Here is a 62645-nt window from a genome sequence, read left to right as displayed (position 1 = left end):
TCATTAAGCGTTTAATTGGGTTGTCTTTATGTCCAACAGTGAAATTACGTTACCAACTGTGTAGGGTGTTTCATTTCGCTGCTCGGTGTAACCACATGAGGGCAGGCTTGCAGTTTAAACTGCAGATTGAAATGCAGATTTCAGACAAATGTCAAATGTACCTTGCATAAATAGCGGGTGAATAATCCGTTAAACACAGGTTCTGTTTACATTTTTATTTGAATAACAACTGCATCAAGTGGTTTGTATTTTTATTGTCTTCAACAGACTATATATAAACAAAAATGTAAAAGTCCAAAATCACCTAAATGTTTTCGTTTTAGATCAAACCATTAAACCCAACAAACTAGTTTTTCTTAAGAAACTAAAAACACAGGTAATCTTAATACACATGATTTATTTCAATAAAGTTTAGCTTCAGCAGCTCCCTTGTCTTCCAGGCGGCAACACATTTTCAAGTCACGTTCAAGTGTTTTAAAAGACTAACACAATCAATATATTACTAATCCTATAGTGTTTGTCATCAGAACCTTAAAAATACAGATTTCGACGTTTACCTGAAGGCCCCTGAAATATATCTCTACAGACTCCGGATTGTAGGGAATTATTGACGTGCTTTGAATTTATTTAAAAGTTGCAGCTTTGTCATTATATGATCGTTTATATGCCTCTAGTTTTTTGCATTTCAAATGTTAAGAGAAACAGTTTATCAAAAAACAGACAGAAGTTTTGTCTGAATCTGCAACAATATCACTTTCCCTTTGTTGAGCACCCTAAGGCCCATGTTTGTTAATATGCCCTTGTGTTTGTAAAATAAGCAAATCTCCTTGTATTTGCTTTAAAAACAGCATTATTATTATTATTATTATTATTATTATTAGCCTACTATATGACACAACGTCAAATTAGTTTTTCCAGTTTTACGGTACTTGTGTACATTGTGTGTATTAATTGTTGATTATACCTGAAGAATATACTCCCCTATTGAAGTTTATTTTTATTTCAATGCGTTTCATGATATGCAAAATAGCTCAATATTATCTGTGATCAATTTTCATTGTTAGAACAGAAATGGTGTCTGTGTTGTCAGATGTCTCAGTGAAATGTTATTTCTTCTTCCTGTAAAATAACCAACGTGGTATTACAAAAAAATGTATTTTTTACCCATACTCTGTGATTAAATTTGGGTTAACGAGCCATTTTTGTTTGTCAATCCTGTGATTTCGAGATGAGTTGCATATATGCTATTTTAAAACAATAGAGCCTTGAAGACGGATATAAATAGCCTTTCAAAACAAGTTGTAGGATTAGAAACTTGTTGCATAAATAACAAAGATATAATTATTTCATATTTACTATGTTTTATACAGACCTATAGGATCGTTGCAATAATTGCGGCCTGACTTCAGATTCTCGGTCGGTGGATATTTTCGAGTACCAAGTGGTTTTATGTTTTCCTTTAGTTTACCAGACACTATGTTTGTCTTGCACACATTTGCCTTCCTTTAAGACACACACAATGGACCCCTGAGCAAAATAATCCCCAGACTGTGCACCACCAGGTTTTATTTTCAACATCGGAAATACCTGCAAAAAAAAATGCAAACACAGACATTTTGCTAAATATCTGTGTAAACAACAAAGGACAGTTTTCTATTCGTTTTAAGGGGAATTTAGGAAAGGTACCGCATTGCAAAGATATGATGATGCAAAAAGAGCTATTTTAGTTAATTAATTCTAAAAAGGGAATGGCATATCCATTGTACCTTAATTTCTGCTGATTTGCTGCAAGAAATGCAATGGTCTCTGTCATTAAACCGAATAGTTATGTGCTGTTAATCAGATAAATTAATCAGGAAAGTGAATGTGTGAACAACCCCAAAGCCTGAAAGAATGAAGGAATGACAGAGCAAACAGTGTTATTATCAAATTGCAATCTTTATTTTTGTATCTATTATTATTATAATTCAGACAGTAAAACATGTGTTTTTCATACACGGTTAATGTGGACTGTGTTGTTGGTGTGTATGGTTTGAATAAAGAAGGCATTCAATTAGAAATGGTTATATATATATTTTTTTAAACCCTCTTCTATGCGACATATAGGCAGCATTTTACACGTAGGCCTATATGCATTCATTTCCCTCTGGCTCTAACACAAATAAGCATATATCCTTTTCAAGTATTTATCTCATTGAAAACATTTCATAGATTGCACACGAAACATTTACATGAAAGTGGACTATTTTCTGATCGCAAATTGCATTTTTAAAAGATGTGATTGTTTCAGTTTTGGTTGAACTGCCACTGTTAAGTCTGCAAACCAATTTCAAGTCCGTGTAGTAGGGGTCGCTGTTGACCATGTCTGATCTGCAGCAGAGCGTGTGTGCAGGGAGAGGAGGCTGCGTCTCAAGGCCATTTTCAAATCTCATTGGTGGGCTTGTCATGTGGTCGGGAGGCATCTTGACTTACACGGAGATTGTTTTTCCTAGATATGTCATCTTACAAAGGACATCTCTCTCCTCTTAAGAACTTAACCCCCCAAAATGTCCTTTCCCAGTAGCTCTCCTGCGGCAAACACCTTTCTAGTGGACTCTTTATTAGGTGCTTGCAGGTCGGACAGCTTTTACTCCAGCAGCAACATGTACATGCCGTCTGGCTCAGAAATGGGAACTTACGGAATGCAAACCTGTGGACTCCTACCGTCTTTCGGCAAAAGAGGGGAAGTCAACCACCAAAATATGGGCATGAATGTCCACTCGTACATACCTCAAATAGATAACTGGACTGATCCGAACAGACCCTGCAGATTAGAGCCGTCCACTCAGATGTCAAACTGCACATTTTCACAGAGCATAAAGGAAGAGAGTAACTGCTGCATGTACTCGGAAAAGAGAGTGCAAAAAGTCAGCTCGACAGAGGTCCCTGCATATTCCAACGTTATTTCCCAGTCTTGTCCTGTCGATGGTCCCGAGATCCCGGTGCCGGGTTATTTCAGACTGAGCCAAACTTATGCGAATGGGAAACATCCGGAAAACTACTGCCATGAGCCGCCGAGTCCAAACCCAACACTGGTGCAGCTCAGCCGGGTTACCCCGAAACCGCAGTCCTCCTCGGCGCCTTCAAATTGTGCAGAGGAAAAAAACAAAAGTGAGGGTGTACCGCAAAACCCCGATACCTCAAGGACCCCGGTCCCCGCAGACAGCCCGGGTCCAAGGTCCAGCTCCGGGGAGAAAAACTGCTCCATGGAAGCCCCAGTGTCCAGCCCTGAGCTGCTAAAAGAAGGGAAAGGTGGGTTGGCTACAGTAAAGCTTTTATCTTGTGGCGCTACAGTGAAGTCTTCAGCATCATAAAACCAAGTATAAAACACAAACAACCCTAAAGTCGTAATGTTTAATGAGAGTCTTTCTCAGGTTGCAGTAATGGGCAACAGAGAATGGTTTTACCATGCAGCATGCAGACTGTGTGTCAGTCTTTCCTCCTATTGAAATTATAATGTGCACTTCAAAAAACGTTTTCCCATTGTGTTGCTTTATGTTCTGCATGTTGCACTGATTTAAAAGCAAAAAAAAAGAATCTAAGAATAGTTTAAATGTTTGCATTATTGCAAAATGTCTTTACTCTTGGAAACTATAAAATTGGTGCATTTGCATCTGTGTAATTCTAGATAGATGAGTCTGTGACTTTAGTTAGAAAATAACCATAACACTGTTAGAAATTATCTTTAAAATTGATGATTGTAACAATGTTATCAAGTGTTAATGCATATGAAGCATTGATGTAATTAAACAGATGTTCTGCACATGTTTAAAGCTTTATAAAGATGAGGTCAGTGTGGTTTGATCACAATCAAAAGTGATAATTTAATTTCCATTTCAATTGGAAAGAAATTTGATTTGATTCTCTTTTTCTGGGAAAACATGTATTGTGTGATATTTCCTAGAGGTAAAATCAAAATTAGCAGGTGAGACTTTGTTCAAAATAAACCACTAACTGGTTTTTAATCTCTACAGATTGCAAGAGTGCCCCTCCAACAAGCAACTGGTTAACTGCAAAAAGTGGAAGAAAGAAAAGATGTCCCTACACAAAGCACCAGACCTTGGAGTTGGAGAAGGAGTTTCTCTTCAACATGTATCTGACCCGAGAGCGCCGCCTAGAGATCAGCAGAGGCGTCAACCTGACCGACAGGCAGGTCAAGATCTGGTTTCAGAACCGCAGGATGAAGCTGAAGAAAATGAACAGAGAAAACCGCATCCGTGAACTGACCTCAAATCTCACCTTTTCGTGAGCCTGCATGTAACTGTGGTTAGCTGTGTTTCATGTTCTCTCATATTCAGTTTGATGCTTTAGTTGCATTGGACGTTTATCCTCAATTTCAACGAAACTGTGAATATAGGCCCTTAGCCAATTTGAGTACTTTCTGTGGTGTCGTGTATTTGCTTTATTTTATCACAGGGTTACACTTCTAAGTCTTAAATTATTGAAGTAGATTTCTTCTTTGTAGCCAGTAGACCTGGACATTTAATGTATCGCGATGACGAGCTGTTTGTAAAATATGTCCTCCTTTCCAGTCATGAAAGCACATTTTATTGTCTTGTATAGTGCAACATTTGTTTTGCAGTAAGTGCAAGCCATTTGCTCAACAGTGAAATGTTTCTATGGCGGAATACAATGTTAATCTGTGAAATTGTTGCATGTTTGTGGCATGGTATCTTGCAATAAATTGTCAAATAATCTTGTTTTGTTTTTGTTTGTGCTATACCAAAGTATCTCATCTGACATCATTGTATTAGTGACTGCTCTGCCACCGCCGGAATCTGCGGTATTTGCATTGACGCAGACATTAGTTTGCTGAAAACGGTTATGAAGAGGAGGAAAATAAAATAGATTTTCACTTAGTAGCACGAAAAGAAATGGTGTTCCAAAATGTTCCTAATGCGCAGTATACTTCTGTGCGTAAATGCTGTCTATATGTGTACAATTAAACTCTAATTTCACTCAATTGTATAGCCTACATCTTGAGCGTGGAGCGTATTGAAATGCTAGTAACTAAACATTGTTTGGTTTTTAAACTAAACAAGGTTTAGTTAGTGGGCTAGCATTTCAATGCATGTGTTTTGTACAGGATTTAGCAAATTCTTATCAATTATATTTAATCTCCTTAAAGAGAAAATGTAAGACTGATCTTTGTTAAATCAAACGTATTAAAAATAAATAAAAAACATATCGAAATGTCTCGGCCTTTGCGTACGAAGAATGCAGCAACATATAGTCGGAGGCTATGATATAAATTGTGTTTTAATTTCCAGCAGGCCTGTTTGTTGCTAAACTAACAGATATGAAACTATCAGGCGGACTAAGTTATGTTCAAGCACAAATTCACAGGCAAGCCTCAGCATTTCCTTCCATCCGAGCGACACAGGCCTCCGTAGCCACGTAGCTATTATTCTCATGGTGAGGAATAACTTTATATGTTCAGATGATCTGAGATGAAACGGTCACTCTGAATTGCAGTCTGCAGATTTGTCCTATACTTGGCTATTAATGTGCGTATTTTTCTGGACTGAAGGTAAACTTAGAATGTTTCAAAATGTGTATTTCTGCTCAAAAATAACTATATGTATATTAGAGTTGAATTACACCTTCCATATAGCAACATACAGATGGACTAAGCTTCTCCTAGTCTTTTCTTTTTTTATTGACGGCATGTATAATCACACGCACCTCATAAAACATTTATTGATGCATTAAGACATTATTGCCCTCCTTTGAATGAATACAACTTTTCACAACTAGCGTTTCCGGCTTAGCTTTTAAAAATTAAAACTACCCTGAAAATAGGTTTTCTAGCCTATTATTAACAAAGGATTCACTGCATTGTGAGCGGAAATGGCGACTGTTATTGTACAGCATGTTATTACATCTATTTTACGAGGACTCCGTAAGTCTATAAAGAATTTTACTAGCATTGAGGGTATCAGGACGATATTGGAAGAGTTTCCTATAACATTAAGACACGGGGTGTTTGACTGTGGGGGGGGATGTGTCTTATTCATTTTTCTGACCTGCTTGCATTGTTGCACCACCCGAAAATGAAAACATTTGAAAACATAATAATTTGAATTCATTTGAGTGATTTCACTCTCCCTCCAGTCACATATGATGGGGCCTTTTTATCATTTGTGATATGAAAAGCTAAATTAAACCTGACGAGAGAAAAAAAGAGAGCAAGGGCAGGATTGATTTACTCGCTGTATTGGTAAATATGACCACGTGATCCATGTAACCAATCCCTGTAGATGCAGGCCAGCAAAAAATACTATGATTGTTCATAGAGGGAAGCTTCCCGTAACAGTGCAACCCTTATTATATGAGTAGGAAGAGATCAAAAATGTCTTCCAGTGGCACTCTCAGTAACTGCTATGTGGACGCTATCATGGGGCAGGAACCGGAGGATGTGTACGGTGCTCGTTTTCTTCAAGCTCCGCACACGGTGACCCCGAGGCCGCCAGGTGCCGGGGACAACGCAGACTTCTCCTCATGCAATTTTGCGCCAAAGTCCGCCGTTTTTTCGTCGTCTTGGTCCTCGGTTCACCCGCAGGGGATTTATCATCCGTACGTACACCATCACCACCACCACCAGTCCCATCTGCCCGCTTCGGACGGTAGATATGTCGGCGTCCGCTCCTGGATGGACCCCATCTCCAACCACGTTTCGTTCAGCGGATTTCACCCCAGCAGTCGACCGTACGGGACAAAGCCGGAGGTCTTGACACCGAAAGCTACGGAGAGCGACTCTTTAGAGGCAGAGGCTCGGCCGGTCGGCGGGGATTTCGCGTGTGGAGTATCGGAGTGTCCAGAAAAAGCGACCAAAGAGCAAAGTGGAAGTGAGCTTTCGAGCCACAGCGAGCCCAAAGAAGAGAAACAACAGCAACTTGACCAAAGTAAGTAAACCAAAAATCTAATCCTGATTTACAACCCTAAGAACTGTATGAGCTGGGTGTGTAAAACTGGAGGTTTTACTAACCTATAAAAGTGTCTCGTACTATACCTCGGCTCCGAAAGGGAGAAAACCCGCCCTGCTCGGGTTATTGCAGTGGATCCTAAAGTTTGTCATGTCATAGGACGCCCTAAACAGCAACATTGCTCCTTTATTTTAGATTGTTCATGAGCTATAGACGATAGGGATATATAAGTATAAATATATGTTGTTTTCTCTATTATGTTATTTTGGTATTCTGGTAAAAACAAGAAAACATGTAATGGGAATACTCATCTTTACGCATTATCTATCACATTCAACGGTTTCTCATTTTGCTTTTGATTTCCTGCAAACACACCAGTGAGCTTATGGGTCCCATAATCATAATTTAAGGACAATTTAATACACTTTTAAATAAATAAAAACATTCTCATAACATGTGTCCTTATACTTCATTTATATCTGTTTTTCAGGCAACCCTTCAGTAAACTGGATTCACGCACGCTCCACGAGAAAGAAGCGATGCCCGTATACAAAATATCAGACTTTAGAGCTGGAGAAAGAGTTCCTGTTCAATATGTATTTGACAAGAGACCGACGCTTTGAAGTGGCCCGCATTCTGACTTTAACCGAGAGACAAGTGAAGATCTGGTTCCAGAACAGGAGGATGAAAATGAAGAAGATGAACAGAGAGAGGAACGGCAAGGATCTGCTCTAAAATCACAGCCATTTGACACATTTGTACCAAGGAAGCCATCTGAACAATTATATTCATTTTGGTTAGGATCCCCGGTAGCCATTTCATTTTTAGATCCTCTAGGTGTAGTGTAATATTTCGTGTTCGTGTCATAACGTGTTGGCCAAATATACAAAACAATCACATGTGCAGGAGAGTTTTGGTGAGATTCAGAGTACCCTTCATATACTGTTTCTTGTGATATTTTCTGTTTTACACACAACCGCAAGCAGTTTGTCAGATTTAGGAAACTATGTGTAGCCTATTGCTTTTGTTAAGAATTTGGAGTTGTATATAAAACATTTTCACAGTTGAACTCCTTTGACTGCTGTTTGTGGTCTGTACACACACACAAACCCACACACACACACACACACACACACACACACACACACACACACACACACACACACACACACACACACACACACACACACACACACACACACACACACACACACACACACACACACACACACACACACACACACACACACACACACACACACACACGGATATATCTCATCAGTAAAACGTGCATTGATACATTTTCACAAGGGCTTTTGTTTTTAAATTGTGGCCCATAAATTATGTGAGAAAGAAAATATAGACGTGCGTTTTTTATTTTACACAAATCAATTAGTCATTTTACTCTTCAACGTCAATGCGTGGAATACCTGTTTTCCTTAAATGCATTTTACATATTTTTCAGCACGATTTTACCATCGGCTTATTATAGATTGGAAATTAAAGGTCAAACATATCCGCTGAAGCCTTGCTTTCAGTAAGACTATGCAGCATGAATTACAGCTGCATTATTTGAGCATGAAACACACAACTTAACGAAATAGTTAGTTTGACAGATTTGACAATTTTCTTATTTGCAGCTAACAAATCTGCAAATATACGTAGGCTACTCTTATATCCCATTAAAATCTGTCTATAGGCTACTTTGTTGGATTTCACTTCATTTTACACACAGTGGAATTGAAACTTAAAAGAACAAAAGTGTTTACGATTGGGAGAGGTGTTGCGGCGGATTTCCAATTTATTGTCCAACTTGTACGAATAATTACTTTAAAGCAGGAAGAAACGTGGTCCAATAAAGCTATAGAAATGGCTAGACGTCTGGCCTAAATGACTTTATGGTCCTGGCCAGTAATTACATTCTCCTTTGAAATCCTCTTTCTCTCCGGCGTTTGCGTCTGTTGCTGACCAACAGAATGTAGACACTTTTCCACGGGGTGTCTGGTCGATGAATTGTTTTAGAGGAAATCACCCCCACCGTAATGGTCACGTTTATTCACCAACTGCACTTCCCACCGATGGGGGGAAAAAACCTTCACATTGACTGATGTCAGACGGAGTTAAGCCTTATTGTGGGTTTATTGTATTATTGAAATGTAAAACCAGAGATCTGTCCTTATTTTAACTCACACTGTCTGCACTAAAGGAAACTGAAACGATATCATAATGTTGGATAATTACTTAATTTGTATTAATAAATTAATGATACAATTTGGATCTGCAATAGTCAAACCAATGCAAGAACTCTGCATTTGGAAGGACTACAATTCGTTTACCTCTGCAGAGCATTAGGCTACATTGGGAAAGTAATGTGGTCGCTAGAGGGCGATATTGGTCTTTTAGTCTCAGATACAGGAACTCATTCAATGCTGGAACATGCAGGCAACACATGGGCCACACCATGCAACATGCATTATTAATTATATAAAATATTTGAAAGGAGACACATACTATATGGCTTTATCTCTGAGTATTCTTTATAAAATTGGAGAACTTTAGTTTGTGAACATCTAAACTCTAAAGGGTAATACCTAGTGAGCAGTTTTACAATAACAACACAATTTACCTTAAATTGTCTATTACCTTAATCTTGTCTTAAATACAAATCTGTTATTAGATAAGAAACTAGAACAGCACGTATATTCAAATGTGTAAAACTGTTAATCCATGTCGAATAGTTTATTGCAGTTATGTTGTTATAATTTTCAGACCCCAGCCATAGTTTACATTTGCACAAAGGAACAGCCGATTTTAATTGATACATGAAGCAGACTCAATACATTCTCGTATTTAGAAGAAAATAACAGGAATAATTGGCTTTATAAATGCAAAGGCCATATACACTCCCCTATCAGTAGGTCTATTTTAAATTGCGATGAAACAAATAAGTATTTTGTTGTTCATGTGAGGGAGGATAATGCAAATATGAATGATGGACTCATATTTTATGAATAGTCTCTATACTAAACACAGCAGTGCTGACTATTGCTGCTGTGTTTCATTCAGTCTGCAGTGTGGATGTGCAGCTCTGTGTCCTGCGGAGCGAAAGTGAACATTACTTCAGTCTTCGCCATACAATGTGATGATTGTCATGAGGTTTCCAGTTGTTCGAATAATCAAACACTGACAGCTTTTAGAGAGCAACAGGATGGATAGAAAATATGGCAGCAATTACAGGAAATCTTGAATTGATTTTTTGTGACAATTGGAGTGTCACGGCTGAAAACTTGAACCCCGAATAACGATGTTCATCTCCTCGATCTAAAAAAGTGACTTCATGATTACAAGCTGTTTATGCACATCATTACTTTATTCAAATTCTGTGATGGGGGGATTTCTGTCAATATTCACTGTACAGACAGTCACGTGTCACATCATCTCATGGAGAGTCACGTGTCACTTCCTCTCCAGGTTCACTATTGTCATTAGCTACAGTCATGTCACACCGCGTGCTGTGGTCCATATTCACACTGTCCAGTGTCATTTCCGTGGAACCTGTTTGAAAATAAGAGCTGTGAAAATTGAGCTGTCTGTGACTGATTGGGAACACACTCGGGCTAATATCCGGGCTCTTTCTGAACACAGAAAAATAGTCTGTATGACTCTGAAAGCCACATACATCCAAGGAAATACATACGTACATATGTACATACATACGAGAAAAAGTTAACCAGGCTAAATCCATGCCCAACACTGCATTGAACATCTATGTACAATGTAATATCATCAAAAATATATATATACTTAAAGCATCAAAAGTAAAAAATAAATAAATATTCAAAATGCCAAAAATGCTTTTTATTTTATATTTTATTGTTTTGGCTATTATTGCAACTGGTGCATCTATGTGGAAGGTAACTTCCTTTTTAGTTTATTTTTTCAAAACAAAATGAACTTTTAAAACCAGATGATAATCCATCCTATTTTATTGGCGAAATAGTCCTCAAAGTATAACTGATGAATGTGATTAAATATGCAGCACAATATTTCTCTCTGAAGCACAATTAAATAAAGTGAAAGTATACAAGTGCCTATAACATGTGTATCTAGACTATATTATGTTAGCACAGTACTTAAGTTAATGCACTTGGATATATTCCACTATTTTATTAAACGCAAACTCCACTAACTGTAATGCATTTGAAGAATTTGACAAGCAGTTGTTCTAACTATAGAGTGAATTGAGACGTATCACGTTCTAAACAACCGCTCGTTCTGCACTGTGTTTCTATGCAGAGTGGAACACAGTATGGAACACCAATGCAACAATGTTGCATTCGTGTGGAATGCTTGGGTGTGGATGATGGATCTGCCGCTATTTAATAACGAAGGGAGAATCTGCCATTAACACTGATACATCAGCAGTGCTCTGCTTAGCAATAATAACACAAGTGTTGCCAGTTGTGTTATCTTTAGGTTACTTAGATACTACTGTTCCAAGTTGTAAATCCATGTGTTTGGTGTAACATGGTGCATTGAAATTATCTGAGCAACCACAATGTCTAGAACAAAAACTAGATATAACGCTCTCTACATTTTTCACTTGATTTGCCGAAGAATTGGGCTGCACAGAAAGAACAATTGGACCTCTGTGTTGAAAATAAAACGTATCACTTGATCTTAGACTGATAATGTCACATTACCATAACATGTACTTTCCTGTTTGGCACTTCTCTTTTTTAAGCAGGTGTCAAATTTCTTAGCTGATTTAAACTCACTTTTCGGATAACATTGTTGTATTTAAATGATTTACTGAAAATAAGCCTTAGGATATGAATTTTGAACACCCGTACAATAAGCTAGCAGACGGAGGAAACCCCCAGCAGACTGAGAGGTGCTGGTTGCTGCAACATCTTTATTAGTCCTGGTGTGTAACAATGTTGCAGCTGTGTGTGTAGCTTACCACCTCAACCCAGCGACCCCATGTCTTTCTCTTTTTTTCATTCCCAATATAAAATAGCTTTGGGTCAGTGTTGTAGTGGGGTTTCTTTCTTTCAGTTGTGCTGCTTTTAACCATCTTTATATTTGTACGGGCCTAGCAGACACCGTTTTTGAGAGGAAATGGCAATGTGGCTAATGTTTGCAAGATTAGTCTTTGGCTCTCCATCATTAATTGAGTGTGCAATGGTCCACCACCGTATTACACACTGACGCTAATACCATTCATCCAGTGCGACATAATCACTCGCTTACAATTAGTGACCTCTGATACAACATGGCAACATCATGTAGCTAACAACAACCAACAGACAAATAGTCCTCACTGCACCGAGACTAAAGCGAGCATAATCCAAGATTTTGTGTTTCCTCCATTAGAATGACCCTGATCTTCCACATCACGCACACAAACACACGCACACACTCTAAGACAGGAAACCAGAGACTGGACCATAGCCTGACTATAAATCGCACAGTGCTGACTCTGGCCATGATGAGCCAGCATGAAATGAAATACATTCCTTCTTTGTTTTAGCTGCAGAATCATGCACATGGACGTGACAGTAGTTTGTTAATTTTAGCTTTTTAAATCTTGGAGGTCAAAAGCGTAAGAATTGGTCATTTGTAATAATTTATTCCTCCTTTTTTTACTCCATATTTATGAATAACAGCAGGCCTGTTAGAGCGCGTAAATGTGGACGATGTGCAGACACTCAATTCAAAACACATTTGCGATTAAATATCAAAGTAGGCCAGTGTCACAAAGTCATAGTTAAAGATTATTTCAGGATATATTCTATTATGTTTATTAACTTATCAGCATTAGTTAAAATTGGGCCTAATATATGATTTATCACATCAAATGTTAACAAATTGTGCACAGGCCGCTTAAAAAGAAAGAAAAACATCCATTTGTTGATGCACAAAAGCTTCAATTTTACGCAAAAACCTTGCAAAAATAATTGTGTTTCTTATTTAAAGTTAAACTAAAATATTGCGTCATAATGTTTTTTTGCTATATATTCGGAGAAAGGATACATTTTACATATGAATGGTTTAACGTTTTTGTTGTTGTAACGAATTCACATTATGATGGAGCTAAACTGCCCTTTTGCCCTTTAAACTGCAACTTTTTACGGTTGAGTAATAAAAACAAAAACAGGGGGAACACCCCTCTTGTTTGTCTCAAGAGGACGTGGAGGGGCTTCTGTTATTATGCGCAAAGATGGAGAGAGCTGCAGCAGTCGAAATTCCTTTTTGTGAGAGGACAATTTACAACTTGGTAATAGACCTTTTTATGTGCCTCCATCGCCTGTCATTGGATGCCACTGGTCATGTGTGAGAGGCAAACGTCTTCATGGCTCTTTTTCTGATTTCCCAGGCGGGTTTTCCCTACTGCATTCTGCGTCTATGGCGTTCAAACCGATACACCACGGTCTGCTTTCTCAAAAATTGCATTCGTTTCATAAACGTCTGATCAGCACTTATCTGAAGCACTGCGCAGGTCATTCTCCTGGATGACAAAAGGAGGGTTTCAACTTTCTACTCGTCTAACCTCCTCATACACACAGCAGCACTGGCTCTTCACTGCTTTATCAAAATGCAGTGCAAAGGTAAACCTCCAAGAGTAAACATGGATTACATCCCTTCTATAGGTAAGCTTTCTGTGTGATAATGAGCTTTAATAACGCATGCTTCCTGTTTGTATTAGTCATGTAAATTAGAAGCGGGGTAATGACTCTCAGGTAATTTGGTGGTTTCCCATGTGGCAAGTAAATAGCTGTATACTCTTAACGAAGAAAATGTGGGTAAAGAAATGTGCCTTTATTCCTATTATTCCACACGAATTAGAGATTCATATTTTAAGTAATCTAATGGAACATTATTCTTGTAAATGTTTTGATTGTGGCTCCTTCTAGTTAAACACATTTTGCAGAGAATAGCTATTTGTTTAAGTAAATCGGGGTGGTGTTGAGCAGTTTCATTTGATGCACACCAAGTGCAGTGATTCCCTAATGAATTAGAAAACTGCGTCATGTGTTGAACCAAACATTCTCCATTTCGTTTTCAGTGTGAAGCAGTTAATAGCACACCAAGTCTTTTTATTTTACTGAGTTTTTGAATCTAAAGTTATATCAGTTTGATTTTCTGTAGCTACCAGACACATCTGCATTTATCTGATGAACCCAAGTATACTTTAACAAGCTGTTTATTTGTTAAACTACTGCACACAAAACAAATGTGCTTTGCTATATTCCACATATGCAAGCCTGGCAGTAGAAGTTGGGTTTTACTAGCCGTTTTCAGCTGCCTGGAGATGGGGCCAATTGAACAAAGACAGTATTTCACTGTGGCCTGACAGGCAGCTGCGAAAGTATTTACAGCCTACTGCAATGCGGCAAAATGGACCCTGGGACAGAGGCACAAGTAGAAGCCTGAGGAAACTGGACAGGGTTCACTCTGTGTCTTTCTAATTCGAGAATGTGTACAGTTTACATAATTTCTGTGTTTGCTTTATTTAATTATTTAGGACAATATCTGACCGCAGGCCCAGAAAAAACATTTAAACAGATATCAGCTTTCATGTATGGATGTAGCTTATTAAATCCCCCCAGAGACTCAATCAAGTCCATTATTAGACTATTTTACAATATTATGTGACAAAGTGAGGTCTTTGTAAACAAATATCAAGTTATAGGAAAGCTAAAAGATACAATAGCTCTTATTTGAAGTATTTCATTATTTTCGTTATCTACTACTATCCACTAAAAAAAATTAAGAATAACTTAATGTATCTATGATATCACCATCATCACGAGCAACCACGTTTATTTAGTTGTATCTGCTTAAGGATTATTTCTAACATCAAAAAAGCATGCCAATATTCCCATGGCACTTTTTAGATTAAGTTTACATATCTACATATACATTAAAAAAAGAACACATTTTGCAAAAGGATGGGATAATCTTTCAAACTTCAAATGCAATTTTCTTTTAGATAACTATGATAATGAATTATTAAATCAGGTTTCATCAGCCCACATACTTAAAGAGACCTTCACCTAATTAAAATGATGTTTGAACAGTGACATACTCATTTGCATTTGAAGTGACATTTCCTATTGCTCATCTCTATCGTTCTATCTTTATCAAACAAATGATGAAGTGAAATTACTTGTTAGCAGAGACATTTTTTGCAGTGGAAAAGGAGGGAGGTCGTTAAAATGCCAGCAGAAGGCGCTGTTGCCCAACGGTCAGCCTCCCTGCAGCCTTCAGCAGTCCTTTACTAGCAGGAGCATGAGCACGCTGATTGGCTGAGAGACGTGGTCATGTGATCTGGTTCATTTTTGAAAGTGGTTTGTGTTAACATAGTCACTATTTTTAGCCATGGAAATATATGTTTGTTTACATATATGAGATGAGCTGTTCTGATGCTGAATTGGCTTGTGTTGGATTTTTTATGTTATCACCAGAGCTCTACAAATCCAAAGGGTGCATTGCATACAAAGGCAAACAGTTGTATATTCATTTATTAGAGAGTACAGTGGGTGCTTTTAAAGCCAACTTTATGGACAGCAACCTTCCCACAGATCATAGTGAGTTGTGCATGAAATCTCCCTCATGATGATGAAGATGTTGAAGGAAATTATCTTTAAGAAAGCTGATAACAAAGGACTTAATTCATAGCATTACACTGCATGTAAGTCATTAAACCACAGGAAACACCGAACCAACTAACAACAGGAAACATGTGAGTGCAGCCTCCACTAAAACACCCAGGAGGTCATACTGAGGTTTTACGCTCAAATTATCTCCAGGGAAATAACTTTGTATGAGGACATGCATGTAAACAGCGACAGGTCTCTGATTTGATGCCCCTCCATTTATCATACCTGCCCACAGTGGCAGCCATCCAAACCTCAGCATCATCAGCTCCTCTGCTGTTTGACAGGAAGGGGAGGAGGAGGAGGAGCGAAGCTGCTCTGCACTCTGGGATTGGTCCGGAAGAAGGAATGACATCAGTCTTATTGTGTCAGGTTCACTGGGGAGAAAAATGTATTTGAGGACAAATCATTGATGCATGTTTGCTGTTTTGTCAACACTTTGGAGGTCAACAGGCTTCAGACAAATGGTGTAATCAGTTCTGTCCAATAAGGAGAGAAAATAACTGGGGATCACCATAAGATTATTATATCAATGGTCAGAGGCCCAGTTAAGACTTTGCTTACTTTTCAATCATTGCTAGTAAGTAATATGCCTTTAAATAACAACAAAGCCAATTTATTTAAAAAGAGTTTGGCTTTTTAATGTTTTTATCCCACTGCTCCTCTGTTCCCATGTCTATCATGACAGTTTTCCTTCCAGCTTCCTCCCTTTCTACGACTTTTCCTCAGTGCACATCAGTGTAATCGCCGTTATTGAGTAAGTGCAACTTTGAGGATTATTTATGAGCCTGCGCGGTGTTGTGAGTGGCTGTGAGGAAACACGTGATGCCATTAAAGTTTGTTTTATGGCCCGGGACTTGACAAGCCAAAATATAATTCTCATTGTGTATTAAGAGCGTCCAGATGGGTTGGAATAGCTGGAATTGGCAGGGAGCTTGTGCCATGAGCTGACTTTTCCTCCAGCATGGATGCGTTTGCTCCTCGGTGTGGCTTGGGTGGCGGTCTCTGTGGTAAGCTGTGTTTTATCATTATGCTCGTGGTATGGGCGTGCAGTGATGTCACACGCACAGTGCTCGGGCTGCACTGTTTCCTGCCTCTAAAAGCCGCAACAGTGCGCGCTGAAGACGAGCAGAGATAGTTGGACGAGGCTGCAGGAAATCGTGTTTAATCCTATTACTGAGCTGGGTTTTGGGTTTAAACCTCTTAAGAATCAATCGATGCTTTTTCTGATGGTGTTCCTCATGTTGTTGGTCTGATTCTCTGCTACATGATGTAGTTGCTTGTTAGCATTGGGTGTTCTTATTCGCTTGGAGGCGGAGAAATCAACCTGTTGTCTGCAGAGTTTTTGTAAATCCCTGAAGAATTACGCGTAATGTGTTAAAGGCATAATTCAATGATACATGTGAATGTGCCTTTTTTGTATAGTTAATAATTCACAATTCGTTCTAGTATTATTAGCTTTAACCACTAACATGTATTAACTAAAACAGCATTGAGTTTACCCAATCTGTATTCTCGTTTGCACATTATGTGGCTGCTGCTTTATTCATAAGGCCGTTATATCTTGATAAATCGCTACATGCTACTTACAAATTGTTAAATAATACAAAATACAAAGTTAATAGTGAATTTAAGCTTTATTTTCTATTATTATCAGTACAAAACGCTCCCTTACATTGCCCGTAAATAAGATCAAATAGGCCTCGTCTTTTTTCTGTGGCTCTTAAACTCACAATTTGGAGTTTTTTTTATATAAAAGCTTGTAATTGTACTGATAAAATGGCACGAGCTGAAGTAGTTAGCCCTGCTTTTAAAACAAGCTGCCGGGAATAGCTGACTTTATCTTTCTTTTGTTGTGCTCCTCGGCTTTGACCCGTCTGAAGGGCTAGCAGGGGAAGGTGAAAGACAGGTCAGGCTGTCTCACTCGTATTGAAATGTGAAGTGCAGGAACGAATTTTATTCAGATTTGATGATGTATCCCTTGGTGGAAACGAATATATAATGTTCTTGTTGACATTTAAATGTACACGTGGAAAGAAAACATTAAAGCTTATATTATATATTTTAATAATAGGAAACATGTAAACCATATAGACATAAACGTCAATTCATTAAGCTGATTATATTGTATTCTTACATTTAGAAGGCCTGCATAGTTCAACTTGTAGACTAAACTAAAACTGACATTTTAAGTTTAGCCAAAAACGTAGCATAAAACTAAACCTAAAGTACCATCCAGTGAACAATAGGCTAAATTACAATCTGGCATCTTCTTACTAAAGGTAAAACATACGGCTAAATATCTGGCTCAATCTTTATTACAAGCTTTTTCAGATCTGACATATTAACCCAGAGAAGCATTTGGCCAAATTTGCTTTCAAACGTTTAACAATATATATATTTTTGTTTTAAATCGGACCAATTCAACGCGTAATACCGGTGCCATACAATTGTTGGACTGTTTTTGTTAAAAACTCTCAGCTAGATGTCTCATTATAATATTATAATATAATATTACATTTCTATGTTTGGACAATAATATTTACTTGATTTTGGTGATTTTGTTCAAGTAACAAGCCTCTCTTCTCTATTCCCAGCTTCAATTCCTTTGTAAGGATGTCTCTGAAGCAGCAGCCGCCATGGCGGTTTGGTTAATGGCTGGCGGGGAATTGGTAAACTTTTGCACCCTTTGAGCTGTCACCAGGACAGAAATAATTGAACTTTTTGATAACTTTGTAAATGATTTAGTTTGACCTCTGTGGCCTCCAGCTTCATCTTTTGGAGCAGTGATGATAAGCTGCCCTATATAAGGCAGTGAGCATCCAACGCTTATCTGGTGATGAGTTTACAGCTTTAGTGCGTTATTTCACCAGTATGAGGTTTTGAAAGGTTACAGCTCGTTAAAGTATAAAGATATTTTTATAATTTGAAGAATATAATTTTTTTCTGATAATGAACTTGGACTATAATAGAGGGGAAAGACCCACTGCAGGAAACCTGGTTTGACCTGAGATACTGCCAGATCTTTTTTAGTTCAGTGTCTTTTGCTTGTCATTTGCTGCCTTAAATTGACAATTGGTAAAAGTATCCTGTAGTCCTACATCTTTTTCAGTTACATTTTCTTTTTTTTAAGAGGCAACCACTGACATGGCTTTTGACTGAGCTTTCTAGATAAATACATTCAAAGGAAATCAAACAGAGAATAAATTATGCTTCAAACTGAGATTTTTACATATTAAGACTATAAGTAGAATAAGACACTCTAAAATTACTATAAGCAAAAATATGACTTATTCATATTGTCCTTTCCCAATGGACGCCTATTTACGATATATATAGTTTCTTTGAGCCACATTGTACTTTACAGGCTAAATTGCAGGTGTGCAGCGCCGCTTGCTTGCCGTCGTCTATATATACCCTGTAGAACCGAATTTGTGTGATAAAACCACAATCACAGATTCGATTCTAGGGGAGTATATGGTCGATGAAAAAACTTCGATCCAATGACTTGTTGCCATCTTATTATCAGAAGTTTGGTGCCTGACCTGCTGTCATAGGTTTATGAATGAGTACATCTGACAACACCAGATACTCCACAAGAAGCTCTCGGGGGCTCAAAGTGAAACTCTATAGGCTTCAAGGAAATCTGACGCGTTTTCACCTGAAAATAAATTTAATTAGGAATTATTTCTATATAGCTCAGTGTGTTGTAATAAAACACCAAATGGATGTTCTTAAAGAAAGCCTCAGCACACTCCAGCTGCAGCTTCTTCCTCCTGAGGGTCTGTGTCTACATTATTGATTCCCAGAGGCTGCTGCTGCTGGCCAATAGGCTCCTGAGTTTTTTTCAAAGGGATGGGAGCAGATGAAGTGATGAGATTCGTGTAACTTTTGGATGACCCCTTCTTGACAAAGACAGTGTCCATCAATTGTCCTCAGTCATTATTCGCTGCTTTCATGCCGAGGGGCTTTTTGTATCTTTTGTTGGTTTCTCTGTTGAACACCATGCCTTCAAGTTACACTTTACAAACTGATATATTTTTACATCTACTTTGATAAAAACCACCTCATGCATGGGTCCAATCTCTTTATAATATATACTTCTAAAGGTATCAATTGATGTAACGTTGGAATTATGTTTCTCTCTTTTTTTTTTCAAGCACGTATTTTATTATCCAAATGTGCAAGCAGATATTTCAGTGTAATATATATATATTATTTATTTTTTTCTCCACCTGGGTATCATTTTGTTGTCAGATACAATTGCTTTTAGTTGTATGTTTACCCGTTCGTGAACCAGCATCACCTCTATTGGCCGATTTGGTCACATGGTTCGCTAACTTTATTCAGTTGACACCAAGTAGGAGGGCTTTATGGAGGGAGGAAAAAAAGACAACTCGAGAAAAATTAGTATTTTCTACCTTCAGAAATTAATGGCCATGAGTTCGTTTATGGTGAACTCTAAGTATGTGGATCCCCAATTTCCTCCCTGCGAGGAATATTCACAAAATAACTATATACCTGAGCAGGGCTCGGACTTCTACAGTCCAGCGCAGGACACAGTCTTTCAGCATCCAGGGATCTACCCACGGCCAAACTACCCGGAGCAGCCCTTCTGCAGCACTGGGCAGGACTCCACTGTGCAGGACTCCACTGTGCTGCCACGGGGTCAGGACAGACCCAGCAGACCGAGCACTTTTAGCGCACAGACTGAGGAGGGGACCCCGGTGCAAGTGTCCGGACCCCGGACAGTTGGGCAGGAGCAAAACACAAAGAGCCAAAATGGGATACAGTCCAAGCAGCCTGCAGTAGTTTACCCCTGGATGAAGAAAGTCCACGTAAATACTGGTAAGACGACTTCTTCTTCTTCTTCTTCTTCTTCTTCTTCTTCTTCTTCTTCTTCTTCTTCTTCTTCTTCTTCTTCTTCTTCTTCTTCTTCTTCTTCTTCTTCTTCTTCTTCTTCTTCTTCTTCTGATGAATCATTCAGTATAATATTTATGGGAGTCTTTGAAAGGCCTCGCCAATTACACAAGTCATACATTTTTATAGCTCAGGAAATAGGCCGCTAGGTGAGCGCCTGAAAGCTACTGAAAACACGTATTGACCGGCTGTAAATGGTGCTAAAACCGGCAGCTAATCTGTTTAAATTCAGTTAAAAATCACTCTTTATTTCCTGCTCTCGCTTCCTGCTCTCGATTCCTCGTTAATGTTCCTAAAATGTGAGCGCCTCGGGTAGAGAGGAACTCCTCCTGTTGTATTGTTTATTGCAGCATGCTGCATTGGCCACATTTGGTGACTTGTTTTCTTGTTTGTTTTTATTTCTTCTAGTGAACCCGGATTACACAGGACCCGATACCAAACGGTCCAGGACAGCTTACACCCGGCAGCAGGTTTTGGAGCTAGAAAAGGAGTTTCATTTTAACAGGTATCTGACGAGGCGGCGACGGATTGAGATTGCCCACACTCTTTGTCTCTCCGAAAGGCAAATCAAAATTTGGTTTCAAAACAGGAGGATGAAATGGAAGAAAGACCACAAACTACCCAACACCAAGGGCAGATCTGCCCCAACATCCAGCCATCTGCAAAACCTCCAAAAGGACAACCAGACTGATATCACATCATTATAAGAAAGGAGGAAAGTCCTTTTTAGACACAAACTGTACATAAAAAAGACAGGTTGCATCTGACTTTTGCATGGACTGATGATGTTTTTAGACATTTTTTTATTTAACAAAAAAGACCCCAGCAGTGTTGACTCAAGAGTCAGAAAATCAATCAGTCTTTATAAGTGAGAGGTTTGAAAAGCTCTGTCTTGTTTTAATTTCCTCAAAGAGACACAAAAAACACAGAAACAAACTTTTCTTTCTTTCGTTTTTTTTTTGGACGTTACCCAACTGAGGACATTTAATGAGGGATCTCGGCTGATTTCATGGATTTAAACAAAGTCTTCCAGCTCTTCTCACGTGGATTCACGCTGGTTTTACAGATCGAAATCTCTTATTTCAGAACAGGGAAGCCTTTGGTTGAAATTACACGCACACACAAAGGTTATTTCTATTTTGTTCCTATTCAAACCTCACATTAAACGCACAATATATAAAAATAGCCTATATCTACTTGAAGGAGGTATTATTTGCATAGAGCACGCCAAACACAACCTACTTTCGTAAGTTGCAAAAATCCCGTTGAATCTCAGTTCACGTTTCTTTGTGACTCTTATTTGTTTTAACTTATTTTGTAAAATAAAACGTTGAATTTTTCTTAGCCTAAATATTATTCCTAAACGCAAGACATTCCTGTTTGTAAACTATTCTGAGTGCCCTTATAAATCTCTCTTGACATCTTTGTAAACAGTGTACATTTTCAGAGGCTCTCGCACCATTTGAGAGTCCTACTATAAAAGATCATTTGTTCCTGCATGGCATCAAATTGATATTGGATGTTTCTCATCGGAAATAATCAAATCCAGAATATTTAGGAATATAATTGTTCGTTTCTTCTTGATATTATTTTTTACGTCATTATTTATTTAAAAAAACGTGTACATTTTCGTATAGCACACATACAATTTTAATTAAAAGTATTTGTTAAATTTCAATTGATCTAAAATATGTTTGAACTCTTGTGAATTATTAGCATGGCTTTACGCAGAGTTTGTAGTCTTTAGTTAATGTGGGAATATTCTAGTTTTTAAATTTACACAGAGCTAACCGAGGGGGGCTTTCACGTCACGTTTTCAAAGACAGATATTTCTTGTTTGATACCGTCATTGTCTTTCGGACAAAAAAGCCCAGAAGCTCATCCCAGTAAAGAGGTCTTTCTCTGTGAAGTCTTCCCGATGAGAGGCTTGACAAAGTATTTCAACCGCAGGTCGACAAAAGCAGCAGAGGCAGGTTCATCCAGGGGCCACATTTCAGCCGCAGGACTGACCCCAACACCTCTGACCCGCCGGACGAGCAGCTCTCCCAGGCGCTCCGAGCTTTGCTTTGGAGGCTTTTTTCCAAACTTAAAAAAAGAGTTTAAAATATTCAGGGCGTAAATTCCATAGTTTTTACACGTGTTTTGACAGTAGGCCTATTTATATATCATCCCCCAGAAGCTTCTGATTTGTGCATTTGTCTCCTCATGTCAATATGCAATATTTTTGGTTTTATTTTTGTACATGCTTTTTACCTTGTATTGTGCATTGAAATGCGAGAAGTATATTCGAAAAAATAAAGATTTCTACTGATTATGTATTTAATTGATTGCAGAAGCATTTTGTTGCGATCTTTTTATTTTTATTTTCTCCACTCGAGAAGAAAATTGGTATTTCCCCGTGCCCACTGAGGTATTTAAATGTATTATTTCTCATGGACATTTTATATTCGATTTAAAATAATTATTTCCTGTCATTCGGTTTGCACCATTTAAACAAAAAAAGGGATCCCTTTTGGTGGGAAACGAGTTGTTTCTCAGTGAACAAGCGTGTGGGGCCATATGGACCTGAAGCCCCCTTTTAAAAAAACATCCACAATGCACCAAATGTTCGCTGCATGGGCAAATACACTGTTCTCCTGTAAGACATGAAATTAAGTAGCAAAAAATACATTATGAGTCTACCATATTGTAGAATATCTTTGAAGAAACGTGTTTAAGAACGATGTTGTGTCTTATTGTTCGCTCATAAGCTCTTATCGAGAGGAGCGAGTCCTCATCAGCTCTAGTGGAGCTTTTAGAGGTGCTTTTATTCAATGAAAGCTACGTTTAGGTGTCTCAGAAAACACGAGTCTTTATTGCAAAACAGTTGTTAGTTACATGAGTCTTTATTACCAAACAGCCTGGTACATTGAAACTGACAGTTACAAACTTTTTCCGAGTCCCTGCTCCTGTTACTAAATCAGATTACGCCACAATTACCAGAAACAGTTTATAACATGTAGTCATACACACTTTATCAAGCATTATATATGTGTTATTAGACCCCCTCGTGCTTTAAGAGCTATCCCTTTATTGAATATGACCCACATCTGCCCTGACCCTCGACCCCCCCACTGCAGCATCAGTGCTGATACAAACAATAGTGGCCATAAACGGACATGTGGAAAGACAATCTACAGTCACTCAGCATGTTTCCATCCCCAGTGACCACTGCCTGATCCCGCTGAGTGCGCGAGGGCCTACAGGCGTGCACTTATATGTTTGTGTAAAATGCATGCGTGTGTCATATAGATTCAGAGAGAAGCTGAGACAAAGTGATGCCACCGATCCACCATCCTGCCATAAATGATCTGCACATAGATGCTGAAGAAAGGATGAGCGAGAGAGAGGAGGGGGGGTGAGAGGAGTGGGGGAGGGGAGGGGGTGGTATGGAACAATTGGACAACTAACCTATACCTACTACATTATAGTTCTTTAAGATAACTTTTGATCTATTTTATATTTTAAAGCCATTTATAATTAATCACGACTTGCTGAACTCCAGTTATTAATATGAATTAAACCTATCACAACACTGTTCCTACCCAGCAGTTATCAGGTCAGAGCAGTACTACACCGTACAGTGTGTATAGCCACACTGACCTACATGTCTGAGCAGCAATAAATGGGAGCCAAAGGCAGTGCCATTTTCAATGACACTGCACCCAGTGCAGGAATACAACGTCGTTGCTCTCCATCCGGCCATATTTGATATCCAGCTGTTTTTTCGCAGAAGCCTCTCCGAGCCAGACAACCCCCTTAAAATATATTAAAGTGCGCTGTCTGCATTCAGAGATATAATCCAGAGACTATACCACTCCGCTCTCTTTTCCTCGACCACGTGATTGTCTAAATAATTAATGCAGCACGTCCCCCTAGAAACACGGCGTCGTCATTAATCGCAAGGACTCTATCAGACTTGAAAACTGAAGAGATCCCCCAAGAAAAATAATATCCGATACCCGGCTCCACCGTATAGCCTCGCACTTTAGCGACACATCCGGACCGATGGATGCTTGGGTAGGTAAATATTTCAGCATTTTTCATGTTGCCCGAGCTGGTAAATGACGATATCAAATGTCGTGATTTTTGATCAATTGCAACCTTTTGATGTGTGCGCTAGCAGGATTGTGTAAACTGTGTTAGTCACTGTGTGCATGTCTTCTTTTTATCACATTTATTAGATATGGTAGGATGTGTGCTGTTTACGCATTCGTCTGGGGAAGGATTGATAGGAGAAATGGTAAAAACTAAAGGGCAGTGACATGTATTTATGGCTTCTCGCTCTGAATAAATGCTCTTTCGGACCCATCAGCTCAATGTGGCCCCTCCACAGGGCCCACTGACTCTTTATAAAGACTCTAATTCAGACTTTTAACAATTAAGTGCAAAAAAAGAAGAAATTAAATAGATATAAAAAAAGGATTAGAATAATAAATTGCTAAGTATAATACATCTTGCTTTATAGTCATAGTTCTCAACAAGATAAATAATAGGTTATTTACAATTTGTATGTCCTTATTATAGAATTGTGGTGTATTTCTCCAGTATTTTTATTGTTAGTATGGGCTGTTTTGATTGTGATTTCTAAGAAGTCTTGGAAGTTTGGGCAGGCTGACAGGTCTGCCTCCTTGTAAATCATTCGCAGTAATTCCTGAAAGGGTTTTAGGCTGTTGGGGGCCGGGCGAAAACTGTAAATCTTTCACTTTTATTGCCCTCTGAACATATGCTGCGACGCCACCGGTCCTGCATCTCTTCTTGTTCTTCTGGTCCTTCTTCTCAGCAGAGATAACACACCGCTGATCAGCCGACGCTCTGCGGCTCCAAATCCTCCTACTGCTGTCCTTTCTGCTCTTTTACCAACATATTTATTTATTGCTTATCAAATCGGGCTTTTTATTTTATTTATTGATAGGGATAATATTGCAAACAATGCAAGAGAAGACATGGATCTCGTGTGTTTGAGCAGTGTGAGGACAGACACAACAAACAAAAGATTATACTGTGGTTTATTTGAATACAATGCAATCCCAGCTGGAAGGAGAAAAAAAAAACAGATGTCGTGTATTTCATAAATCATTTTAGAAAATGCATCTCCCACATCGATGCAATTGGGCGACTAAATAGGATATCAATAAGTATAATGATACTATTTAAAAATAGTATCCAAAATACGTAACTGGTGCATTTACGGCCAGGGTTAAACGTGTAATTGTGATTGTTTTAAAGGAGAAATGTGGGGGGGAAACTGAAAAAAGGGTTAAAATGTAAAAGCAGCTGAATCTCATAAAATGCACACCATTTCTTTATAATAACCTAAGCCAACACAATGCTCTTCATATGCTGAAACCACTGCACTGATGTAGCAGGAACATGTACAAATCTTTATTATAATACCTTAACAATAGCTTGTGATATAATGCTTGTGTTTAAATACTGAAGTGCAGGCGAGTTGTAATTCAGCAGCAGATGAAAAGAAATAGGCAGTGGAACATTTTCACACAGTTCAGATGAGGAAATAAACGCCACCCTTTATCAAAATGGATTGGTGAGGTAAGGCTCGGTTGTAGAAGAGAACAATCACGTGAACAAATATGCTTGTATCTTAAGGCAGCGCCTTTATTTGTCATCACAAAGCTTCCGAAACACCCCAAAATCCTAACGTTAGCCCCCAATGTGTATACAGGCCTATCGTTTCTGAATATTTCCTGTATATTTCAATGGGTGATTGATTGCCAGGGATTTTTTTTTTCTGGAATAAGGATACCTTGTTCGCTTTTTATTGGTAGTTGAATGCGAGTCCTTCCAATCTTTCGGGAATACTGTCTCCATTGGTATATGGAAATGTCTGAAAAACAGCAAGATCAGGTTTAGGACAGCATTGTCTACAGACAAAGGGTGAAGGATTTATTCTAGAGACTGCGTGGAAAGCAACTGAGACTGAGAGGGAAGTTGTTTTATGATGAATTGATTCGCAGGTAAGCAATCGCATGGCAGAAAGCAACCTTTAACCACGGGTTAATATAATGCAAGGAAATATATTTGATTTATTCCACTCATGGAGGTGATGCTTGTTAATGTGGCTCTCACCGGCGACCGTACGGATATGTAGTCCACACCTATACCTCCCCATGAAGCCTATCATTATTATTATTTTGAGAAAGTGCGTTCAAATATTATCGACAGATTGATCTGCTTTCAGCTGATTTCACGTTTGGATGAAAACCGTCTCGGAGGGAAGAAGTAGGAGAGGAACTTTTTCTTTTTGACTCTTGGATCGTAAATCATATTAATTTGTTGTCTTATCGTCACACTGGCGTTTGCCGTGATTTATGTGGTTTCAACTATATGGCTTTGTTAACCTGCAACGTTATATTATACATGAATTCATATCGGATGTTTTGAAGGATTACCCGGCTGGATAGTGGACGAGGATCCAGGCAAATACTTAATTTTCCTACTATTTTGGATGCGTTTTTAGCTCACTTGTATTGGTTAATTGCAATTCATGCGAATTTTCTTTTTATTTATTTGGCTTCGGCAATAAAAGTCAGGCCTGATCGCGAAAGTAAAAGTGGGTTATTTATTATATATTTAAGTTGAATATTACATTTAGCCTATCTGAAAATAGATTATTAACGTTTCTATGAATGTATGTTTTATTTATGTGCTTAATTTATGTGCCTACGCCTTTGCATACACTTGTGATTATGCTTATTTTCAGAAAAGCTGCTTAATTTCTACCAAAATCAGGAAAAGCAGTCTTAAATCAAAACTTTCTGCTGCAACTGGTGCTAGCATTTTGCTTTCTCCAAGAAAAACACACCTCGTATTTTTCTACAAACAACTGCGAGAGAGACAATATTATTTCACTGATCAACAGCAGTTATTTCGTGCATGTAAGAAACATTTCCAATAATAGCAAAAATAATCCTAAAGTGCTGTTTAACTTGAATATGGCCAGCATTTCAAAGAGCTAGCAGGAGAAAAGACAAGCTGGGATAATAACACTCCACATTGACTCCGGCCCATTGTGTGAACCAAACTTACCGTAACAGCGCGTAGGCGAAAAACACTGCTGTGTGAAAAGAGGACCATGTCTGCTACTAGTACCCAGTGTGCTCCAAAAGCACTTCAGGCGCAGACTATCGACCAGTTTAACAGATAATCCACAACGAATGAATCTTAAATCTCCATGATCATATTTAAAGCAATTAATCCTCAAAAACCCTACAAGCAGGGAACCAGCGATGGTTTCAAACTCACAGACAAAAAACTATTCTCTGAAATGTCCTGATGTTTAATTTATACTTTCTTGCCTTCGGTGAAACATCTTCTCGTCTGTTTCAGTCACCTCTGAAAATCTGCTATGAATTTAGTTGAGAGTTGAGGCTACTTGAAGCCAAACTGCTCGTTGTTCATTAAACTTTGACCAAATGCTAAATGACCTAAAGGTCACCTAAAAAAGCTTATGACTGCTAAATATTTGGCTGGCTCTTTGTGCAAAAAGTGCACATGCAAGACCTTTTTCTGTCAAGCAGGTTCTTGAAAAAAAGTGCCATAGGTGGTTATTGCAGGGACAATTCAGCTTTAAGATTGAGCTTATTTAAACAGGCCAACACATATACAAATAAATAATTATGAAGGAATTATTTGAATTAAAAAATGTTTTTGATTTCATAAAAAATACAATTACTATTTTAATTGTATTTTCTTAAAGTGGCGAAGAAGATTGGGCTTCATGATGTTAATATTTATTTTTTGTATAAACTGGGTGTATTCCTCGAATAATGAATGTGTTTTAAAATAAATCTAATGAAACTATGTTTTATTTCTCTTCCAGGTCGAGGAGGGGGCAGTGATGAATGCGTGAGGGATATAAAAGAGAATTGCACAGATTTCGGTGAGTAACATTTCTTTAATGAAGGGAGTGGACAGCACAGAACAACTGCTAACAAGGTGAAAGGGTGATTTGTTATTAGGCTACATATTAACGCTCACAGTGTTTCACAGGAGGCTTAAATCACCAACACAGACATGAGGGATGACTTTAACTTCGCCTGTACCAGTATTAGGTATTTGCGCAGGCCAGGTCCCATCCCAATATGTCCAATTGCATCGCCGCATGAATAAAGCCAACATTATTTTAAGGGGAAAAAAATACATTGTTTATGTTTACATTTTAATAAATAAAATAAAAATGGTAATTAAAAAACGTAAAATCCGTAAGAATTTCACCATTTTGTCCCACGATTCTGGCTTTTTAACCGATGTGTAAAATGCCCAGCCTTTTTTAACGCTCAAATCTCTCCAGTGTTTCTCCTCGGTGTTTGGCTGAAGACTGGCGGCTTCGCTTATAAACCGAGCCTCTGCATGGGAGAAGTCGCCGAGTATGAAATTCTTTCCCTTGCCTTCCTCCTACGCTTAGTTTTACACTTCAGAGGGCAGCGAGTCTTGAGGACTGTTTTGCTTTTCAGTCCTCTCTGAGGCCGTTTACGACCATAACATTTGCGGTCATAAATTTTGTCCGCGGTCCACACTGACAGGTGCAATTGTTATGCACGGCAAGGCTGCACTCCTCAAGCCACCAACATACAGTAGGGCCCTTTGATATGTGTGTATCAGCATCTAGTTCAAAGGATATTCTGAAAACAAATGTGGTTGCAACAATATCCAGAGTATTTGACAAATTTCCTCTGAATTGTTATTATTTAATTTAAATTGAAGGTACATTTTGCATGAATGGGACATATATTTGAAATCCAAACAGCTCAGAATGCAAAATATATGATTTCAGTCCTGTGTAAAGACTAATATCATATTTAACTCCCACCCACCCTCACCCACCTCTCTTTCTTTCAATCTATCTCTCTTTATCCCTCCCTCCCTTTCTTACTTACACACCGATATTACCTACATTTTACATCTAAAATTAATTACATTCCTTTGCCATTAATAACTAACAGTGGAGGAGATTAGTATCTGTGCGTAAACATGTGATCCAAACGCATGTGCGCGGCCCTGGTGGGCTATATTTCTGCTGCAGGGAACAATGCATGACTGGCTTTGTCAGGCGTTGTGATTACTGAAAAGGGTATTGTGTGCATGTGTGTCAAATGCTGATTCAGCTTATTTCTGAGGGACCACTAAAGCCTCCCAGAGGGTCCTTTAAGCACAAGTTAAACTTTAACTGTTTTGTGCCACAAATCAGTCAGAGTGCCACAGTGTTAGAGACACAGGAGAGACAGTTGGTTTCTTTATTAGCCTAGCAGCATTAGCATTGGTATAAGCAGAGTGATTCTCCTGCTTTAATGTGAATGTAAACTATGTATTTCAGCGGTCATTGGAGTAATGTAAAGGCGGTTGCAGCTCTAATGACTGCAGGCCTTATTCATGTTTGCCCCCATGACTCTGACACATTTGTCTTTGTAGGTCACAGACTGGAGCAACGGTGGGAAACACCAATCACGTGAATAAACAACAACATCCATGCCATTGGATACAGTTGCATTGGCTTTTTGGCTTTGAATCCACACCAAAATGCAGAAAGCAACATACTACGATAACTCTGGACTGTTTGGAGGGTACACCTTCCCCAAACCAGACTCCTACAACTATGGCCCTGCCCACCAGTCCTACCCTGCGTCTAACATTGAGAATGACTACCAGGCCTCGGTGTGTCCCATCCAGACCTCTGCTGTCCGGCCCCCGACCCTCAAAGACAGTGACCTGAACGCAGACTGCATGCGGCAGAGCGGCAGCCAGAGCAGCAGCAGCAGCAGCAGCCAGGCCACCAGCATCGTGGAGCAGCAGGCACCCCCACTGTCTGCATCCTCTCCCAGCCCCAACAGCTCTGCACCCCCGAAGAAGAAATCCCCACCCAGCAGCGCTTCCAGCACTGCCACACCGACCCTCACTAAGCAGATCTTCCCCTGGATGAAGGAGACCCGGCAGAACTCAAAACAGAAGGGCAGCAGCTGCTCCGGCGCAGGTAGAGATCAGGATGGTGCGTGTTTGTTTATACATTAAGGGAATGGTGCGGGTGGGTTTGGGCCTTTTCAAAGATTCAAAGGTTTTATTGTCATATGCACAATACATGTCCCAGGCTCCTTCAACGCAATCCAACATGGATATAAGACACACAATAATAGAAATTGTGCAAAAATCTGTATAAAATAGGGCAAGAGAATGATGTAAGGGACAAATGTGCAACATGTGTAAGAAGTAAACTATAAACATGTAAAATAGAATAAGATTAACTAAAACCAGAATATGAAATGAAATACTGGAATACAATCCTGTTTATTGTAATAATAAATAAGATCTGCTACAGTTTATATTATAATAAAATGTCTGTAAAGTGGCTAACATGATGCTGTGCTTTCTCTACAGCTGGAGAGATGAGTGATGAGAAGAGCCCACCGGGACCGGCCTCCAAGCGGGTCAGAACTGCTTACACTAGCGCACAACTTGTGGAGCTGGAGAAGGAGTTTCACTTTAACCGCTACCTGTGTCGCCCACGGAGAGTGGAGATGGCGAATCTGTTGAATCTCACCGAGCGTCAAATAAAGATCTGGTTTCAAAACAGGAGGATGAAATACAAAAAGGACCAGAAGTCTAAAGGGCTCGCACACTCTCCCCTGGGACACTCCCCGGACAGGAGTCCACCGATGAGTGGCCCAAATCACATTGGATACTCTGGTCAGCTCCAAAACGTGAACAGCCTCAGCTATGACGCGCCCTCGCCCCCATCCTTCGCCAAACCCCAGCAAAACATGTACGGTTTGGCGGCGTACACGGCACCTCTGGGTGGCTGCATCCCGCAACAGAAGAGGTACCCGGGCTCCGAGTACGAGCACCACGCCATGCAGAGTAACGGCGGCTTTGCCAACGCCAATTTGCAGGGCAGCCCCGTTTACGTGGGGGGGAATTTTGTTGATTCCATGCCAGCCTCGGGCCCCATGTTCAACCTCGGCCATCTTCCCCACCCCTCGTCCACCAGTGTGGACTACAGCTGTGCCGCTCAGATCCCAGGAAACCACCACCATGGACCCTGTGATCCCCATCCCACATACACAGACCTCACCTCTCTCCAAGCATCTCAGGGAAGGATTCAGGAAGCGCCTAAACTCACGCATTTGTAATATGTGGTTTCTGTGTGTGTGTGTGTGTGTGTGTGTGTGTGTGTGTGTGTGTGTGTGTGTGTGTGTGTGTGTGTGTGTTTGCGTGCGTGCGTGTGTACGTGCGTGTGTGTGCCAAAATTATGTTGCGCTCTTTTTATTACCTCACTAGTCTAATAACTACACTCCAAGCGAGTCGTGTGTATTATTACAGTATTATTGATATTACTATTAATGCTATTGTGTGATTATTTTTTAAATAATAACAGCTTTGTCCTTTTCTGTTGAATATCTGATGCGCAGAGGCAGAATTGTCAGTTGTTCCTTTTTCTTTTTTTTCTAAAGTGCAATGCGCAATTTTTGACTGAATATTTCATGGTGTTACTTGAAGGTAAGTCTTGTAGATCACGAAAGTAGAAGCTCATCTTTAGAGAGAAGGACTTTTAGGGAATATTTCGTCTGTTTTGTAGGATATCACTCTCCTCTCGGGCATCCTATTTATTTATTTTGTATCATTTTGCATAATCTTTTGTACTAGCATATAGCCTATTTATTATTTAATTACTTTTGTATTGCACATTATTTATCGTTTATATGCGAGTATTTATAAGTGTGGAGTTTTTTGTAAGATTGGACAGATCAGTGCACTTAAAAGTGTTGGTAAAACAGGGTTTGAAAAATGCTATGACTCGCAGTATTGTTGAAAAAGAGCATTTCTAATTGTAAATCTGGGATAAATGGGACATCTGATAGTGTATAAACACCACTACATGTCCATGGTTAATCTTGTGTCAAAACTAAAGCAAAACGTAGACTATCGAATATGAATATTATACACACCAGCATGTCATTTTGTGTAGTCATTACTATTTTTTATTTGTCTTACATTGTTATTCCATTCAGTTGGATATCCATACATTTATGAAACCTTAATGATATTGAAATGTTATATTTTATTGTGTTTAACATTTTGTAAATAAAGTGCTCAAACTTGTATTTTTGATTGCATTTTGTTGAAAAAGAAAAATCCCAGCAGCATTGGTCGCCACTTGTTTCTGATTATTTTAATTCCTCCCAGTGAAACTGTCAGGTAACAGAGGAGGCGTATTGACTGCACTGCTCTACTGTACAGTCCAAACAGGGAGAGCAGATCAATAATTAGACACCAGGATATCTAAAACTCATCAGACGGCTCTATGCCTCCAATGCAAAGTGCATTTCAGCGAAGGCTCTGCAGATTATTGATGTTTCATTGTTGTGAGGGAAGGGAGTCTATGGACTTATTGCATCTTTCACATGTCACTTATAATTTTTTAGACTCGGCCACATGATTACCTTCATATCTGCTGGGACAAGGGAATAAGCTGCATTTTCCTATAGAGCAAAGCATAATCACTGCTGCCTAATTGATTGGTAAAAACTAATATTTCAAATATTGAAGGAGTGGAAGTGTGTCTATTCAATGATGGGTATGGCAGATCAGATTTGTGAGAATAAAAACAAAAGTAGAACAAAAAACAAGATTTGACATTGGAAATGATGCAACGATGGATGTGCGTGTATTTACCCCTTTGCGTGTGCGTGTGAGAGAGAGAGAGAGAGAAAGAAAGAGGGAGGGAGCAGTTCATCCTTTATTGCTCCTGGAGAGCCATTTCAAAGCTCATTAATCAAAAACTCGTCGCTTTCAGACTCCTCGCTGATCCCTCCTCCTCCTGAACAAAGCATTTGCATTCCAGATCCAAGTAACACATTTCAAACCGAGCAGCCTCAATCTTTAATGGTGGGGGAGCTTTAAAAAAAAAAATCTACTGTGTTCACATTTTCTGAGATGATACAACCTCGGATTTAAGAACGCGTCAAGGCAAATAAAATAAAATCAGTGACTTTATCACCACAGCCACGCCAAAAGTTATTCCTTAATGTGTCTCGTCACTCAAGAATAATCGTAAACCCCTAAACAACATAAAGCTTTAAAGTGGATTTCATCTAATTTTATAATGAATTTATTCCTGGATTTTGGCTGTGAGCTTCTAATAGGCCACAAATCATCTCAGTATTCAGAGGATGGCGGCCATTTTAACCCTGGGTGAGCTCTTTCTTCTTTCATCTCCCCCCCACTGCAGCTCCTGCACCGAGTCATTCACTGAGACCCCAAATGGTATTTATAAAATAGCACTTGGAAAAGTGTCATAGTTTTCCCAAAACAATGTCAATATTAATTACACATAATAAAGATATTTGTTGTGATATGCAATATAAAAATAAAAAAACAATTGAAAATACATTTAATATTGAATCAAACATTGCTTTAAGAAGAACTAGATTCACATATTGGATATGTAAATAAATAATTCATAAAAAATGTTCAAGCTATAATACTCTTCCACATGATGATGAAAATACAGGTTTTTGTGGACAATTAAATCTCGGGCTGGAGCAGCAAATGAATTAAATGGAGTTATCCTGACCCTCTGTGGTCTTTAGTTCCGACAAAATTCAACAAAGTGACTTCCAAAAATATGTTTTACCACTTTTCGAAATAGCAGCAGCAGCATAGTTACTTTGATTATAGCTGCTTTGAAAAAAACTCTACTTTAATAAGCGGTTGTGGAACTTTAAGTATGTTGCTACTATAAATGACTTTCTGCGAGTACAAATAATTCTATCTGGCATTGCAGGGGATGTCATTTTGTAAACCTGTTTGAGGTAATGCTAAAAAAACGTATTTGCAATTTAATAACAAGTTAATCATAGCCATAATAAATAAGTAAAGCACCAGCAGCTTCGTTGGAGCAGGCAGTGCAGCAGTGAGCTTGATCCTGATTGGATAAAAGCAGAGCAGGCCACGCCCACTCAGCCTGCAGAGTAATATTAACATGTGGGAGTCGCCTTCTGTAGGCGAACTATTAATGAAAGAGAGGTGTTAACAGCCATTGGCTCTTATATACACAGGACAGAGGCAGCCGGTTATTCAATTAAAACGTTTTTTTCAGGTATCTTTTGTAATTTATGTGTTTGATGATTATCGATAAAGAGCTAACAGCGAGCCATTCTTTTCATTCAAAGTGTTTGAAGTAAAAGAGGTGCAGTCACAGCTGCTGTTTATATTAATTTATAGGCTGCAGGATGAATATAAATATATTTCCACTGCAACAACAAAAGACAATTCTTTCATCAGACCTCGGAGAAAGTTGGTGTGCACAGAACATATCGCGATGGTTCCTCTGTGAGAGCATTCATCTCCATCCCAAGGGCTCTTATGTTTCTACACGCACTGGCTCGGGAGACAGCAGCAGGAGTTTGTGCAAAGCATCGCAGAAGAAATTAAGATGAGGTAGAAAATGTCTGTTTTTTTACTTTTATTTAACGCGTCCTGTCAAACGAGGTTATTGTGGATTATCATCGGATCAAGACTGCATTTCACAACAAAGCAGGTGATGGAAGTGAACGGAGGAAGGATTTTCAACTCAACAAAATCTGACAAAAACTATGAGGACTATTTCAGATATAAGCGTGGAGCAGAGGATGTGAGAGGAAAGTGGGTCGCAGGAAATCATTTATTTCATGGAGCAATAGTTTGTGTGTTATCGTGCTGCTATCTCTGAAACTGAAGTAGGCTACTGTTAAGTGCAGGATTTCTTATAGTCGGTGATTTAAATGTAATGCAACAGCCAATTCACAACTACCTTAAATACTTGAAGTTGGTTCAGTTTGAGGGAAGTTTGCTATTAATTAATTTGCCACTTTTGTAAGATGATGATAAAGTTAGTTTACATTTCTGTACATGTGCACGTTTACTTATTCACTTTGATTCAATTTGCATATATTATGTCTCTTCCAGTCTGAACAACAAAACCATTTTAATGTAAACTCAATTTAGTGTTTACATGTTTATAGATAACAGGATGTCAATGTTAATATGAATGACATTTCTCACTGTTATTATGCCATTGAAAGTTGATAGATTAAACTACCAGTGACTCATTGAAATGTTAATGTATATATATTAATAAAAGAAAATGTATTGCTACCTGATATAATGTATTCTTTGTTTAAATAAAGGAGTTAATAAGCCTTGAAATTGTGTGTTTTTGTATCTGATTGTCATTAACTCATCCAAACTATTAATTCAAGAGACATGACAGCAAAAAGAGCTTCTTGTTTAATTCTTAAGAAGGTGCAATCACAGTGCACATTAAAGGGATTATATAAATACCCACAATTCTATTTCAGTCCATTACACTGACACACAGTATCCTATTTATTCCATGGTTTTGTGTTGATGTTCAGTCATTTTTCCATATCAGACACAAGGAGGAAGGAGAGCTGATCTGTATCACACACGCTGACCATCTGTAAATACTGACAGAAGATGTGAATGTTAGAGGACACCGTTGTCACAAGCCCTTCCTGTCCTCTGGCCCCTGCTGTCATTACAGATTCAGAACACTGTGTGCAGGTGAATGAGCAGCATCTGTGATGTTTGCCAACTTATAAACCCTATACACAGCATTTTTCCTTCCGAAAGGAAATCTACAGAAGGGCTACATCTCATCCATGCATACTTAATATTTGTGTGCAATGGGCTACAACTGTCCTTCGGTTGGTATATTATTAAAGAGGAAATGTCATATGGCAATAGGCTGTCCACACGCATATAGTAAAGTCAAATGGTCATTAGATAATTTGTTTATTAAATACTGGACTCCACATGGGAGAACAACTGACTGATAGTGTTGCTGTTCATTCTGCATTATCTGGTCATACTCTTTTCCAGTCTCTATGACCCATCATTACATATACAAGTCAGCATTCACCTATTCAAACCAATGTATACAGTGGCTGCCATACAAGGTGCCACCAGGGAGATTCACTTTATACACTCAAACAATGTTGACTATAACATTGGGAGCAGTTTCTACAAAAAAAGATCCACAACTAAAGCAACACTGCATTTTTTACAGAAATCTACAGGGCTACATCTGTCCTTTTCTTGGTAAATTATTAAAGAGCGCATAATATGGGAAAAGGCTGTCCACATTCACATAGCAAAGTAAAATGCACATTAAATAAATAGTTTGTTAAATACTTGACTCTATCTAAGTAACACATGCCTGATGTAGGGTTGCTGTTTATTGTGCATGCTCTGGTAAATAGGCATGCAATTTTCCAGTTTCTATGACCCCGCATACAAGTCAGCATTCACCCATTGGCACACAGAGGCTGCCATACAAGGTGCCACCAGGGAGGTTCACTTTATACACTCAAACACATGTTGACTATAACAATAGGAGACATTTCTACAAAAAGATCCACAACTAAAGCAACGATAAGCTTAAGAATTTATCTTTACCCTGCCAGCTCCAACTCCCCTGCAGCTGACAGAAGTGGATTTCCAGTGAGGTGTAGGTGGTCCTTTGTTTTGCCTTAACAGCAGGCTTATGGGTACGTTTGCAAATATAAGGAGGGACCACAAAGCAAGATGAGAATGTATTGAAATCTAAAAATCTGAATCCAATACGTTAAGTTTTTAAACACCAATTCACAAAACACTGCAGAGAATAACTGTAGCTGAGGATCCTCCCTACATTGATCACGTATGTTGTCACAGAAACTGATGTGCGTGGATTTATCGCAGCTCTTATGTGTTAGTGATATTGATATAATTGTAACTATAATAAATGACTCACTCCTCTGGGTATGATTTAGAGGGCTTGGCCAAAAGGCTCTTCTCCTCCTCCTTCCTCGTGTGAGAGATAGCTCACTTATGTGAGGAAATCTGAAGTAACTCATACATTACCCCAGCCTTGACTACAATGCTCTGGTAGTCTATATCAAAAAGTATTAGTGCCTCTACCCTTTGCTGATGCTCATATGGATTTATTTCACGGCATTTTCTGTATGAAATTATGAGTGAATAAATTGCATCTTCATTTATCTTCCAAAAGCCCTTCTGTGCTGACTGCGATACTCAGCTCTCAGCGCTTTACATAATTATATTAGTCTTCTGCTACACCACAAAATTGATTGCCCAGGAAAGTGAACCTGGCTTTGCTATAAATTACACCTATGGATCATAAGAAATGTGTTATTTTGTTTAAAATAGTACCTAATATAATTAGAGCTCTAATTCATGGCAAGCTACAAGTGTGCCTATTACAGTAACAGGGTTTGGAATTTAATCTGTCTACTGGATAAAGAATGATCCTGTGTGGTTTTCATTTGTAATCCCAGACACATTATTTCAGTAAAATAGTCTGTGACTTTTAGATATGAGAGATGGATTGTTGAATGAATAAGTATATTCATAAGTTTCTGAATTAAAGTTCACTATTCATTCATGAAATGTTTAACTATGTAACTTTTCCCTCACAGTGGACGGAAACTGGACGCTGCTTAGTTGGAGGTCTTACCTTTGCTGAGGATGTGAGGTAGATCTCTATCAGTCTGACATGCAGGATCTTCACTGGATGGCGTACACTGTGGGCAGCAGAAATAATATCCTAAAGGAAAACTCACTGTAGAGAAGATATATATCGTAAATATCAAAAATGGCTTGAGTATGTGGCATGAAAATCAATAGAAATGCTCATCTAAAGGATATGGCGGGTGATATTTTCCTTATTCTCAATTCCAATAAAAAAACAACAACAATGTTTGTATGTCTCTCTAACATGTTTTACTTTCCCTGGCTTTGGCAATAAGCCTCAGTCGATGTGTTCCTACTGAATATGTTCATCATTAAATACCAATGACACACTTGTAGTTCATTTTCATAAAAGGCTAAGTCCTTTCCTTAAACAGCTGGTACTGTGTATTTTAGGAAATGTTATTCAACCAGGAGTAAACAGCACATTGTTTGGACTATTTTCAGCAGCGGATTAATACGCATTTGCTCTTTACAGCAAAAGTATTTACAGAGGTATTATGGAGTACTGTAAGTGTGACTGAATTCAACTGCATGGCAATAGAGCGAGCGTGTCACCCAGTGCAGTGGTGTGTTGCTGATGTGTTTTTAATAGTTTTCGGACAACAACAGAGGAATAATATAGATCAGACATAAGGGGGCCACTAATTAGTTGGTTCAATTAGTTGTTGGTTTTTGTCTTTTTATGGAATATCTTGAAAATAACAAAAATACAGAATATCGCTGGAGGTATCATTATCAAAAGTGAGCAATTTGGCTTTGTTTTGGGTTGAGCACACAAGCGATTTCAAATATTAAGTGTGAGAAAGGATGTTCTTAAATCTTAAATGGTAACCTTGTAACACAAATCCTCTTCAAAATCAGTCTTACCAACACAGCTCGTAGTATAGCAGATAAGGTTATTTCTTTAAAGGAGTGTATACCTACTTATATTCTGAGTATAACTAAAAGACTCAATACTGACCAAGATGGGTCAGTTTTTTCTTTAAGTGCAGTCTCCAATTCAGCATTTTACTTCACAAATGACATTTCTGGTAATCTCATTTCTTTCTTTGACAAGGCCAATTGTTCCATTTTGAAAGAAACATACAGGGAGAGTTTTCCTCTTGGTGCTACCCCCCTATCCATCCTCATTGTAAATGTTAAATCTCAGCATGCTTTGCCTCAATGTGAATCTTTCATTTCAAAATACCTAAATGCAAAGACACATATCCTACCCCTATTGCTCTCCTTACCTACAGCCCTCTGCATCACAATCTAAAACCCAGGAGCTCCGTGGCAGCGTTCAGGGTTAAGTAATTCTGCACCATTGAGAAAGACATTTGATTTCATTTGTAGTGTGTCTTGCAGCGGGTGGAGGTGAGCCCACCTTTGGCTGCGGGAGGAGTGAAGCGGCACACATATCTAGTGTTGGGAGACACAAAATTGACAATGCATTTATCTTTGAATAATGTAAATGTCCTGAGAATACGGTGGCACTGGTCCTGGTGTGTCCGCCGAGGGCACGGGGCTGTCAGACTCTGAGCTCTCTGGTCCTGCTGCAGCATAATGTGGCCCGCGGCCCCCCTGGAGCATCCCGCCGCTCGTCTGTGCTCCGCCTCAGGCCCACATTCCTGCTCCGGCACACTGCACTAGCTCCCCTCTTAATTTACACTCTGCTAGGAGAGGGAGTCGATGCAGAAAAGCCTGCCAAGAAGAATCTTATCGGCTCTCCCTCTTTAAAGGTGAGGTAGTTTAAATAGCACACTACATCGAATAGAGGTAGATTCCTGCACATCCTGTCTGCTAATTTTATATGTTATATTTGTTTATCTACATGCATTACACATACAATATAAGCTATGATAACATTACACATTTCCAGTGTTTGAATAGCTTCTATTATTTTAAGTAGTAGGCTTGACTTCAATGGTCTTATGAATACTAAGTTATTGTGTCCAACAAATGTGCGGCTTGGTGACTAAAACACGTATTGTTTAAAATGGATTGTTCCTGGCAGGCTGACAGTGCTGTTCAGTGAGGCAAAGTGCCAGTAAATTGTTTGTCTTCTGCAGTGCTGCCCTATAATTCTTCTGGGAACCAATGGCATTGTGTTTGCCAAAGAGAATAATGATAGATGGGATGAAATCAAACTGGAGAATTTTGGGATGCACTCTGACCACCAGGCATAATCTGAATACATTTGTGTCCCCATGCAGGAACAACGGCAGCAATAGTTTGTGCTTCTGTCTGCCCTGCCTCTTTTAATAAAACCGATTTTATATAGATGAGTTTGCAAGTAATGATTAATATATAACACACATTTCTTAGACAACAATTCCAATCCTGAACGGTTTAATGTCTGCATTGAAAACCTTTACATTCATGCATTCACGGCTATGTGTATCTGCTTCCCCAGACTATATATGTTGAGAGCATTGAAGCATACTACGCTACATAAAGCACTGGCTCGTAATGTCTCCAGTCATGAGGAGTAAATGTAAATGTGCAATCTGCCTGTTCAAGTGTCCTGTTGGCCCAACAACAGGAGCGGGTCCCCATCTGTTCTCTCCCTGGATTGCCCAGACAACATTTCCCCCACCAGACCTTCCCATTTGCTAGAGCAGAGGTTTCCCAGCCATTTCTAAGGTTACACTCAGGGTAAACGATCCCACCATGTGCTCACAGTTCTCTGATTGGAAACTAGTTAGTCCTTAGTTGCAGATAGAGTTGGGTTAAATCTTTGCTGCTGAGTAATATTTAAATGTGCTGCCCTTGGCTTTCAGGCCCTTTTGTTGCTGTTGCTGCAGTTCCACAGGATGCGAGCAGCAAAAGACGAGCATGGCTGTCAGTGGAGTGTGATTTGTTGCAAGTCCAGCCTTGCCAACTGTGAGGCACTGAGGTGTGACCAGAGAGATGCCTAACATCTCCAGTTGCCTTAGGGCCAGCCAGTCAATTACACAATACTGTCTACCCTGAGCAATGGCATGTGCTCAATAATGGACCAAAGGCAAAAAGAAAACACATCGTTTGTACCATTTTACACCAATGGCCACACCATTACTAGAATATTCTTGGTCAGATATTATCGTAGTGCAACCCTGGCTCCTACAAAATTACGTTCCAACTAATAGGCACACTCGATTATTTTTCAAGGGAAATTATATTTTCTCAAAGAATACGGTTGCAGTTTTATGGAAGAGGATTATGGCCACGTGTGAACGTTTCTTCGAGATCAAAAGTGAATTTATTTCTGAGTTCTGAGATTAAAATCCATAGTCTGAGATTAATGTCAGAATTCTGAAAAAGGTCAGAAAATCCTTTTTTGCTCAGAATTCTGACTTTGATCTCATATCCAATAAAAATCCACACGAGGCCCTACTTCTCTTCCAAACAGATAACAAACATGGTTAACACACAAAACAAAAGTCCAACAAAAATACTTGGTAAGGTTTAGACATCGTTGTTTTGCTTAGCATATGTATGTTATGTTATTAAAATTATAGAACTAAATTATTCAAAACAAAATTCACAATGCATTATTTTCATGGGAACTTAACCTTTAGGAGACCAGGCTGCATTATGTCATATAACGCATGTGGGTGGTTGCAATATAATGATAATTGGTACTGTTTGTTTAAGCTGTAGTTGCATAAGTTTTGAACAGTCTATCTCCAAAGAGTAACATTTGGGTTACTGGTGGACTTAACTGTTTATTAGGACCATGTGTGGGGAAACTCCAAGAGGGTCCTCGTTCAAAGAAACCAGCCTCTCCTTTGTGAGACTATCGTGTGGATGCAGATGTGCTTTTTGTTGGAACCTCGCACCTCATCCATTACCCTTGGCCTGCCAGAGAGAGAGTGAAGAGTGAATCCATTCAAAAGGAAAGACACAGCCTGCTGCTCAACTGAACTATCCGTGAACTAGGCTCAACAGTGGGATCCATGCATCAAAAAAAAGATATTTCTCCTCGCTGCTCTGGCCTGTGTTTCATACAGATTGTTACTATCAACACATACGGCATCCTCATGTATCAATCTGTCAATCTGATATTCTTTTGAGCACTGTATCTGTCTCCAAAGATTCAATAGAGACTAAGTCTGAGCTGGGAATCTCTTGTCTTGTCTTGTTTAATCAAGATTTCCCTGTGCAGTGCGTGGAGATGTATATCTTCCTAAACAGCTACAGTGGGACACAATGTTAACAGTGATGTGGAATCATTTAATTAAAACGCTAAAGCAAACTTTTTCCCCAGGATAACTTAACTTAACATACTCGATTTTCATTCAATCGTATTTCATTATATTATTTAAAAGAAAGGGTTTGATCATAAAGCATTGGTGTGAAGATTCCTTATGTGTTCCCTCCATGTGTGTACAAAGAAAAACCAAAACACATGCACTACATGATATTCTTAGGTTGTTATGTATATTGTCCGGAAATAATGTTTCAAAGTAGAAATAGTGATGTTTTTAAGCTTTATTAGAAATTGCCCATGAGAGATAGAGATAAAAGGAAACTGAAAGGTTGACATTTAGTACACATAAAAAGCCTTTTTTTGCTTGTTCAGTAATGGTACTGAGGCTCTGGCACTATTGACATAGACCTTGGATTGTAATATGAAAAGTCCGTGGACACAATTTAATTTCTGTCAGCAGTCAGGCTCCACAGCCACAATGGATTTGTTTTATGCCCTAGCCTCTGACTCTCACCGAGCATCTGTGTGAGCTGGAAACACAGTTTCTGCACAGCCCGTCCCCTCCTCCACCCGCTGCCTCTGCCCTTAAGGTGCATTTCATCCACATAGAAAATGAAGTTATATCTGAACTTCGACCAATAGTCTCGCTAGCCCAGGGGAAAGCACTGTAAGGAGCTCGCCTTAGTATGACCAGGGAGCAGAGACTGCACACAAGTCCATAAATCTCTTTCGGGTCTACAGTGCCTCTAATGACTGCATACATAACATAAATATCTCCTCCAAGTATTGCTGATATTACATTTGCTGTTTCTTTGAAAAAAACTGATAGAAATTATGTTAAACTAAAACAATTCTAAAGTGATTCAGTACCAAGTTGCTTCACTTATAGCTGTACATTCTTCAAGCTCTTAGATCTTTCATGTCTTGTACAAATTATAAGGATCCCACATGGAGCTACATCCTCCGACTTCTTGTCCTAAACAGAAAGTTGGGACCTGGAATATATCCAAAAAGCTTGCTCATGAAAAATGTGTTGCTGACAAACCGGGGGCAGTAACTCTTGAAAATGTGAGTGTTTCCGATCCTAATGGTAGGTAGCAGAGCAGTGTGTTCATGGCTCTCTTGCTTATGGTGACTGACAGCACCTTAGTCAGGTCTGACTGACAGGAAAATAAATGACACGATTTTCTACTTGGGAAGTGCTGACATTAGACTTCGAGGATTGGAAGAATGGAATTTTCTATAAATGTGTTTCATGTACGGAGCTGTTTCCTCAATGTGAATCTGTGCATAGAGCAACCCCACATAATATTTTGTCTCATTGAGCATAAGTATCTTGCGCTCCATGTATTCAGAATCTGACCTGATTTAAACTCCTAGGTAAGCGAACCACTGCTTTCTGACTTCTTATACAACATTGGGGAAAACCTGCATCAGCAAAAATCTAAATGCAAAAAACATGAGTTTCATTAGGGTCTCTAATTTAAGAGTCTGGTCTCCCACCTAGGGCGTACAATTCCAACACTATAGCAGAGGGCGTCAGCATATTGATACTATCCAAAGCTTATTTTAACACAAACCATCATTTTTTCTAATCCTCACCATGTTGTTGCCTAAACCTAACAGAGTGGTTTGGTTCCCTTTATTTAACCACAGCATTACTGTACATCATGTGTTGCAACGTTACCAACGGACAAACCAGGTGCTACTATCCAAAGTATAAAGTCGGACGAAAAAGGATGAGATAAAGCTGCAACAGCAGATGGCCGAATGTGAGACCAAAAACAGTGGAAACCAAAAACAGAGATAAAGTAGTGGTAAATATTAGACCTTTACTTATCATGTGACCAGAGACGCAACCTCAGATGAATGATAAAGTTGCCTTGGTTGGGATAGATGTGTAAAATAAGCAACTTGTATACTTGATTTTATTAAAAGACAAAACTGATAGGTATAAGGTCTAGTAGTGGATTGATAAGCACTATTTGTTTCACCTGTGAACTACTACCAGACCACAACATACACCGAATGCATTGGTTATCCAAAAGAAAAGCATACATAGACTTAACCAAATAACTTCAGGGATGAGGGTTATCAACCAGTGTTGCTCCTTGATATCCCATCATGTATCCTTAAAGTATATCTACTCCTGGCTTCTGCACACTTAGTTAAGACCTGTCTTTAAGCTGTGACATTGACAACACTGACTTAAAAAGATTCAGATCAGGTTTTGGTTTCAGCTGGATTTTGCCGGCTCCAAAAAGTGGGTAAAATGTCCCTGAGCAGAAATTGCACCTGCATAAACCTACATTGCATCACAGGCTTGTCCCAGTTACAGCACATTCATGTTATTCATGTCTCAATGATTAATATAAAGACTACAGTATCACTGCAAACTGGGAACATCTACTTGGGATGCCTTTTTATTTTGGCACTGTAAAATCTCATTAATTACATTACATTTAATTTAGCTGACGCTTTTATCCAAAGCGACTTACAATAAGTGCATTCGACCAAGAAGATACAAACTTGAAGAAAACAGAATTATATAAGTCCATCAGGTTTCATAGTACAGTACAATGACATGTTGCTAACCTTTTCTCAAAACAGTCATCCCATCATAAATCACACGGCCTGTCAGAGGGATGTTTCCTAGCACTAAACTATTACCACCACCCATGTTTTGCTGTTTTAGTTTGAGATGTATATATGTGCTCTCACAAATATATTGTTATTAGCAGGTCTCCAGCACTGCCTCCTCTCAGTGTTTCCTCTTCCATTTCAGTGGTTGTGTCCATGTGGTTGTCACGTGATGTGTGAGCGCTACCTAAGAGATGTTGTGCCCTCTCAGATCATTTGTCTTAATTAAAATGTAATGAAATGTGGCTCTCTTTAGTATTGTGTTTTGCAGCTCATAAATGAAACATTGTACTTTGTATACATTACTCACACAGTGCTCCATGCATTGTTTATCTAAGCGTCCCACAACAATTGCTAAAACCACAACCGTTTCTTGATCAGCTCCTTTGACAATACTACCAGACAAATGTAATGCAGTTTTCAAAGTCAAGGGATATTTGTTTTTTTAGGAGTGCTCCATTGTGGATGTAATGAATAACGCATTTTGAGAACTACTGTGCGACTTCCAGCAACCACTTGTGTGGCCTAAATTGTGCAGCTCAGGGTCAAAGACCAATTGTAAATTATAATTTATTTATAAAGTAGCCTGGTACAGACTAACTTCATTGCCTGCTCTTTAATATTGAGCCAAAGTCCTGACTCACCTCCAGGCTAGCCACTGTTCCACAAGCTCCTGTGACTTAATGAAATCCCCCGTTGAGTATTTCTTTTATCTAGAAACTACTTGATAGGGTTTTCTTTCTATATTTTAAGATACATTGTGACAACTACACTACTAGCTACTATAGCTCATGGTTTTTACTTTGTTGTCTGCTCTGTTATTTTCAAACTAGCATCTCCCTCCTGCCTTGCAGTAAACCCTTTCCTGGTATTACCATCTCGATTCTTACCCCCACCAAGTACTCACCTGTTTCCCATCCTTATAATTAGCCCTTCAGCGTATACACAGGACCATCTCCAATCATTCCCTGCTAGTTTGTCTAGTTTGCACCTGTCCTAGCGATCCAGTATCTGTCCTGCCTGCCTGATATCTTTGATTTATGATTCTCTCTGCCTTACCCCTTTTTTACTGTTATTGTTTCTCTTTTACTGTCCCTGTTTTACACACATAATGTACATGCATTACGCCTATTAACACCCTTTACATCTTACTTTACTGTTAAATAATTTGGCCTATTACACATGTATTTAATTGTATGTTATACTATATTCCTTTTTCTTTAACTTGCGTTAAACGAAGTTTTTCGGATTTCATATCGCATTAACACCATATCCCTACATGCATTGCGGCTTAAACATCCAATCAGCGAGCTTAAACCATAGCTGAGGATCTTGGGTAATCAGTTCAGTGGCTGTGTATCCAATGATGCTCGAAATATATATTATAGGCCTACGTCTGTTTCCGGTTATTTTTATTTTGAAATTCAGTTATTTTCCTCACAGACGACAAAAAAGTCTAACATTATACGATTTAAAATAAAAACAATAATCGTGGCTTGATATTGAGTAAGAACATGTTTTTATGAACCCCACAGCTTCCGGTCTTCCAAGACCCGAACGGACAAAAATACGTGCTGCAGGCGAAACATACTACCAATAGAAATACATTGTGTTAAACTAATTATTCGCAGTCATTGTCATTGTTCTTCTCTCATTCATTTATTCAGGGACATGAACCAGCGGCAGTACTGCGTAATCAACAACAATGAGACCTATAGCGCTCCGCGCTTGCTTATGACGTCACATGGAACGTACCATTAAACATGGAGTAAGGGTGCACAATGGGACGTACCATTAAACATGGAGTAAGGGGGCTATTACAAAGTAATACTTAACACTCCCACTCAACCTTAACTCTATTGGTTACATGAAAACAAAACAACAATATAATAAGGCTTCTCTTTTGCCTTAACAATGTGAATACACTCGTGCACTTTTAAATACCAAACATGTCTTGAGCAAACCTCTTTAGTTGTAGCTTTGTAGCTGGCTTGGTCATGCCATCAGCAATCATTAACTCAGTAGGGCAGTACTCCAAAGTTAACTTTCCGTTATTTACAGTTTCCCTAATGAAATGGTACTTAATATCAATGTGTTTGCTCCTTTGCCTGTTTACTGGGTTTTTGGCAAGGGCTATAGTACTTTGGTTGTCCTCGTACACCTTTGTTTGTGCATACTGGTATGTGTCTATACCTTTGAGTAGCTGATCTAAATAGATACATTCTTGTATAGCTGATGCTAAAGACATGTATTCTGCCTCACAGGTGGATAATGCACTGTTGGTTGTTTCTTTGTTTTCCATGAGATCAGAGAGCTTCCTTGACTGACACAATATCCTGATGTGCTACGCCTGTCTGTTGCATCTGATGCCCAGTCAGCATCACATTACACTTTTAGACCTAGTGCCTCTCTGTCATTTATCTTAAAGCATAACCCCTGTTCTGTTGTGCCTTTTAGATATCTGAACACATATTTGACTGTGTTCCAATGTTCCTCTGTTGGTTCAGCCAAGTGCTGAGATAGTTTACTGACCACAAAACCTATATCGGGTCTAGTACATGTGGACATGTAAATTAAACTTCCCACTGCCTCTCTGTATTTAGTTGGGTCTGTCAATTTCTCCAAATCATCTGTTTGTTCAAGTTTTGGCTCACATGGGGTCCCCCTGGTCTTGCAATCCTGCATTTCAAACCTCTCTAGGATTTTAACTTCACCTTCTGTTTGGTAAAAATCAATTCCCAGGAAATGTTTCAACTTTCCCAGGTCCTTCATTTTAAACCTGTCAGAAAGCATAATCTTTACACCTTCCAGTACATTTGTGTTGCTTGCTGCTATGATCAGATCGTCAACCCATACAATCATGATTGCCTTTTCATCATGTTTCTCTTTTGTATACACACAATGATCAGCTGGATTCTGTATGAAACCGTTCTCACTCAGACATGTGTGTAACATAGCATTCCAGTTTCTACCTGATTGCTTAAGGCCAGAGAGAGACTTTTGCAACTTACAAACTAGGTTTTCCCCGGTTATTGACTTTTCTTCATAGCCTTCCGGTTACTCCATATAGATTTCACAATCAATGGGTGCATGAAAATAGGCTGTCTTAACGTCCATCTGGTGTAAAATGAGTCCCTCTTGTGCTGCTTTCTGCATGAGTACTCTTACACTTGTCATATCAGCTGTGGGAGAAAATGTCTCTTTGTAGTCTGTTCTTGGTTTTTGACTGTAGCCTTTTGCTACAAATCTTGCCTTGTATTTATCTGATCCATCAATGTCACTTTTGAGTGCATAGACCCATCTTCCCCCCACTGCCTTTTTACCTGGTGGCAACTGGGTGAGGTGGAAGGTCTCGTTCTCCTCCAGAGATCGCATCTCCTCATCCATGGCATTCTTCCACTGCCTTGACTTTTCTGACACCATGGCATCATTGTAGGTTTGAGGGATATCACAGACTGCTCTGTAGCAAAAGTTCATGCATGTGTGTGCTTTGTCCTCTGCATCCTCAGTCTCAAAATCCTATCGATGAGTTGGTCTCCTTTTGTTTCTCTGTGGATTGTGGATACCTTTTGGTTACAATCTCTGTGGCTTTACTCGGCTGTGTACATTCAGTCTCTTCAAGTAAATTCTCAGGCACACAAATCTGAATACCATGACTTGATACATTTTCCACATTTATATCATTGCCTACGGTCCTGGAGTGTGCATCCTCATGACCACATTCTATGTGTGATTCAGATGTTTCTGTTTCCTTTTCTTTTGCTCTTTTGGTTGTGAATTTCACCAAACTGTGCTTTTGCACCTTCTCTGTTTCTGGGTAATACACCAGATAAGCTGGGCTGTTTTTATCATAGCCAATGAAAACCCCTTGCTCACATCTAGAGTCAAACTTCCCTTTTTCTTGTTTGTAAGCAAAACATGTTGTACCAAATGTTTGCAGTTTGGATACATTTGGTTCTTTGCCTGTGAACAACTCTTATGGCATTTTCTTTGTGCGCCTGCTGCAGCACCTGTTTCTTACAAAAGCTGCAGTCTGCATAGCCTAGTTCCATAGCTTGTCTGGTAACCCACTCTCTATCAGTAGGCATCTGCTCATATCATAGAGAGTTCGCCAGCTTCTCTCTGCTGTACCATTTTGGTGTGGTGAATAGGGTGCAGACGTTTCATGTCTAATCCTATTTTTAGTTAAGAGTGCCTGAAAGTCTCGGCTTGTAAACTCAGTGCCGTTGTCTGAATGAATACACTTGACTTCTCCATAAGGTGCTATGTCTGCCAAGAACCTTTCTGTGGCTTGCACTGTATCACTTTTTGACTTCAGAAAATATACCATCACGGTGCCTGAATAGTCATCTGTAAATGACTGTGCATATCTGTGGCCTTCTCTGCTCAGTGTTGACATGGGACCAGTTAAATCAGTACTAGCTCTAAGGGTTTCTCAGCCTTTCTGTCTGGCTCCCTATTTCTAGTCTGTGTGAATTTTCCCTGTGTACACACTTCACATAACTGAGTAGGCTTAACTGCTGTTCCTTTTATCTCCATCCCTGTCACTACACTTTGTAATTTCTGTACATCTTCATAGTTGCAATGACCCAAAATGTCATGCCAAGTTTGCATATCATGACACCCTTTACATTTTTCGACATTTTCTTTAACAGTTGGCAAGTAATACAAATGTCCACTCTTGTGGATGTCAAACCTGCTACTGTCCTTGGTAACCATGTGGCTTTCTCCTTTCTTGAAGGTGATTTTCGCTCCTCCATTTGCAGCTCTTGCCACAGAGAATATGTCATGTGGGTATGAAGGTATGTACAGTGCATCCCGTAGCTGTGCTCTGTGCTGTCATCCAGTGTCCTATGCACGATCGCTGTTCCTCTGCGTTGTGCTATTCCACTGCATTTGGTCCCGTCAGCTAACTCCACTGAATGTGTCCCTGAAAGGAATGAGTCGTCAAAGCTGTCAAACTTTTCAATATCGTTCACGATGTGGGATGTTGCTCCAGCGTCCACCATGATCTGGATCTGGATTAATACTGAGCAGAACCCAGAGGTATCACGCTCAGTGGGGGATGGATGATCCCCGCTAAATGTCTCTTAAAATTTGCCGGAAGCACTCCACGGTTTCTGCGATGACAGCTTCTTCTGGTAGCAAGTTCCACTCTCTGATTGTTCTCGGAAAGAAGGAGTATTTAAGAGTGTAACTAGTTGGGAAAATTCGCTCGAAGTTCAAAGAGTTGGCTTTGCGGGTTGCACTTCTTCTAACTGGCTCTAGGTACATTGATGCATCAATGGCTGAGATGTTATGGACAATCTTGAAGAAGAGAACCAAACGAGCCAATCGCCGCCTTTCACTTAATTCCACCCAGTTCAACCACTTGAGCATTTCTGTGACACTGCTGTCCCATTCATAATCTCCAAAAATGAATCTTTCACCTCTTCTTTGTACTGATTCCAGGGCATCACTGTCTATATCAGTGTAGGGGTCCCAGACCGAGCTGGCATACTCTAGTTTAGAACGTACTAGGGACACAAAAGCGGTCTCCTTCAGTTTGTGGGGACAGCGTCGCAGGTTCCGGCGTAGGAAGCCGAGCGAACGGTTTGCCTGTGTTACAATTTGGCCAATGTGTTGGCCAAATTTCAGGTTGTTATGGATTTCTACCCCAAGATAAGGCTGGTGGGTCACCTCTTTTAATACCTGGCCACATAGAGTATAGTTTTTAATGTGCGGGTTTGTTGATCTGCTTGTTCGTAGGATGTAGCACTTAGCACTTGTAGTATTAAAGCACATTCCCCAAGTGTTAGCTCATTCCTGAAGTCTAGTCTGGTAACCCTGTAGGTCTTCTTGGTCACTTCCATTTTTAATAGGCCTGTAGAGCAGGCAGTCATCCGCGAATAACCGCACTGTAGATGCTACATTTGACGGCAGGTCATTAATGTAGCATAAGAAAAGCAATGGACCCAGCACAGTGCCTTGTGGGACACCAGAGTCAACGTGAACTGTACTTGATTTCACCCCTTCTACGACTACTTGTTGGCTCCTTTGCATAAGAAAGGTTGTGGTCCAATCAAGTATTGGGCCGGTTATACCCATGTGGGCCAGCTTTAGCAACAGGCGCTTATGTGGAACCGTGTCAAAAGCCTTTGAGAAATCAAGGATTGCCACATCGACTTGCAATTTCTGGTCATGATATTTTGCCAGGTCATGCATTGTGAGGCATTATGATGCCTCTCATCTCTACGTTGTCTGGAGGACTCCCGCTCTTCGTGTGCTTTGCCTTGAAGAATTGGTCTTGTTCGCTGTTTTCCTCCTCTTTCACTTTTCTGACACCATCTTGTCCCCCTTTTTTCTTGCACAGGGATTCTTCGTGTGTGTTATTTTTGCAGTAACCACACCACACTTTTCTGTAACATGTTCTTGCCTTATGCCCTCTTATTCCACATTTGTAGCATATAACGTTAGCATCTTCTTCTTTTCTATTGTTAGCAGACATCCTGCCGGTGCCTCTGCCTTGTCTAACATTAGTTTTCATCACGTTATCTGTGGTTTCTTTTATCTTAAATTGTTCTGCCTCTTCGTATACACGCAGTCTCCTTTTAAAGTCTATGAATGTAACGTTATCTTCATTCTGCGTTACATGAACAGCCAGTGGCTTAAAGGTGTCTGGTAGTCCTCCTATTATCATGGCGATTATGAGTCCGTCGCTCATGGTCTCACCTGTTTCTCTCAAAGCCGTGATAATGTTCTCCGCCCGTATAAAGTAGTCGGTAACACTTTCGCTGTTTGTCATGTGTAGCTTGATCAACGACGTGTAGAGGTTTATTATCCGTGGTTTACTTTTTCCAGAATAATGTTCTTTCAGTATTCTTAGAGCCTTCCTGCCATCATCAGCGGCATCGTGTCTTATCAGTGATAGGCTTTTATCATCTATCAGTCTTATTAGCTCAGCATAGCAATCAGCATTCTTTCTCCTGTCTTCTGCTAGCTGTTCAGGACTATTTCCAGTGGGTTCATGGAGAATAGTTTCTTTTAATTTCAGGATATGCAGGCAGCTTAAGAATCTTGTTTCTCAAAGGTCATACTTATCGTTGGTTCCATCGAACAAAAGCTGTGGCGCGAAAACTCCTGTTGCTCTGCTTGCCATCTTGTTAGCACAGCAATTAGCTTGCTAAACTAGCTTGTTAGCATTGGGTTCTCACGTAATACGACACGTGCAATATCTCCCGCCACTTCTTTACTTATTGGTCCACATAGTTTGTAGAAGTCCCGTGTAATACTTCACGTTAAACTTCTTCCGGAAAACTAACATGAGTCCAACTTTGCCTGGGCCCATAACCTGTTAAACTAATAAAGTATGCGCAGTCATTGTTCTTCTCTCATCCATTTATTCAGGGACATGAACCAGCAGCAGTGCGTAATCAACAACAATGAGACATATAGAGCTCCGCGCTTGCTTATGACGTCACATGGGACGTACCATTAAACATGGAGTAAGGGTGCACAATGGGACGTACCATTAAACATGGAGTAAGGGGGCTATTACAAAGTAATACTAAACACATTGCTTTTAAAATCGTTCTGTGTGACACGAAAAAAAGGGGAAAATCGTGTTGGTGAACACGAATCAATAGATTAAATGTTGTGACTATAACACGAAATGCCGTGAGACTGGGTTGGCCATTTATCACAAACATTGAGCAATGCTAAGAAGAGGAGACAGATTTCTATCAATTCAAGCCATATTAAAGTGCTACAGTTAGTACAGTTTCACCCATATAGAACACAACAACTGCTATAAAATGGGAAACTTGCATATTGATTTGGAGCAGTGGTAATCTGCTGAGTTGACTTGCTCTTCCTCATTTTTACTGTTTTAAATTCATCATTGTGACCCAAAATGATGACACCTGAGATGGAAGAACTTTTATGAGGTGCATATTATATGTAAGGGTAATTAGAGATGATTAAGGGTGACCTAATGAGTTTAAATCTAACCATTGTCAATGTGCTATCACTTAAAGGTGGGGTAGGTACGTTTCAGAAACCGGCTTGAGATACACTTTTTGTTATATTCCATGGAATGCTCTTAACATCCCGATAGCAATGAATATCTTAAATGCTTTGACAAAAAATCCATAAAAAAGTGTCATCTGTAGAAGCCGTAATACTGTAAAAAGTACAATCAATCCGTTTAGCCGGCCGGCTAAACGGATTGGATGGCCGACCTGCCTGTCAGCCTTCCATCGGGGCACAAACTTCTCTCGTGCCCTCATTGGTCATGTGCGCGTTCGTGTGTGTTGGAGGAGGGGCTCTGTAAGGAAGTGGTAGATTTTCTCCGGCTGTGTATTTTCAAATTCTAGCGATCTCGAGCCGGTTTCTCAAATGTACCTACCCCACCTTTAATCCCAACTAGATTTGTAATGCTCATGCTTTACAGGTAGGGTGACCAGATCCCAACAAACCAAATGTGGGACAAGGAGTATGGTTGTGTGGGACAATGTGGGACACCCTCTCAACAGCAACCCCCGGGAAAAAAAACGTAACAAATATATAACAACAGAGCAGAAAGTGAAGTCAAAATGCAGTTTTTTAATAAAGAAAAGTAAACTAAGGCAGCAGGCATTATTCACTTCAAGTGTTTAGAAATGCATCTTCTTAATGCAACTAGTGTATTACCTGTACAAGTAGGCACAACATAAATTAATAGATAAAATAAAACCAACACTGGCCAGGAGGGAACAGAAACATAATAATACATAAAATAAAATAGCTTTCAGTTTTGTCCATCACAGCAACAGAAGGTGGGCCCCCACACACAGTGTGTGGGCTATTTTGTCACCTAGAACCACTGGTGTCTTTGACTCTGTCAAACAACTCTCCGCAGAGGCAGCGGCAAGCACATATGTTATTATGGACGCTGCTTTTGTACGACCACATGACATTTTCTTTACTATCTCAGAGTCTGGAAAAATGGTCGGCACTAGCTTGTTACCAGTCATTTGACCGGTATGAATGGGAGTGTTGCACTGTATGGTAAACACTGGTTATTTCTGCTGCTGTCACCTTGTCTGAGTGGCCATCATTTTTTGGTTTGAGTAGGAATGTCTCCATAGAGTGGGATGTCTCTTTTTAAGCGACACGTTTCTTGTGAGAATCGCATTCTCTGTGTCTTTTGACGTCGTATTCACTGCCATGTGAAATTTAAAAATTACTCTTGCAAAGATTGCAAAAAACTCTCTGAGAGTCGCCCTGCACTGGCTGCACCCACGGGTAAGTGTCTTCCCAGTCTTTGTTGTAGTATGTGCATCTTCTTTTCTTCTATAGCTGTAGTTTCAGTTTCCTCCATTTTCCATAACCTGCTGCGTCGCCTGCGTTCGTTGTTGTTGTTTGGCGGGTGGTGGGGTTTGTGTGTGAGTGAGTTACTCTCATTGGTTAACACTTGACCAGCACCCGCCGGCCGCCGTGTGTTACAGTTTGATTGACAGCAAACACAGCCCCCTGATGATAGCCTTCCCTGCTTTCTCAACAGCCATTGGATGAATCTTGATTTTAAAGAAAAGCGTTTTAGCCAATCAAAATGAAATATGCGGGACATCGTCTCAATTTGCGGGACGCACCAAAAGTCGTGAAAATGCTGTGCAGTCCCGCGCAAAGCGGGACATCTGGTCACCCTATTTACAGGCCTACACAAATTAGCGTTACTTACCCTGAACTCAATGTCGCAGATGAGAGACAACCGGTGAAAAGCTTAAATGTGCCGGCCGGTATACAGCACCTTTGTGCGCGTTTAATTATCTGTCAATGTTTCTTTGTACATTTTGCCTGTTTTGTTTGGACGGTGTGCATTCAGTGCCGTTGGTAGAAAGGCCGATGCTTTTATTTTGAAAGAGTAAAGGCCGGTAGGAGAAAGCATACGCAGGACAGGTGCGTCTTCCAGGAGGTTTGTTTAGCGTCTGGCTGATAAGGGAAAAAAGGTACGAATATGTTTCGTTTCCTATTGATATTAAGTGGAATTGGTGGTGTTTTCTGTAGTGTTGCTTGGTTGAGTTAGTTTGTGAACGTTATCAAGGAAGTGCTGTTGGCTCAAAGTTGCTGGCTGTAATTTGAGCTGGCAATTAATTAGCATTATTTGGCTTTGCTAGGCTAGTCTGATGAAATGCTGCAGGCCACAATGGATGAAATAATTGACAAAGCATGGGACAAAGAATGCATACATTGGGATGTCTGTAGCTGATTATATGTGAAATGTGATTTATCATTTCCTTTGAAGTTGAAATGCTACTTCTAGCACCCTATTTATATGTTGTAAATAATAGTTTGACTGTTTTCTTCTTATATTTTGTTCATGCCATATTTTTAAAGTAGTAGTGGTCTATTTTGATAAAGTATTAGTACACATCAGTTGGACAGTTAGACCATTGTTCAGCCAGAGATGCTACAATTATGTTTACCCCTCTGTTCAAACATGTCGATTTAACAGTAGGCTACAGTTTTAAAGAGATATAAATCAGTCTTTGTTGCTGAATTAACAAATATGTCGTGTTGCAGCTAATTTTGTAATTTGGTAGAAGGTTCCAGGATTTTGTTTTTCTGTGTTGTTCTGACCTCTGGCAAAAGACACGCTATTTTCTTTTACCATTAACTAGAATTTTTGAAGTGCAGTAATCTTCAGGGAGTTTGAGTCAGCCTTCATGGAAACTAGCAATGTGCATGACTATCGCCCTGTTTTTGGACAATCACACAAAGGTGGAACCAAAAGGCAGCTTTTAACGGCTTGTATAGAGTTCCCCTGCAATAGAAGAGATTCTCCTCTCTGAAGCACATCAGTTGTGTCTGAGTGCTTTGTTATGCACAGCGGCTGCAGAGAGCACCCCAGGAGCCAGACCCCTGGTTCTTTCATTTCATTTGTTTTCAGGAAGGGTGAAGGGCAAAGCCACTGGAATGATGAAACACGGTTATCCAACTCTCATTGTTTTTAAGAGACGCCTGTATGTGTTCACGTTACTCTGAGCGCGGTGGGAAATTATAATTAATCTGTTAATGACAGTCGGGGCTGTCATAAGCTCGGGGAGCTTATAATAAATTGCTGTAATAAAAATTAAGATTGCATGCATCATTGAGGCCTTCAGAGGGTTTGTTTAATGTAGTTACAAAAATGGTAGCAGCTGATGTGGCGTCCACTGCTCTACCAGGAGAACGCTAATTTCTGAGTGACACTTAACCTGCTGCAGCTCAACCACAGCTGAGGGAGGTGAGGGGAAACCTAATGAGTTTTTCCCGCCTCCCATTTTAAGAATCACTGAACTGGATGGCCTGGTTTGGGTCCGAAAGCCAAAAAACTTGCATTGTTCATGGTAAATTAATTAGACCTTTTGAAAATCTATACATTTCCAAATTCAAGTAAAATAATTCTATATGGCCTGCTGCTCTGGTCAGGGAATGATTGGTACTCGTTTCTTAAGGCTCAAACTTTTAGACAAATCACCACATGCTATGAAGCGTCATGAGGGGGTTAAAGGTTGGGTTGTTCACTTGTCCCTCTTCCCCTTAACTGGAACATGAAAGATGCTGCATCGTCTGTAACATGGACTCTGAGGGCCGCGATGTAGTTACACCAGCAGTGGACTTCCTCCTCTTTCATGAGAGACAAAGCTTCCTCTGTGGTGCAGGGTCGCATTAGAGGAGACTTCTGCCCCAGAGGAACAAAAGAACAAATCTTAAGCATTGTCGCACATTAGAGGATTATAGTTTTAGAAAATGCAATGCTACTGTTGGCAACCTCTGATAAGGTTACCCCTTCAAGTGTACCCCTTCATGTTCATGCACGTCCTCCAGGTCAACGGTGATCGGCTCACATACCAAACAGAGGTTGGCTGACCGGTTTCCTGTCTAGTCAGCGTGCCTCTTCTGCTCCTTTCAACCCGAAACATTTGTCAAGGAGGAGACTAGGAGCCTTATCTTTGGTTGTGTTGTTTGGGACACAAGGGGCCCTCGTTTGGGGTTTAGCCTGCGGGCAAGCTGGTATATTGCACTCGTAGCCTGACACCAGTTGACACAGCATAGTTGCCCAGGTCACCCTACAAAAACATCGCTCCCTCTCTGGACGAAGCCACCGAACAATGGCGATATTTTTGTTGACAGACAGCCCTTGGTTCTCTAATTGAAACTGAGCTCACTTGTCTCTCACTTGTCTTTGCTGTGAACTTAAACGCAGAACATCCTTCCTGCCCTGCTGTTCAACTTAGCAAGAGACTTGTCTGTTGGAAGAGTTTCCGGTCACTTTGTCTCATCTCTTGAGCTCAATTATTAATTGTTTGATGAGTCCATTTGTAAAACAACAACAAAGGTTGATACTTAATCTTTTCCAAGATAAGCATCAGCCTCTCTTACCTGAAACTAAGCAGAGATTTGTTTTACAATCTGTGTTGTTGAAGACTGGGCTTTCAGAGCTGTAACTAGAAGTCTGAAACATAAAGCTTGTGAGCCGACTCTAATGGCTCCTCAGTGGAAGGTACTGCAGTAGCAGATCCTCCTCTGTGATTCATCTCTATTGTTGTGCTGGTTTGTTACCTTTCTCTCTAAGAGCCTATTGCTCCCGTGGTTCCCACAACAATTATCACCCGCTTGTCTGGTGACACCGTGTTGTTGTATCAGCTTCTTTTTCCATCCTCCTCTTCTTTTACCTTTTTGGCTGTGTCTTTTATATTTCTTTGTAAACCTGTTAAGCATCACTCACCAGCCATGAAAGATAATTATAGACCATAAAGAGCAATGGGATTTATTTTCCAAATTAAGTGACATTTAATAATTCTCGCCTAGATCCTGGCAGTTATTAATGGCTGAGTGGAATGGGCAAAAAGTGTATGGTCAACTGATGGTAGATTTACAATATCTTTGCATACACAAAGAAACATTAACCAACATTACACAGAAGATACATTTAAATGAGGAAAATGAATAATATACATTATTATATATGTTGTAAATCTGGTGTCACTTAAAAGTTTCCAAAAAGGACATATAGCTAGAGGCAGTTTATATAAGACCAAAGCAGTTTGCACCACCCCAACGGACCATCAATTTTTTCATATATTTAGGGAAAATATAATCATTATTTTTAATTACTGCATCCAGGCACTCTATTAAAATTCTAATTCGCCTCATCCACCTCGATTGATCTGTTCACAGTGGGTGGCTGTGGTGAAATGCACTGTATAATATTCATGCTGGTACGCCTTGGTTGTGCTGTGTGTCAGAAGCCATCTTGCTGTGAATCCCTCACCCACCTTGGAGCGCAGCCTGTGGAACTGATGAGGTGAAGAGCATTGCTCTGCAGCTCCATGCTAGTAATCACGGGACTGAAGAAACACATACATCATCTGCCACACAGGTTGGCATGGCGAGTGAAAAGCCTTCACATCACGTAAGATGTTGGACAAATGATGGCCATACGTGTGTTTGTCTCCTCACAGATGGCTGTGCATCTTCAGTCAGGAAAAAGCTGAGCCTGGCACTTATTCCCCTCCCCCAATCCACTCCTCTTGCTCCCTCTTCCTCTCTCCCTCCATCACTCTTTTGTAGCACGTCTTCTTTTTTTTGCCTCAACTCTGCAGGAGGTTTGATATTGGCAACACAGTTAGTGCCCTCCACGGAAATAACAGTGGAAAAGATGACGTAAATTATTTGCCAATTGTTTGACACATGCAGGGCATTGTCCTTGCTATAATCATCAGCACTCTGTCACCTGAAGCTATGAGCGGTGCCACTGCTGCTTTGTGTCTCTCTGCTAAACCTCTCGGGCCGTTCGGGCTCCTGCTCTCTTTAGTAAAAAGTATACGATGCACCTTTCCTCCAAGCAGTACGGAGGAATGAATCACAATCATGCTTTTAAATTGAATTGCTTCTGCATAGGCATTAACTCCTGAGTAAAAACACATAAAGAAGGTCAAGTAATGAAATACTAATGGCTACTATATACTGCACTGACTGACAAACCTTTGACTTATCAGCAGCAAAGTCACTGCTTTAAGGAACACTTAGGAAATGCTATTGTCTCACAGTTGCACTAAATATTTAATGTGATGAACTCATGAGAAGCAGCAGGGACAGATAGCCAACAGGGATATTAGTAAAAAATAACAGAGGTAGAATGGCACTGTGGAGGACAAGAAGTCTTATTTGTCCCTACAGGGCTTTAAAGTCTAAAATGTTCTTTTTTGTTTTTTTTGAGGAATCACAAAGGCCATTTTAAACCCTCTGAAGTCCAGGTTTAGTTAGATTTTTTTCTTCAGATTTCTATTCTTAGAAGTTCTCACCCCACATGCATTGTATCATTATTTTCAGCAACAATTCTGTTAGGTCTGAATTATCATGTTGTCAATTTACCAAAGCTGACAGGAACCCACAATGTACAGAGTAATTACACAAACAAACAAACGTTTTAAATGACATAACTATGTAGTGTGAAAGTCAAACATCTGCTGTTTGTGTTCTATGTAGCTTGTGTCTACTTGATGTATAAATAAAGTTATATTACTTTAAACAATACATGCTCACTTTATCCACAGATCAACAGACGAACTCCAGAGGGTTTTAAATACTAACACACTGTACATTATGATGAACTGAGGGGGTACATTACAGCTAGTTGGCACTGCATCAGTTGTGTGTATACATTTTGAATTGTTAAACAGACAATGCCAGCATGTTTTAAACACCATCAGACAAAATGAAAAATGTCAACTGACACTGCTGAATGTGTCCAGGCCCGCGCAGCAGTTTGCAATCAGTATTGAACGGCATCAAACATATAAACACAGTTTTCCGTTCTTATTTCCCCAGGCAAGGACATTATATCCAGCAGCCTTTGCCGTTCCATTAACAGTAGAGGGTGTGCGAGCATGCGAGAGTAAGAGACTGTGAGAGAAAACAATGTTAGTATGTGTGAGTGTTTGGTTTGTTTCCAAAGAGCTTGCCAACGTCCGTATATAACACATTTTAGTTATAGCCAATGTAAAGACTATTGTTATTCAATTGTAAATTGTGATGCATTGCAGTTCTTACAGTAAAAAAGAAGCGGCATGATTTAAAAAAAGGCTCTGGTGCGTTGCATGCCCAGTACACACCACATTATAGTGCATGGATATGAGATGCTGGATCAATACATGATTTAGCCAGATAAAGAATGATGTGCAGCTCAGTGCAGGAAAACACAGCACGAGACGAAAACGGTCCGTCCTCATGAGAAATGCTCATTATCAATGGGGGAGGTGTTTTGTCTAGATGTAATGAGATACTGTCATGCTGTGGTACAGTGCAGAACAAGCAGAGCCACCCCTATGCAGCCTGTACCATTCTATAATGTCCTTGCCCTTGATCAGTTCCCGCTGCCTTCAATTGCACTGAAACCCATTATAAATTAATCACCTCGTCTCTCAATTTGCATAAAACACACGAAGCACCATTTCCATTCACCTCTATCTATGAACTGGATTAGGAGAAACTGCATTAAATGGCACATTGAAGAAGAGGAAGCCGATCTGTAGCAAAAGGCGATATTTCGGCGACAATTCCTGTGAGCGTTGTAATGAATGTGTGCCTTGCAACCATACGTATGGGGAACAGCTCAGTGCACTTGGGAACGAAAAAGGCACATTTCTAGCTTTGCTTTCTGTAATTTCATCAGCTTCCAATTGTATTCTGCTGCCATGGCTTTTATGTCTTGATAAATCTCTGCATAACGAATTCTATTGAGATTCCAAAGGATGTACATGTCTTATCTTGCGTAGTTTATTGTGGCATCACGAGGCAGTGAGATGTGTACCTGCTCTCTCCAATTATAACAGATTTGCCCCGGCACGATGAGGTAATCAGCTATTCCAAAATGCCTAGCTATTACTCAGACAACGAGGAGCCAGTCAAGACAATAAACTTAACGGAGGGACTGAAGATTGATCACAGAGTTCTTATTTAGACAAACACGACTTGGAGAAAAAGGCAATTCATCTGATCTGTCTTGGTGTATTTTTCCTATGAATCAGCAAAAATACAGAGGCCATCGCTGACTTGGATTAGAAAAAATGGCATAAATCATGTAATTAAGTTGTCAAAACACCATCTGATCTTTACACACACACACTTTTGTTTACCTATACAAAGTACTTTCATCGTTATGCTCTGCTTGGATGATCTTAATTAATGCAGTTTTCACTCTCGCCACTCACTCCCTGAATTATAAACATGAACTGTAGCGTTCAGAGATGTTAAAGAGAGTTTCGGATTTGGAATTACAAGTTATCTGCGTAACATTTTTATTTTGTATTTTTTACTGCAGTTGCCAATACACATACTGTACCGGCTTCTGTTCCTCACTCTGTTATTTGTGTGTCCTAAAACTGTTAAGATATTCTAGGAGTGAGTTGAAAAAAAGGTTAAAATGCATGCAGTGTAATTATGAAATGATCCGGCTGTGTAATGGACATCAGGCTTGTAAAGCTGTCTGCCCAACAATCCAATTTGGCAGTGAGGAGCCCATATTAACAGCACAACAGTAGTTATTCTCCCAGTGCTTTGCTAAATGTCACAGTTTGCATTTGTCAGATTGCAATGTATCACTTAGAGGGGGGTGATGGGAAACCCTCCAAGAGTAACCTTGAATGGCAGCCAATCGGCACGGGACCAATGGCCTCCCATTCCTCTGCTTCACTGCACTGGTGCTGCACTCTACAGTATATTTAAACACATGCCGACACCCAAGAGGAGGAGAAATAGCACCTGACCCCTCGAAACTGATACCCTCGCAAGCAAGGGAGAAGGGAAATTGTTTAATGAAGATGGATCACGGTGATGGCTTTACATTTCATTTCTTAACAGCGGGCATACGGCTTTATTGCAGCCAGTCCTCACCTTTGTCCTCTCCCTCTCCGACGTGGCACTCAGGAGGCTCTGTGTACTCACTTTAGTTTGGTTTTAGTGGCTTTTTTTGGGAGGCGCGTGTGTGTGGTGTCTGTTGCCTTGTGAAAGTAAGAATCTGCCTACGTTTTGAAACTTGCTTAGCTGGCTTGTCAACAGGGAAATGTTCACAATTCAGCCCAGTTCCATCTGGCCACATTCTTCCTGGTCTAGCTGCTCTGTGAGGTCTCTTGTGAAATGATGTCCTCTATCAGCAGTGAATGTCACAAGCCCCTACACCATTATTGCAGAATAGGATCCCCCCCAGACTGTGTGAAGAGAAAGGGATTGTGCCTTATTCGACTCCTTCCCTCCCCCATATACTGGTAATAAGATGCATTGCACCTACAGCTGTATCTCTAGCACGCTAACTGAATATGAGCAGTAGAAAACAGAGTGGTACTGACAAGTGAAACACTGGTTCAGTTTTTTTGATCAGGGCAGATAAAAGTGTTTACAGTTGTTCTCGAACTTGGAAGTTGTTGTCATAGAGGGAGGGATACAATGTTCCTTTTTAATATGAGGATGTTAAACTTCAGAATGTCTCACCAAGAAGTCATTCATAGTTGTGTACTCTGTTGTACAGACAAAAAGTAACAGAGTACTTGTGTTGAGGCTAAACAAAAATACTTGTACGGTGTACACACCTGACTAGTTGTTGCATGAATTTGGCCTCATTATCTGATGTTGGTAGTTTGCAGAATTTGTCACATGCATCCCCCCTGAATACTGGTGTCAGAGAGGTGTGAG

The 62645-nt window shown here is 39.7% G+C and overlaps 4 protein-coding genes across 5 annotated transcripts; all 4 read left to right on the top strand.

Moving 5' to 3' along the window:
• The first annotated feature begins 2546 nt into the window (after nucleotides 1-2546).
• hoxd10a (homeobox D10a) lies at nucleotides 2547-4686 on the top strand. 2 transcript variants are annotated; one of them, XM_034110492.1, is made up of 3 exons: nucleotides 2547-3274; nucleotides 3564-3586; nucleotides 4014-4686. In XM_034110492.1, the coding sequence occupies exons 1-3, from the start codon at nucleotides 2547-2549 to the stop codon at nucleotides 4286-4288; spliced, it is 1026 nt and encodes a 341-aa protein (XP_033966383.1). In that variant the 3' UTR covers nucleotides 4289-4686. The 2 variants fall into 2 exon arrangements, with proteins under 2 accessions (XP_033966383.1, XP_033966382.1); XM_034110491.1 differs by lacking the exon at nucleotides 3564-3586 and having other exon boundaries at nucleotides 2547-3291.
• A 1663-nt stretch (nucleotides 4687-6349) lies between these two features.
• Nucleotides 6350-7998, top strand: hoxd9a (homeobox D9a). The gene is made up of 2 exons (XM_034110318.1): nucleotides 6350-6944; nucleotides 7456-7998. Exons 1-2 carry the CDS (start codon nucleotides 6371-6373, stop codon nucleotides 7698-7700), a joined length of 819 nt encoding a protein of 272 aa, XP_033966209.1. The 5' UTR covers nucleotides 6350-6370; the 3' UTR covers nucleotides 7701-7998.
• A 5388-nt stretch (nucleotides 7999-13386) lies between these two features.
• On the top strand, nucleotides 13387-31802 carry hoxd3a (homeobox D3a). Its single transcript, XM_071207080.1, has 4 exons — nucleotides 13387-13618; nucleotides 28431-28490; nucleotides 30020-30593; nucleotides 30980-31802. The coding sequence occupies exons 3-4, from the start codon at nucleotides 30128-30130 to the stop codon at nucleotides 31729-31731; spliced, it is 1218 nt and encodes a 405-aa protein (XP_071063181.1). The 5' UTR covers nucleotides 13387-13618; nucleotides 28431-28490; nucleotides 30020-30127; the 3' UTR covers nucleotides 31732-31802.
• Nucleotides 19124-21887, top strand: hoxd4a (homeobox D4a). The gene is made up of 2 exons (XM_034110738.1): nucleotides 19124-20476; nucleotides 20957-21887. The coding sequence occupies exons 1-2, from the start codon at nucleotides 20002-20004 to the stop codon at nucleotides 21253-21255; spliced, it is 774 nt and encodes a 257-aa protein (XP_033966629.1). The 5' UTR covers nucleotides 19124-20001; the 3' UTR covers nucleotides 21256-21887.
• Nucleotides 31803-62645: the final 30843 nt, after the last annotated feature.

Source organism: Pseudochaenichthys georgianus, chromosome 21, assembly GCF_902827115.2.
Source record: "Pseudochaenichthys georgianus chromosome 21, fPseGeo1.2, whole genome shotgun sequence".
NCBI classification, from domain to species: domain Eukaryota; kingdom Metazoa; phylum Chordata; class Actinopteri; order Perciformes; family Channichthyidae; genus Pseudochaenichthys; species Pseudochaenichthys georgianus.
The sequence above is the reverse complement of the archived record's forward strand: the minus strand, read 5'-3'. Positions and strand labels throughout refer to the sequence as shown.

Coding starts and splice junctions, on each gene's coding strand:
- hoxd10a (XM_034110492.1), top strand. CDS start 2,547: ATGTCCTTTCCCAGTAGCTCTCCTGCGGCAAACACCTTTCTAGTGGAC. Junction 3,275..3,563: donor CCAGTGTCCAGCCCTGAGCT/GCTAAAAGAAGG, acceptor CTGATTTAAAAG/CAAAAAAAAAGAATCTAAGA. Junction 3,587..4,013: donor AAAAAAAGAATCTAAGAATA/GTTTAAATGTTT, acceptor TAATCTCTACAG/ATTGCAAGAGTGCCCCTCCA.
- hoxd9a (XM_034110318.1), top strand. CDS start 6,371: ATGAGTAGGAAGAGATCAAAAATGTCTTCCAGTGGCACTCTCAGTAAC. Junction 6,945..7,455: donor ACAACAGCAACTTGACCAAA/GTAAGTAAACCA, acceptor TCTGTTTTTCAG/GCAACCCTTCAGTAAACTGG.
- hoxd4a (XM_034110738.1), top strand. CDS start 20,002: ATGGAGGGAGGAAAAAAAGACAACTCGAGAAAAATTAGTATTTTCTAC. Junction 20,477..20,956: donor GAAAGTCCACGTAAATACTG/GTAAGACGACTT, acceptor TATTTCTTCTAG/TGAACCCGGATTACACAGGA.
- hoxd3a (XM_071207080.1), top strand. CDS start 30,128: ATGCAGAAAGCAACATACTACGATAACTCTGGACTGTTTGGAGGGTAC. Junction 30,594..30,979: donor CGCAGGTAGAGATCAGGATG/GTGCGTGTTTGT, acceptor CTTTCTCTACAG/CTGGAGAGATGAGTGATGAG.